This window comes from Uloborus diversus, chromosome 5 (assembly GCF_026930045.1).
Source record: "Uloborus diversus isolate 005 chromosome 5, Udiv.v.3.1, whole genome shotgun sequence".
Lineage (NCBI taxonomy): Eukaryota > Metazoa > Arthropoda > Arachnida > Araneae > Uloboridae > Uloborus > Uloborus diversus.
In genome coordinates, this window is record NC_072735.1 from 94199496 (window position 1) to 94268927 (window position 69432).

At 32.5% G+C, this 69432-nt stretch overlaps 3 long non-coding RNA genes across 3 annotated transcripts; 2 read left to right on the forward strand and 1 right to left on the reverse strand.

Moving 5' to 3' along the window:
* Nucleotides 1–11567: 11567 nt before the first annotated feature.
* On the forward strand, nt 11568–21774 carry LOC129222071 (uncharacterized). Its single transcript, XR_008580564.1, has 3 exons — nt 11568–11668; nt 20735–20830; nt 21445–21774. It is a non-coding gene; the product is annotated as an uncharacterized LOC129222071 (long non-coding RNA).
* A 6938-nt stretch (nt 21775–28712) lies between these two features.
* LOC129222587 (uncharacterized) lies at nt 28713–39629 on the reverse strand. The gene is made up of 3 exons (XR_008580591.1): nt 39497–39629; nt 33082–33290; nt 28713–28854 (listed from the first exon to the last, which is right to left on the reverse strand). It is a non-coding gene; the product is annotated as an uncharacterized LOC129222587 (long non-coding RNA).
* A 13262-nt stretch (nt 39630–52891) lies between these two features.
* On the forward strand, nt 52892–59300 carry LOC129222060 (uncharacterized). Its single transcript, XR_008580563.1, has 3 exons — nt 52892–53041; nt 56936–57145; nt 59179–59300. It is a non-coding gene; the product is annotated as an uncharacterized LOC129222060 (long non-coding RNA).
* Nucleotides 59301–69432: the final 10132 nt, after the last annotated feature.

The following is a 69432-nucleotide window of genomic DNA, read 5'->3' on the forward strand; positions in this document are numbered from 1 at the left end:
TTTCGTGTTTTCTAAGAACCTTCTCAGTTCTTCCAAAAACTCGATCTGAATCTAGATATGTATGTCCCACTTCTGGAAATTTGTGGTCAATTGATTTGAAATAACCTTTCGAAATAAGGAATTGATAGAGGCAGATCATTGCAAAGTTTTTGTTCTGACCAGCACAAGGGTCACTCCATACTATTAAACCGTCTTTTGTTTTCAGCTCATCATCTGTTTCTATTGCCGTTAAAATTGAGCTACAGACTTCTGAGCTTCCTCGATGGGCAACGTCTTCAGTCCATGTACAAATTTTGGTTTTGGCTACATTTTTATAAGTTATATGTATTCCTAGATTGTAGAACTACATCTGACGCAAGTAAAAGTCTTTTGATGTTGTTAATTTTGGCAATGGCATAGTCTGTTGTAAGTCAACGGTAATGAAAGCAGTACTATTATTACTTTTTGCATATTCCCTATTAAAATTCATTGACTCGAAAGCAACTTTGATATTCTCTTCATATTCTTCATCATTATTCCCGGAATAACATGTGCTACATATATCGTTTCTTGGTTGTGAAAAGGACAAGTTAAATTCGCTATTAAAAATACTTCTGTATGTCCACTCTTTGACAAAAAAGGTTTCTCGTTGGTGAGTTTCGTTACATCGTTCAATATATAAGGCATATATTTTTGAGATACTAAGAAGAGGGGAAAGGTATTTTCTGTGAGGATTGCTGCACCTGGAATAATGTGAACTTTCTGCTGGGAAACTGTTTATATGCTCCATTAAATATGCTTTCACATCATTTTCCACTTTGTGTACAGGGCCGGACTGGACCCCTCAGAGGGGCACAAACCTTGGAACTTCAGAGGGGCGAAGATATTTCTGTACTTATTTACCCCTTGTAGATGCATACAACGAGGGGAGGGGGGTAAGGGGTGCGAGGGTGAAAATATTTTCATGTGTCATTGCTCATTAGTATTTATAAAATTTCTTGCATAAGTGATCCCATGAGAGGGCATTAAAATTGTTATTTGGGTGTTTTAGGGATATTTTCGGGGGGGGGAGAGTCCGCGTTCTTGATATTCTAATGTTTTGCCTGCGAACTTTTTTCTTTTTAAATTTTTTTTAAATCTTTTATTGACCTTAAGAAGTGGAATGGTCTTTATTAGAAGAATAGTGTAGGGTTTCCCTTTAAGTGAGATATGTAATACTTTAAAACTACGGTCCGAGGGTTTCTCCTCCGGAAGAAATTTTGAAAAAAAGATGTAAAATTCTGCATTTTGAAGCTTTTTAAGGAGAAATTGGAACTACAAAAATATCAGAAAAAAATAGACAAACAAAGCTTTTAAAAGTTATATAATCTTTACAAAATTAAGATAATACACGGTAAAAATTGTTTTGGAGTGTACAAATCAATGACTGCAGTCGACAAGCGAGGGAGGAGAAAAAAATATTGCTTTTGTTTCTTGCTTACATCGACTTTCGGTGTGAGTAGTCTTTAATCAGCTTTCCAACAGTGGTGTAACCAGAACTTTTTTTTTAGGGGGATCACATTTTTAAAAAAAAATTTAGATCTTATAGGGAAGGAAAGAAAGGGGGTATGGGGGTTCTCCCCCGGAAACTTTTTGAAACTTGTAGTTTTAAAACCGCAACTTAAGACTTTCTTTGCTGATGCTAGGGGGAAAAAAGTACAGGGGTCTCAGCGGAAATTCTAGAAATAGAAGTCTTAAAAACGCGATTATAGGCCATAATTGTTAACTTTTGGGTAAAAGATGGAGCTTCAGGGACTGTCCCGATCGATTTTTAAATAACATAGTGTTTTAAAAAAAATACTAAGCACTTTTCATAATGCACTCTAAAGGACAAAATAACTTTTCTGGGTCAGAAAGGACAATATTTAAATATTCCTGTAGTTTTCAATTATTTCAAGAAAATGACTCCACAAACGAGTAAAAGTGCGGCTCAAGTCTGGTGAAGAATTTTTTATCATTATCTAACTTTCTGTCATAACTTTGAGTGTTGAAACATGCATATTTTTGGGGGGAAAGTTTGGTTTAAAATGACTTGAGCCACACTTTTCCTCGTTTATGGAGTCATTTTCTTAGAATAATTGAAAACTACAGAAATACTTAAAAAGTGTTCTTTCTGACCCAGAAAAGTTATTTTGTCCCTTTGAGGTCATTATGAAAAATTCTTAGTATTTTTTTTTTTTTAAATCTGTATTTTATTCTTTTTAGTGTAAATGATGTATTTCAGAGATAGAATAATGTTACTATCACGAAATTTCACCTCTTTTTTTCATATAAATGCTTCATACCAAAAGGGAAAAAAAACTATATACGTGTCTAAAACTTTTAGCATTTGGCACTAAAAATTAATCCTTGTTCCCCTGTAGGACTTGTTTGTTCGGTAATTTAATTAGAACCATTTAAACATTAAAGGTTTGCAAAACTAATTCATATTTCACAACAGACAAAACACTCCTGATAAAGATCCGTATTTCTTTACTTAGCCCCGTTTTCGATTATTGCAGGGCTCCCAAATGGTCCGCTTTTCCCGCCAAAGTCCGTTTTTTATGGTAAAGTCCGCTTTAGACCGCTTTTTAACATTTTGATCCGATTAGTCCGCTTTTATATTGTTTTTACTTAAATATCAGATTTTAAAAGTTTTTCATTTCGTTAAAAGTTACTGTAAACCTAAACACGACGCCGCAGCGCGTGTTAAACACGCGCCCATAAAAAACCTTGAAAAGTTTTTGGAAAAAAAAAGAGGTCATTTTCAAGTGCTTGAAAACCTTGAAAAAGTATGAAATATTTCTTTATTGCTTGAATTCTTTCAAAAATCATTGGATTGTTCTTGTAATTCTTTTAAAAATATTTCGTTAAAGCAATTTTCTGAACATATATATTCGACATGATTTATCGCGAAAAATTGCTTTCGTGTTTGAGGTTTCAATCCTTTCGCATCTTAGTTAATATTTTAATGCTTTTTACAATCCAAAGTGATTTTGACATGTGCTTACCTTAGCTTGGCTTATTTTTCGTTAAATTTCAATAATTAACGAAGGAATTATTTTGGAAACCATGGCAACATTGAACTTACTCGGACTTCGCGGAAAATTTCTTCTCGCGTTTGAAACTTCAATCCTTTTGCATCTTGTGAACATTTTGATGTTTTTGACAATTGGAAGTTATTTTGACATATGCTACTTTTGATTAGCTTATTTTTCATTTAATTTCAATAATAAACGAAGGAATTATTTTGGAAATCATGGTAACATTGAACTTTCTCGGACTTAGCGGAAAATTGCTTTTAGTGTTTGAAATTTCAATCTTTTTGAATCATGTAAATATTAAAATATTTTGCCCAATCGAATGTTATTTTCCCATATGCCACCTTAGATTAGCATGTTTTATGTTTAATTTAGTGGAAAATAAATTTCTTTTATGGGAAGCATGCCAACATTGAACTTAGTTCGTGAAAATTAGCTTCTCTGAGCTTTCAATCGTTTTGCATCTTATAAATATTTTTATATTTATGGCATATAAATATTTTTATATTTATGGCATATAAATATTTTTATATTTATGGCAATTAAAAGTTATTTTGACATGCTTGGTCAGATTATTTCAATTTAATTTTTATTTAAATGACTAAAAAATTAATAATTTTTGTGTTTAATTCAAGTTTATTTAGTTTTCCAAACTTAATTTTGATCATTATTAGCTTATTTTCGGTTATTACTGTTTTTTTGTGGGGGGGGGGGATATTAAATTTAAACAATTAAGCACATAACATTTTATTAAAGGAGCGTTTGTATATGAAACAAAGTTGAATTATGTAATTTTATGAAGTTGAATTTGTGTACATCACTTCATTGTCATGATGCCTGCTAAAGGGGACAATTTGCCCCCCCCCCCCATAAAAATTCAAAGCACTCATGGCCCTGCAATCATGGAGTATTTCTTTTAATGTAAGCTTTATGATTCATTCTTGAAAGTATGCTTTGAATATGAAAATTGCAAAAACTAAGTCTCATGTGATCTGCTTCTCTTTGTAATTGAGCATTTCAGACATTTTTAGGAAAATTTTCAATACAGTAGATCTGCTTGGTGTGTGATAGATTCATATGGGTTGAGGAAGGATATAATGCTATTAAAAAGCATTATAAGACAGAAAAATACAAAAATAATTTAAAACCAAAGAAAGATCAAGCACAGCTTTATCTATCCTTCAGTGAGACTATCAGCATCCCTAGTTCAATTCAAAGTGTATCTTTACGCCTCTTTAGTTCTAAAGAGGCTGCCTTAAGTGCTGAGCTAAGTGCCTCCCCCCCCCTCCCATCCAAATGTTTGTGTAAATAATATAATTATTCAATTGATAAAAAGATCAGCTGTGTAGAAAATGATAAATTAATTGTATCATTAAAAATCAGTATTATGGTTAATTAACAAATTATCTTCACAGATTTAACGCAGCAGGCAGCTAATTTGCCTTTTGGTGCTTCCTTGGGTTTAAATGAATGGCTCTCCCAAGGTCCTCTTTTTAATCTTAACTGGTCCTCTTTAGTCCTCTTTTTGATTGAAAATGGTCCTCTTTTACCCTTTTCTAAAGCTAAAATGTGTTGGGAGCCCTGTTATTGACATATATAGATGAGGATAGGAATCCAAAGAAAGCAATGATAGTGGATAAATATCATGCTTACTCCAGAGAAACCTTGATTCAAAATTTTTTTTTCATGATTACTATTAATATTGCTGTTGTAAGGCAACAAAACTTGTAACAATGGGTTTTGTGTTTAAACATTTAATGAGGGAAATTATATGAAATTTTTGCTATTTTCCATCCTAACTGAAATAATAGTTTTATTTCAAAATTTAATTTTACAGCGTTAAGTTGTACCTTAAAATTAAGCAAATCATTTAGTGAAATCCAGTAGTCTCTATAAGTGATATAGTTGCTGAAATATAAGCAAAAGCAGGCCTCAGATTACTCCGTGACAATCAGGTCAAGTATAATAAAAGTGTTTAAAAAAATAAATCGAAATCAATTATTCCTCCCCCCCCCTTAATTTTTAAAATTAAAGTTTCAAAAACGCAATTGTCGACAAACTTTGAAGATTTTACGAAAAGGAGGTTCTGGAGCTCTTCCCTGGAAAATTTTTCAAAATTATGATCCTTAAAACTTAAGCAATATTTTATATTCAGGGACTATTCAACTTAAATTTTTTGTAAGTGTATTTAAAAAAACCGTTTTTTTAAATTTTATATGTTACAGGAAGGCGGTTCGGAAACCCTTTCCCGTATATTTTCTTAAATTCAAGTCTTAAAAACACGATTGTAAGACCATATCTTGTTATACTAGGGCCAGAAATTTTTCGAAATTAAATTTCACAAAACGCTATTGTTAGCGATTTTTGAACTTGACCAATAAGCTGCAACTATTAAACATTTTTAATTCAAAAATTTCTTTAAAAGAAATTAAGATTTTCCCCCGGACACAGTATTATTTTTTAAAATTAAAATCACTTTGTTTTCCCATTATACGTGTTCTTTTTTTCTCTTCAATAATAAAGAATAGTTTTGAAAAACATTTAGCTCAGCATTCTGTGTGTGCGTGGAGGAGGGGGGGGGCTGTGGGTATCTCTTCTGGTTGCGCCACTGCCCTCCAACCAAAAATCTTTTAATAATTGCATATACATTTTGCAAAAGGAGCCTGTAAAGCTTTTATGACATTTTTACTTCAACTGATTACATTTCATTGACTTTCCTGCTCCTTTTGAGCGAATTAAACCAATATTACCAATACACCACTGACAATATTAACTATTTCATTATAATAAAAGGAAAATATGATTTTTTGGCTGTATAATTATATTTAAAAATTGTGTTTACCGTACCATAGTCTACAAGAAATTGTACTTTCAGTCAAAATTATGGCCACACACACATCCAAAGTTAAAGTAACATGGCTAAACATAAGAACGTAATATAATGCTATCTGCAAGTAACGGAAAATCTATAAATAATTGTAAACAAATTTTACAAAATAAGTAAATGAGCTGAAATCAATAATGAAGATTGTGGAATCAGGAAAGATAAGATATAAATTAATAATATATGTACATAATGATGCTTCTTAAAATGGAAAAACGGGCATTTCCCTAAAAAATGTAAAAGGTTATAAATATAAAGTTTGAAGGAATAATTTAATAAGTTATCACACAATGATAAAAGTTGTCTCATTTCTTGATTTCACATAGTTCGTCAATAAATTTTTCATTGTAAATCTCAAGAAGTTTCTGTTATCTCAAAATTCAAGATGGCAAAAACGGACCTTTATACAAAGGTCCTCTTCTTTTGGGGCAGACCCGGATCTACATACCCGCAGACGCCGCAGTAGGGGGGGGGGGACGGGCACACCACAGAAAACCCACGGTCCGAGTGACCAAAGAATATTTTTAAAAAATAAATAAAAATGTGTGCTCAAATTTTAAAAGTTGAAAATATTTTCAACATTATTATAAAAATCAGGATTAAAAGTTCCTCATAACTGCTCAAAACCTTAAACTAATAATAATTACAAATAAATTTAAACAGTTTAAACAAATGAACTCATAATTAAGGTAGAAATATTGAAGCAGTTAAAAACAAACAATCACTCGTTTAAAAGAATAGTCATTTGGGGGGTGGGCGCAATCCAGTGGCCTGTTGGGGGCCCTGAAGATTCTTTTCAGGGGGGGAGGGGCAGAAGTTTTAGATCCGGACCAGAGACGGAGAGTTTTTTTTTTAAGAAAAAAAGACTTTTGTCGCAATAACGTGAATGTCGTGTAAAGCGCGAAAATATTTATTGTTACAAGAGTTATAATAAGACTGTAGGGCGTTTTAAAAAGACTGAAGGGCGCAACTAAAAACGCAACAGGGTGCTTTGCTTAAAAATTAACGATTACTGGTACGGAGGCACGGAATGTTTGTCGATAAGTGAAGATTTAAAAAAAAAAAAAAAACTCTCTTCTCCGAAAACAATTTTTTTTAATGTCTTAAAATGTCATTTTAAGTCTTTTCAAAATTCAAGATAGCAAAAACGGACCCTTCAAGAATCTTGTAGCGTACGACAGTGTATGAAAAATGTCATTAAAGACCTGAAAAGCGAGGTGGGGGGGAAGAGTTTTTCAAGGGAAAAAAGCGGAGCTGCGGCGTCGAATAAAAAAAATAATTAAAAAAAAAAAACGACTACGGCTCTGATTCCGACTCCGGAAATTTTAGAACCTTCGACTCCTACTCCTTTACCCAAAAAGAGTTCGACTCCGACTTTGACTCCGCAAACACTGGCAGAGTTACGGACTTGGGGGGGGGGGGGGGGGGGGGAGGATGAGCGACTCTTTCTCCGACTCCAACTCTTGGAATTTTAAACCTTCGACTCCCGAATCCGACTCCTTGACCCCAAAATCAGTCCGACTCCGGCTCTTCGACGCTGACTCGCAACCCTGGAAAAAAGACATTTTTGTCAAGTTGATAACGTGAATTGAAAAGACTGAGGGCGCATCTAAAAACGCAACAGGACACTTAGAGACTAACTAACGATTGCAGGTATGGGATGTTTGTCTTGATTCTAGATTTAAAGAGCTCTCTTCGCGGAAAATGTTTTTTTTTTTAATATCTCTAAGTGTCTTTTTAAGTAATTTTAAGATTCACGATCGCAAAAACGGGTCCTTCAAAAACTATTCTTTTAAAGACCTGAAAAAAGAAGGGGGAGGGGGGCGCAGTATGGCTGCTAGGTGCTTTAATATGACGACAAAAGGGCGCACCTGGGCATTAAAACAACAACTATTACAAATATGGGGTGTTTGTATGTGTAAGAAAAAAAAATCTGCAGGGCTCTTTAGAAGGCAAAAGGGCGCAACAGGATGTTGCTTTCTGCCAAATAGAGATGAGTCCCCTCTAGATGCTCGCTAACTGTGTTAATGCAATCGGAGGTACGATAGCAAGAAAATTGAGGATTAAAATTGCAGTAGGAAATATCGCGGTCCTGATACATTGTTACAGAAACAAAACAAGCTATACAGTTTTTATTTCGAAAAAAAATGGATTCAAAAAATAAATGACTATTAAAAATTGTAGCATAATATACAACTGATAATTACTTTTCAGGAAGCACCCAAGAAAAAAAGCTGAATAATCTTCTTTCATGTCTACCCGCTCTCCTCACTCCAAATCGCCGCTATTAAATTTCCGCCAGAATTTCTCAGGTGATTCTGGGTATTGAGTAATCTATCAGCGGTTCCTAGAATTTATGATTTACTCATCAAGGCACCTGTTCAAGACAGTGGGGGACCAAGGATTTTGACCCCCAAATAACCTTCAAAGTCGCACCAGTAAGCAGTGACAATGATTGAGAAGAAGGGAACAAGATTTGAAAAGAAAGGCAAAATAATTCCAGGTTCCTCAGTGATTAGCTAAAAGACTTATTACCGTAAAACATTTGTACTGAACAATTTCGAGGTGTCAGGAAAAGAGAGAAGAAAAATCGTCAGTTAAAGGGGAAAAAAATATTTTTTTAGTAACAAAAAGAAGGAGGGGGGGGGGTTGTAAAGAATATTTTTGAACAAAACATATGTATATATATATATATATATATATATATATATATATATATATATATATATATATATATATATATATATATATATATATATATATATATATATATATATATATATATATTTATTTATTTATTTATTTATTTATTTATTTATTTTCCTGGCGTAGGGGCGCATCGGCCATGTGGCCGGTTGCCCGGCGGGCCAGTCCGGGCCTGTTTGTGTAATCTTAAACTGTGATGGCCCCTTTTATCTGGTAGTGGTGCTGACAACCCATTTGAAATACTGCTTTTTATAATATCAAGCTTCTTTCTCCCAATACCGTACAAAGAGCACATAGCTGTCTTGCAAATATTTATAGTTTGACAGTCGAAAGTGACATAATATTTGTATGAAGCTGTCTTATTTTTCCTAGTACTTGTGCTCTGTCTTTTAATGCTATTAATTTCAGTACTATTAAAAAGTGTGCAATTTTTAGCATTCACATCTAGTTTATTGAATTCAGTTAGTATGGAAGTCCTGTCATCAATACTGAATTTAGATTATTTCTCTTGACAAAATGCATGTTATGTTAATTATCACAATAAAGCGCAAAAGGCTATTACAAGAAAATAATAGCTAAATCACGTTCAGAAAGTACTGTAAACAAACAGATTAGTCAGGAGGAATCAACTCGACAGTTGTTTGCTGTCAACGTTCGAATCAAAAACGGTGCTAACTCTATGAAAAACGATGCCCTCTAGTGGATGAAGGTGTTAACATACGTAAACACTTTTAACCATTAGAAAATTTACGGTTTTATGTTAGATAACACCTTTATAATCTAGAATCTCTAGAAATAAATAGAATAGGACTTTCAATGCTAGCTTATATGAAATATAATCATTTAAAACTTTCATCCATCAACAAAACTCGATTTTTTTAAAAATGTCAGTTAACACCTTTATCCACTGATCCCTTCAATTATGCAAATTATTTGCATGGTTCTTTTTTGTGTGTACCTGTATTTTTTCAACTAAAACTGATTTCTGTTTTCTTCTTTTTTTTTCTCTTATTCCTGCTGCACAACCCATTAAGCAAAATATTAATTGTTTACAGAGAAATAATTTAATATATTACGACTTTTAAATCGGGTTGAAATATTTTTTTTTAATTTTACACTAAAACATAAGGGATATTGATATGAGGCTCAAACGACTTAGGGGTTCGTTGAGGCCAAGCCTTAGATTTGGGACCAGCCAGCAGATATAACTAATCACAAAATCTTCTATAGATAAAGTCACTCTCTATCTAACGAATTTTTATAGTTTCTATCGTTGTAAGGGGTTGACTTTTAGGGCCTTATCATTGCCACTAATAGTAGTAAATATAGCTGATCTCAAAATCTTCTGTAGAATGGCAGTTTAAGCATTCTCTATTTCACGAATTTTTGACCGAGGCCTTGCGGTATCGCTAAATAGAGGGCAAAGTGATGGATAATGTTTTTCACGGTGTAATTTTTATTTCACCCTTCTTCGTCAAAACTTGCTCCTGAATTACGTGCCATAGCATCACGTAGAACTGGAGCAATTAACGTGTTGTGGTCGAAAAAGTAATCTCGACCATCTACTGAGTGACAATGATTACACTTGAGATCGCAAGAACCCCAGCCCTATTTTTCTCCCCCGTTATTACATCGCTATGTGACGTCATCTAAGATGACAGTCAGGTACTTAAGTGTGCACCTGTAGAACAATTTCTGGGTATTTCCCCATCACTAAAAAGCAAGTTCCTAAAAGAGTCCTATGCGAGAGCAAAGCAATTTTTTTATTTTATTTCGCATCAGAGGAGCTTTACGAGAAGAGTTAAATAGAGTGTTCGCGTTTATTTTGAGTGGTCAAAGGAAAATCTCAAATTGGATTTTATTTTTTCTCTTCACATTTGTATGAGTTGCAATATTTTTCATGCCTTCAACTTTGATGTTGGGTTTAAGAGCTTTAATATAAACGTGTAATCGTTTTCTTCAGTTCTAACAGCAGTAATACAAACGAAGATTTCAGGTCAAAAGTTAAATTTGTGTTAAACTTCACAGCACGTAAGGTGTAGGAAGGTAAGTGAAAGCACAAATATTCTTTCTATGAAACTGATTAATTAAATTTATTTAAATATACTGTTTTTTTATTCAAATATAATATTATTTTTTTGTTTATTTTATGTTGTAACTATTTGTTATATTTCTATTTATTTTTAACTCTTTTTTTTTTTTTCATAATTTGTGTTTCAGAATATTACCCAAAGCTGAAACTTGAGAAATAGTTGTACAAATATATCTCGCGAAAGTTTAAAATTCTGTTTTAATGTTTGTTGTTCTGTTTAAAGGTAATTTTCGAAATTTTGGTTTAAATTTTTAAATTTCTTTTTGAAGTCAATAAATATTATTAGAAATATTTTCTATTTCTATTGGAAGTATTTCATTATTACTACTACTATTATTATTTTATTATTATTCTGAAGATAAATCATTTTCAGTTTGTTGCATTTAAATTCTACATACTAACTATATTACTGAAGAAAAACCATGGCTTCCGGGGAAAAACGGACATTAAAAAGGATTCCACTTATTTTTTTTTTTTTTAAACCGCTCTTTTAAATGATAGAGATTAAAACAATGTTTTGTGTGTGTGTGTGTGTCCTAATAGAGAGCACAAATATTAATGTCAATCTGTCAGTCTGTGTTAATTCCAACACAACCCGTACTCTGAGTTATTTTTAACACTTGATCCAAGCAATCACCAACTATCTGTAGTTTTCACCGAAAACAAAAAATGTTATTGAAGCTCCATGTGACAAAAATGCCATTTTCGACCTTGAATTAATTTTTATTGTTTCCTTGTTTCTGATCATCGGTGGCAATTTTCTAGCTACCTTTCCTTCTACTTGAGGAAAGTTATATAACCTGCCATTGTCTGCTAAATGTTTTTAATGAGCAGGTCTTAAAAACAAGACTTTCCTTAGACTAAAAAATGTGAGTGATTTAAAACATTTTACGATATCGTGAGCTTATGCAAGAACGTTTCTGATATTAAAGAGCTAAAGTTTTTAAGGTGAGATTTTTTTTTTTTGTTTCATCATTGTTATGTATTGAATAAATTTCATCTTTACTTCAATTAATTAATTGAGGTACACCTAGTGGCCGTTTTGGGAGACTACCACATTTCGAGGCCTGACCTTCGAACTCGCTACATACCTCCTGAACCGGGTTCAATCCCCCTGGATTCAATACTGACCGGTCGAGAAGCCTCCGAGTATTTTTTATTGTTACAATGGTTTAGTCTCTCAATATGTCAAATGTTTTGTTTCAGTAAATTCTAACAAATAAGATTTTTTTATAACGAAATATTCAAGCACAGTGTTTCAACATGAAAGTGTACACCATCTTCATATATATAATAGCCAATAATCGAGTAACCCGCGTGTTTCAACAAAGAAACTCGCGCCACGGCATGATAATTTGATAAGATGCTTTGGTAAGCTTCAACATGCAGGGAAACTCTTTATTGTGACTAAGCTGAACTGTATCCGGGAACTTAACTGTTTTACTGGTAACGCTGTGTCATTTCAGGGGAATGAAGAAACGAAAAAGTGATCAATAATGAACGCTATCTACAGGAGTGTAGGGGGTAAGCTACTGGAGTTAGGGTTAAAATTTCAACTATAAAAATATCACCAAGCATGCAATGGCTTCGTTCAAATGTAGAAGCAATTTTCACCCGTCATACATTGACAGGCGATTTTCTAGTAATAAAAATAATGTAGAAACTGAATTACTACAAAAATATGTCTCTATAGTGAAGTTTCAAAGCTGAATGAGTAAACAAAGCAAAAAAAAAAAAAAAAAAAAACAGTTGCATCTAGTACAGTTGCCACGTAGTCACGATCACGAGTACTTAATTTAAAACAAATCATAAATGATAATACATTAGTTCACCCCGTAGGACTCTATGCTGCCTTCTAATTGTTTTCAAACAGAACAATCGAAAAAAAATATTATCAAGCGTATTAAAGAATTAAATGAAATGGAACAATATACAACAAAAGAATGCAAGAAAGCTCTTTACAGAATAAGTGTCAAACTGTTCAATTAAAAATTATTTCCTTTTGCTTGTCTTATTTAACACGAACGGTACCCGCACGGCTTTGTCCGTAGTGGAAAAATTAAAAGGTCATTTGGTTCGCCTGTATATTTATAAATAATCGATGATGAATTTCTCGCCAATTTGCTATGTTCATTTGCTCGTCTACGTTATGATAATTTGCTCGTCCACGTTGTGGTAATTGGCTCTTCCGGGTTATGGTAATTTACTCGTCCTTGTTATAATAATGTGCTCGGTAAAATGTTATTAAAATTGGAATAGAAAAAGAACAAAATCAATTTTTGGAAAATCGCTTCGAGGTGTACACCCCATGCTACAAACTAATTTTGTGCCAAGTTTCATGAAAATCGGCTGAACGGTCTGGGAGCTATGCGCATCACAGAGATCCAGACTTTCAGCTTTATTATTAGTAAAGATTAAATTTTGTTCATTTATTATTAGTTATTATTATTTTTTATTCCTTTTAGAATGAAACTGAGATTTATTTTTCAAAACCGAGATCTGCAAAATGAACACAGACATCTCTTGGTTAAATACATTTGCGTACAATTTGTTGTAGGTAATAAGTAAAAGTAAGGCTGAGCAACTGAGCTGAACATGGAACATACATTAAAATTCTACGCACTGTGAGAACTAAACGCAACTGTGACACTGTTTAACATCACCTATAACTGTTTCAAACCATTCCTCAACTATGCATTACCTTTCCTTACATAAAATACTGGATTTTTATTCGTATTTTGTAAAAATCCGTTTTAATCAGCATAAAATTTTGTTACGATGCAGAATCAGTGATCAACGGGAAAGATAGACGGTACGCACAGAATGTAGAAATAATAAAATAATGTACTATAATAATACTGTGCTATATGATATTTGTAACTTCAAAAAATGATGTTGATGACTTTATGCTGCGTGATCAAATCGTTATTCTAATATATTTTTTAATACAGTTGCTTCACTATTTCTTTTATAACGTTTAATCTATGGCAATACCCCTCTTCCTGGTTTCTTTAATTCTGAACGCAAGCGCAGCTTTCATTTTCTAAATTTTTACATTTTGCTTAGACGCAAAACGGCGAACTTTTACGGATTTACTTTTTTTTGGCTTTTAATTGTACATGAAAGATTCACTCACGCCTAATTATCCTGCCACTACGACGTATTTTTTAATTGTGCAAGAACATCGAAAACCGTTAGCTTTTCTTCAATTGTCAGAAACTTTATCTTTTTTTCTATCTTCACAAACTTTAGATTTAACAGTGCTCTTAGGTAGCATTATATTTCATCAACTTTTGCATTCAGAATTAAGAAAAACAAGGTAAATGCGGAGTAGTTATTTGCATGCACAAACAAAGCTATGTTCAGACCAGTAGGGTGGGGTTTCCGCTGCCAGTGATGCTAAAGGGATGAAGGTGCATTCACGATGAAACATTTTTAATAGCCAATACTTTCACACCGCGAAACTTTTCTGAACGTTTTTTTGCTGCGGGCGAGGAATTCGCGTTAGGCCTAAAGTTATTTACTGATGAAGAAATCGCGTTATAGGCATTTCGCGTAAGTCGAATCGCGTTGTAGCGGGAGTCGACTGTAATGCAAAATTGTTTTCGTAGATAACTCTTTTATTTTCAAAAGCTATTAAATGATAAATAGGGAGTACGGAAGTCATTGTAGAGAGTGGGATCGGTTGTTATTATACAGTAGGGATAACTTTTTCATAAAAGCAATAGCTTCCCTATTTCGATAAAGTGAAAACAAACGATAAAAATTGACCACGGAAAGGGTGAACGGCCTGACCTTTATCAGTTGTTGTTTTTTTTTTCCTTGAATGAATCATATTACTCTTACATACATCAATTTCTTTCCCTGACTTTCCAGTCCTATTTTTATTTGTAACAGTAGTGTGAGGGAGAAAGCAAGATACATTCATTTTTCCAGTAAGATTACTTTTTGTAATTCGATTGACCGCTTTATCAACATGTTTAGTCTTTTATTTGTAATAGATTTATCGTTAGACGAATGGATTTCTATTTCAACTGTGGTTATTATTTTTGTTCAAAATGATCCAACTGTTATCAAAATTTAAATTGTAACCTTCACATTTCAAATGTGGTTACTACAATAAAGTTTGTAGAACACTAGAAGTGAACGGCTTTTAGCTGTTTGTTGTTAAAATAGCGTCTTTGCATTAAAACCTTTTTCATACTTTCTGAAATATATTTCCAGGATGCCCGTACAATTGTGCCAAAATGCTCTAGATTTTAGTTTCATTGCATAGATAATTAGAAAACTCAAAGTTTCTCTTTCTTTTATTGTTTGTTTTCCATTGAAATTGCTACGAGAAGATGTTATTGTATATTTAAGACTCTGATTTGTTCTCAAACCAGGAAATAAAAACTGCACGGATTTTAGAAGGGGGAAAAAAAAAAGAAATAGAAAAGTAATAATTTTATCTCTTTTACTTCCTTGAAGTAAAGAGAATATTGAATTGCAAACATTGTTCACCCAAATTGAGGCTCTTAATTCCAGTTTACTCATTCTTGCTTGAATACTGGTTAGTTTATTTTTTCTGTGCATACATATGTATCTATGAACGTATAGAGAAACAAACTATTCATTTTGATCACCTCCGAGTTCATTATCATGAGTTTCCTTTCGTTAACGCCTATATATGTACGTACCTATTAAAGCATATATCTCTAACAACTCAAAAATGGTACGTTGAGAAGGCTAAAATTTTGCCTGAGCAGCTTTGTATGGGGTTTAGTTTTGAACCTTCTTTTCTAGTTGAAATCTGGTCAAATCGATGTTAGCTTCAAAACAGACTAAAGTAATTCTATAAATTAGCGACAGATTGGCAATGTTTTTCCAAGCCTTTTGTCGCCCAGTTTTATCGTCAATTTAGTGATATGTCATCAAGTTGGCAACAAAAATGATCTACTAAAACCGATGTCAGTTTGACGATACTGACAACATTTAGAGAGATTCCGATGGAACCAAAGCTAAAATTGCTGATATTTGTAAGTGAATCTCTGTAAAAGAAACTTTACTGCATTGGTTCGCAACAAACTACGGATCTGATGATTGAACAAAATGTTTGCTCAATTCGTAGGCACTACTATTTTTCGAATATTAGTTCCTTTCACAGGTTCCATTTACTTTTGTTGTTGAAATTTCTGATTTCAAATGTCAGCAAAAGTATTAAAATTTCTTTAAATTTAAAAGTGCTATTAATAGTGCTATTCATTCATATTTTTATTGATGCAGGAAACAATCTAAAAATTATGCGTTCAAGTAGTATATTTTAATGTACGTACGTGAGTACACGTACCCGTAGCTATTAAACAACATCTGTTGTTTAATAGGTTCATGCCTAATGTTTCTTCACTTAATGTTTCTTTAATTTTTACTTTTAACGTTTCTTTAATCTATCCTTTTAAAATTTACTTTCCTTAAAAGTTAGAAATGAAAAGCTCTTTTGATTTTAATTTTTACTCATAAACAAAAGAAAGAAAAAAAAGGAAATGAAAGAAAGTGAATGCATTAAAATCTTTCTGAACGTTTATTTCCTTTCATAAGTGTAACTAATTATTTTCAAACAATTCATTCATGACTCTTTCCACACCTCTTTTCATCCATAAGCTCGCTTCTTTTGCATAGAAAAAGGGTTTCTTGCATTTTCGAAACACGTGTATGCAATTCTTACTGATTTTTTGTACTTCTAACGTTGATCATGATTCTTGACACATATATTTTTTTAAAAATTGGTCTAAAGTTGAACCTAAAAATTTTTTTTATTCGAAATTTAGTATATTTCAGAATTAAGTATATTTCTTGCACTCTTTGAGGAAACGAAAAACGTTTCTTCTTCATTTGGCGTAATCTATTGGAATCTTCTCACTGAAAATATGCTTTGCATGTCGGGCTAATGTTTTAGCAATGATGCTTTAATGGACATTTGTACCTTGGGACACTGGTAATTTCTAAGAATCGATTTTTAGCAGCCATGTTTTTGGAATCTCTAATAGTAACCTTCACCACTAAATAGTGCCGTAGTAACAATCTGTATCAAATGAGTTAAATTGATGATTTTATGAAAAAAAGAAAATTTTATGACTCCAAAGTAAATATTTTCTTCATGTTTATTTCATTTTCTGTCTTTGTATTTGTAAAACTAATCAACTGAATTTTATTTTGCTATAAAAGAGAAGTACTGTAAATGTTTTGGTTATGACAAAATAATGATAGTGCATCTAGATTGACCACCATTTTGGTTTTCCTTAAACCACGTAGTGATTGTACATTGGAACAGCCAAACATATTGTACCTTCCGACATGTTCCAAGGTACCTTCTTCCATGTACCTTTGGACACGTTCCAATATAATTAGAACCAACTAAATTTCGTAGTTCAGAATTTTTGAACTTCGTTTAACCTCCCACTGCTGAAACTTTTTTTTCGTCGTAAATAGTGAGAAGAGTGTATGTAGGAAATATTTCTTGTACACTCTACAACATTTAACAAATTAAAGTAAGAATGATTTCATTTCCAACTGAAACTGTTGTAAGTGACACAAATATACACATATAAAGCCATAACATTTATTAATTATTAAGAATCATGCATATGTTGTACCTTCAGACATGTTCCAAGGTAAACATATGCACGATTCTTAATAATTACGATATGTTTCGGAACATGGAAAAATGTTCTAATTTGATGTAGTCTTTTAAACACATTTAATGTTAGATAGTAATTCATTAAATCATTATTCATAATTCATCATTCATGATTTAATTTATCATCATGAAAAATATATATATATATATATATTTATTTATTTATTTTTTTTTTTTTTTTGGTGCAAAATTGGTTCAAGTATAAGATTCTTTCCTGAATCATGAAGAGTTTCCCATGGTACAATAGGATGTGTCCCAAGGTACAATTGGATGTTGTACCTTGAGACAGCTTGGAACTCTTACTTTAAATGGCTGGCAATATTTTATTTTCAAAATGTCTGAATTTTAAAGAAATATATTGCAGAGAAATAGGTTGGGGCATTTTAATGTGACTTTTAAATTTTATTTAAATGATTGACGTTAAAATTAAAATATGAAAAGTGTCCCAAGGGTACAACACTCTCCCATACAATAAATATCTTAATGGTGTAAGAATTCCTTAGTACATTTTCCTGGTGAGGCTCTGTTTCTTACACTTTTTCATTCAGACGTTAAGTAATGTTTATGGCTTTATATGTGTATATTTGTGTCACTTACAACAGTTTCAGTTGGAAACAAAATCATTTTTATTTTAATTTGTTTAATGTTGTATAGTGTACAAGAAATATTTCCTACATACACTCCTCTCACTATTTACGACGAAAAAAAAAAAAGTTTCACCAGTAAGCGGTTAAACGAAGTTCAAAAATTCTGAACTACGAAATTTAGTTGGTTGTAATTACATTAGATATTACTTTTATTGATAGGGGAGACTAAGGTAATGGCGGTCACTATGATTTCTCGTAAATTGAATAACTCAAATTTAAACTGATGGGTGCTGCCATTTCACTGCAGTTTATAGTAGATGTACAACTGAAGCGCTGGTCATCTTGCCAGTCGTCGTTTGCCTGTTGTGTAAGGAATACTATTTTGACGTTTCGCCTTATAAGAAAGTTAATAGTTTAATCCCATATCAGCTCTCACTGTTTACATTTCTCAGAACGAGACTGATCTCACAAGAACAAGTAAACAAGAACATATTGTTGTATTACGTAGCGTTTTATTAACGGTTTAAGCATAGGTATTTGTTTTTTTAGCCGTTGAATGAAAACATACGGTTGTGGTAATGGTGGTCACCAGTAATGTTCCCATCAATTTTTCTGAGGATATACTCCCAGTAATCCATTACGCACAATATGTGTTTGCGATCGTATACAAAATATGTCATAATATGAACATTTTTGAGGTTTGGGGGTTATACGCTATATGTCTAAAAATGTGTGAGAGTAAACGGCGTATATGGAGTATACGCTCTATGGGAACACCACTGGTGGTCATCACACTCGGGGTAATGGCGGCGCCCTCCGAGAGGTATTTACGTGACAGGTGCTCTGGAAAGTAAAATTAACTTGAGCTTCTAAAAGCTTATAAGCTTGTGAAAACATATTGACATTGCCCTTATATTTGTAAGCCCTTTTTTACCATGGAAAGATGTTTTTTTAAATCATTGACTTCAAATTTATCTATACTTTCAATTCCTTTTTGTAATATCCAAAAAGCGGAATTATGTAATAAAATAAACATATAAATTTCAGTTTAACGTGCTTAAGTCGTTGAAAATCCTTATGATTCTCATTTTACAACCATTAAGTAGTAAATGACATAACTGACTGCCATTACCCCAGGATAGCGGTAATACCGGTCAAAGCTGATTTTGCAATATTTTTTATTTTTCCAATAGATAAGAGTAATTAATTCTCAATTTGAGTCTGCAATAGGTAAAATATACTATATGTAAAACACTTTGCATGCTTACGCTTCGAATGTAACACAAAGTAAAGTTTTATAATCATTTTCACTAGGGGAATGCCATTATCCAAGTCTCCCCTACTACGATTATCATTACAAGATTGGTTTGTGTTTTGTAAAAATTGAACTGTGGATTCATGGTTATCCGTGTTTGTTAATGTTCTTGGTTTATACTTTGTGAAAAGAATTTCGTTGGTATTTTGACCTCGCGATTATCTGTTTTAATTTATACTCCTGTTTCTACGAAAAATTAAAAAAAAAAAATACTGGCAACTGAATATTAGCACGTAAATCGTAAATAAGTTTTCACAAAAAATCTTCCGTATTAAGCGGAATAACTTCAAGGACGACAACTTGATCTCTAAATTCAAAGAATTGATGACTAGCAAGCCGCGTTACACCAGTGCTCTCATAAGAAATTCACTTTGATTTATATATATGCTGGCAGGAGCAGATGAGAAGTCATGGGAGATCATCAAGATCTCCCAAAAATGTTCATATTCGGCAAATTTTGTCTGACGATTCGGCAAACTTGGAGACGTAATTGCAACGTCTTGCTTTAAATTTTTCACAATGAAATTTAATGTTTCTTCAAATCAGATGAAGGTAAGTGGACATGCTCGTATTTTATATTTCGGTAAAACTTGCAGTTTTATTCGGGCAATTTCCAACTTCCCAAAAATTTATTTTCAGAGCACCTCTGTGTGCTATTTGACCAATCCCGTAATAGCAATTCACGCTTGCGTATGTACTGATGCATGAATAATTCAATGGTTTTTAGACATTTTCCTTTTTATTATGTCCAAATCCAATAAATCAGAATGATAAGGTGGTTTTTTAACTACACAGATAACCCGCAAACAGAAAATGTCACACGCCGATCTCAATGTTATTTTTATTGTTTCAACCAGAGCTGCAGAGTCGGAGGGAAAATGGACGACTTCGACTCAGATTCCTAAAATTTTAAAACCTCCGGCTCCTTAAACCCAAAATTAATCTGACTCCGACTCCTACTTTGCAGCCATGGCTGAGCTGTAGACTCAGAGGAAAACAATGAGCTACTCCAACTCTAACACCTGGAATTTTAAACTTCCGTCTCCAACTCCTTTACCCCAAAATAGGCCTGACTCCGACACTGCAGCTATATGCTCAACAGTTATCGGAATCCAGTAATTAATAAATGCAATCTTATTACTTTCTCGTACTCAGCGAAAGCAGTACCATACTTACGAAAAATTTCTCGACAAAAATTTCCTTTTCAATCATCTCCGAAGAAATCGTTGCAAAATGAGCACAATTTTCTATTCGTGATATTCTATTAAATTATGTATATGGTATTTGTTTGTAATACAAACATTTGAAGTACAATTAGTGCACGAATTCTCAATCTCTCACTGGGGTTAAGTAATAGCTTTGCTTAAATTCTAAAAAAAAAAGCCATGTTATATGTTTTGCAAACATTTGTTACCTTTTATGCATCTGTCTCATAGGAAACTGAACGTCAAACTTATATATGAGGCAGTGAGAAGCAAAGGGACGGAAATTTTCAAGTTTTGAGTAAAACAAGTTTAAAGATAACGTCCTAGGTAAGCATCCATTGATTTTTTTCTCTAAATCATGCTGTACAGCAGCAACTACCAGGGCTACTAATTCCATCTTTCCCCAAGACATAGGAGAGGTTCACCTACTATTTGTACAAGTTATTTACAAATTTTTAATTTTGCCACTTACATCCCTTTGCTTCTCATTGCCTCATATAGGGAATAGGACAATGGCGATTCAACGATAGTAGTGTCAAATGAAAGAATTTAATCCAGCTCCTGAGAAGTGTACTAGGTCTGCAAATTGTAAAGAGCAGAAATTTTAACATCTTACGTTTTTCAATTTCAACCATCAATAAATATCAGTTTTCTTAACGTAAACATTTTGCACAGGGCCGGATCTGAATACCCGCAGTGCGGGGGACCTACGTCCTTAAGAGGCCCAAGAGCCCAAGAAATTGAAAAAAAGAATTGAAAGAAAGTAGCACTTATTAACGTTGCAAATATACATTGCTGGCCCCTGGGGAAGGGCCCTACAGATTTTGTTGCGGGGGGGGGGAGCAAAATTTATAGATCCGGGCCTGAATTTGCATTTACTTTCTGTTCTGTTTTAGGAAAATAGAACAAAATTTCAAAATGACTTTCTCTCATGTTTTTAGGGTATCAACTTTCCTATAAAAGTGAAGGGTAGACTTCAACAGAAAAGCAGCAACTAGACCTTCTGGGTGACAAAATGAAATTCACGTATTTGTGGTGTCAAGTTTTACTCATCACTTCTTTGCTGACTGTTCCCCTCTTGAGTGAACACCATCCACGGAGAAAACATCAGCATTCACTTCTGTCGCATGCAGAGAAAATTGACAACGAAATGGAAGATGCAGGTAAAAGTTTTGCAAACGATAATGACATTGAAGACAGCGAAAATCTCGCGCTGCTGCACAGCCAGAGAGTGTCCGAGTTGGGAGGTTGTGAAGAGCCCAAGCTGCAGGTCATCCACGTAAGCGATCATTACCCGGGTCGCTACTACCTGCCGCACTGCACGATGCTGCACCGGTGCGGCAAACACGCCGGTTGCTGTGGCACTGACCGATTGCGCTGCGTTGCGGCCCACAAAGAAAAGGTTGTGCTCCATTTCTACAGCGTGCGAGTGCTGGGCCATGGAATCCCAGCCGAACGAAAAATAGAGAAACTCTCATTTACGAATCACACAAAGTGTGCTTGCGTACCCACAGAACACTCTGCACGACACGATCTGTAAGTGGATACGGGATTGCTGAAAAATGGCAATATTCGCCATTACGTTAATCACCTTGGTTGTACAAAAGAGGTAAAACTAACCATTAGGAATACTATTATAGGAATCTTACAAAATCAAAACACGAATTACAGTATGGTTCTGATAACAAGACGTTTGATCTTTGACAAGTTCATTTCTGCTTGAGATGAAAGAATATAGTTTTTATAATGGTACAATGATAATCTGCAATTGGCAAACAGGCTTTCTTCACTGATATTTCAACAAATAGAATCGCTTCATTCTGCGTTCATACGCGTTTCAGTTATCGAAGTCAAACTGAAACTATACTTTTTTTTGTCCTAATTTCAGATTTAGTAAACTATACTACATTTACGGCACGAGTTTAAATTATTTATTATGCACATACACTTTCAGCTGCTGTGAAAGTAATTTTTTATTGTTAGTTATTTTGCAATTGCAAATTAAATAAGCTGTACATTAATTGGTTTTTCCTCCTTAATGCATAAGCAACAAAGCGTAACTTGTTTATTAATAACTGAAAAATATTTTATGCGAATGTTTCAATACTGTAAAAAACTGTGACGCATGTTGAAACTTGTGTAATGGCATTCGCGTAAATACACAATTCGAACGAACATCACGCTTTTTAATTAATTGTATTGTACTATGTATTAGTTGAAGTTAAAAAAGCATTTGCTTTATGTTCCTCTGAACAGCAAGTCTAACAATTCGTAAATATTTGTGATCAAATAAATATGACGCAAGAACAGATATTTGTGATTAAGTTTCTTGTTCTCTTAAAAGACCCGTAGAAAACTTTTAATTCTTTCTGTAAACTTCTGGAGTAGAAAAGCTCATGAAATCTACGGTGTAACAATTAAGTTATCCAAGGTCACCAATCCTGTTTTATGCTTAGATAAAATCCTTCAGCATAAAACACAACAGTGTTTGAAACGTGAATATCAATACCATCAACACATAAAATCGCGGACAAATAAATATCGTTCACAAAAAAATCAAAAGCATTGTTCAGATCTCAAGACCATAAACCTGTAAGATTCAAACAGAATATTTGAATATGAAGCTAATTTATTCAAGTTTAATTTGACACATCCTGGAAGAGGAAAAATGGATTATTTAGTTGAAATTACCGTAATATGAGTGCTAACTCTATTTCTGATTTTTAAACAGAGACCGAGAAGAATATCTCAGGCTGATCTAAAAGCTGTTCAATCTTGTTAGAAATTCTAAGATAACATTCATTAAGAATCTGCAGAGACATTGAATTTAGACTCAATTTTTTGGAAAGTGCTTTTAAGAAAAAGTTAAATCTTTGCTCGAAGTATACTGTTTTTATTATTATTTTTGTTTTTTTTTTTGTTTTTATTATTATTTGAAGAGAGCTCCTACAAACCTCATGGTTAAAAGTTTACAGAAAATTGTTTGTCAACAACTTGGTCACTTATTTATCAAAAAAAAGATTTTGTCATAACTTTTGTAAATTTCTAACTTGACTGAGTAAATTTCGTTAGCTCAGATTCTTCGGCCATTTTTCATTTTGAAAAAATAATACATTTTTAGGTGTATAATTAAATGCGACAGTATTTGAAATTAGGGTTTTAAACGCTTCTACAAAGAGCTTAATGCTTAAACGCTTCTACAAAGAGAACTTAATGCATGCATGAAAATTACTGCATGCTAAAAAAAATTATGCATAATTAATTTATTTATGTGCTGAAGAAATTATAACTTCAGAAACATTCTAATGCTTAACTCTTTTTTTTGCTTCTTTTTCTCATTTTTGACGTTATGAACGACTAAACGTCGTTCCATATATTGTTAACATTAAATTAAAAAATATATATTCCATCTTAACTCCTGAAGAAATACACGAAAAGTTTTTTTTAACCTTGTGTTTATTTATTTATTTTTTGTGTGCATTGCTGATTGAAGTTATTTTGTATGTTTAAATATTGTCACGAAAGTTCTTGAAAATATATCAGCTATACAGCTATGTTCGAAAAATATTTCATTACAACTTTAGAAACACACTATTTTTTGATTTGTGGGCTGGAACGAAGGATTGTTAATTTTTCTGCAATATAAGTCTACTTCTGGAGCGCTAAGACTAGAAAACTCTTTCCGATATGATAGCTCAAGCAATGACTAGTTCATAAAAAAGCTTTCATCATAACTGTAAACTGTAAGCATATTTCCATTTTTAAGGATATTTTTGGTTCAAATATAAAACATTGACAACGAAAAAAACATTGAACGCCAAACTTGGCGGTAAAAACATCGTCATTGATGTCGCAGCACCTAATAGTAATAAAACAATCTCATATTCTAAAAGTTTATTTTCACAAATAAAAAATACCTAATGAAGAAACAACTGTTTTTTGACCCGTAATAGCTTGTCAACTCACGCTTTTTGACACGTTAATGTATCCTATTCGTGGTTTTATGAACCACATTTCAATTTTTTACTAAAAACTTCTCTTTTTGTAGCTAAAGCTCTTTGTTTATGTTTGATATGAGTTGCGTAGAGCAAAATTGGTGTTTCTCAATTTTTTTATAATCTGTATTTACACCATTAGAGATTAGTTTTAACCTCATTCTAGCGAAAGTAATGAAAGTCAAGGCTCAGCAATTAGCAAATCGACAATAATCGCAAAACGGAATGCATTAACGTATTGTGCAAAAGTGGTTCTACCACTCAACTACTCAAAACCTTGTTTTAATTATTTACGCCATTTTTGTTCTCAACGGCACATATGTTGTTTTCAAAATCACTCAACTTTCCTCATGTTTATACGAAATATGCTATTTATTGTATGCTTTGGAAGACTTAATTTTGAAACGTATTCATAGAAAATGAAGGATCATTTATTCATATTTATGCTTTTATTTATTACCTATTAAATATTGTTAATGAAGCATAAGCTACCCTGTCTTATTTATTTCAGAAACATATATCAAGCATCCGTATGTAATTATGACGAAAACACAAAAAAAAAAAAAAAAAAAATACGAATGGGGTCGTTTCCAAAATTTTCAAAGTATTTTTTCGGGAAGAGCATGCTTAAAAACATGGAATCTGACAATTCTTTAAATAATTTCCTTAAGTTTAATATTTTTTAAAAATTACTTAAATCGGTGCTCTTTCATCGTTTAACGCTTCTGCCGATGACATCACAAATTCTATTCTATTCTATTCAGAGTCACAACTGACTACAACTGTATTTATGTCGAGGACTGCATACTAAGTGCCTTGCCTCCATTATTTTATATACCGATAGATGGCAGCACCATCACCGGATCGAACAGTTTATGAGAATTTAGAACTAGTCCAGGAGCTAATAAACATCACAAATGATGAAATGCCATTCAGTGTTGCCATTCACGGTTCAAAATATTTAATTCGCATCTTTATTCACGTGTATTGGCAACGATATGGTTGGTAGCAAGCGTAGAGCGCAAATTTAATTCGCTGCTTGATTATCATAACGTGGAAACGTAGTAGAAAGATGCGGCAAAGTGCATCATTTGTGACGTCATAAAGACCACGCCTTGTTTGAAAAATCGGACATTAAAAAAAATAATTAATTTAAAAAAAACTGTAGGGAAAATGAAAGTATTTTCTGGGTCCATGTTATTATTTTTTTTTCTACTCATTCTATCCATTTTAATGACTAAAAGTAGTACTTTTGACTGAAGGAAACTACCCCATTCTAAAGCAAGAGCATAAATATGACGCAACAAAGACTAAGAAGAGAGAGGTGGAGATGTACCGTAACCACGCTCCGAGGAACCCCGATTGGATGTTACGGGAGGTCACTGTTAACTTCCAAAAACTTCCTTATTCGGCAAATTTTGTCCAACGATTCGGCAAAATTTGAAGCTCTTATTGGCAAAATTATCACTATTCCGCGAAATTTGGAATTCTATTCGACAACATTTGGAGTTCTATTTTGCGAATTGGGAGTTTTTGCCTTCCCAAAAATTAAATTTCAGGGCGCCCTTGACCATGGTTATGCTCACACAATTTAGGATATCGCACCGCATAACCAATTGCTGTGGGATAATACTTATTATAAAAAACAGCAAAATTGGAGAAATTCTCCTTGTTAACCATTAGAACAAAAATAATTGAATATGCTTCTTGTTAAGGTTTACAGACTAAATATGAGACAGTGAGAAGCAAAGGGATGAAAGTGACAAAATTAAAAATTTAGGAATAACGAGTACACATGGTAGGTGAATCTCTTCTCTGTCTTGGAGCAAGAGATAGTACTAGTAGCCCTGGTAGATCCTGCTATACAGCATGATTTAGAAAAACTTTTCAATGAAAGTTTACCTAGGACCTTATCTTTAAACACGTTTTACTCAAAACTTGAAAATGTCCTCTAACATCCATTTCTTTCTCACTGCCTTTATATGTTGTGGTTAGAAGGAGAGTGGTGAAAGTAATTCTAATACAGTTTCGAATAAAAGAAGGCTTTGCAAAAATATCTGCAAGAAGTTTAAGACTGAAAAAATTTTAATTTTAAGAGCAGGGATTTGTTTTTAAATATAGGAACTTATTTTTTGATTATGAGTCAATTTTTTCAAAAGTTGATTATAACTTGTTTTAAAGTAACTTTACGTGACATATACTACTGCTATTCCACATTTACAAATGGTTTACTGAAAGAATGCCAAACTCATGAAAGGATTGCTATAAATTAAAAGATAGCTGAAAATTCTGGTTGCTAGTCCAAATCAATCAGTGGCATGGAAAATGGCTTCTCTATCGTTCTCACCTGAACAGCAGTGCAGGAAAATTTTTCGGTTCTCCTCGTATGCGCTATGCAGGATGTCCGAAAAGTTATTGACACATTTTAAAAAGTCATAGAAAAGCAATAAATTGTCGTGTGAACATGCAATTTGCTCCATAATACTTCCCAGGTTCAAAAACTTTTTATGACATCGTGGGAAAAAAAAGTGTTATTGTAAGAAATCGCTGCATTGTGACAGTTCGAAAAATAAACTATCATTTTATTAAGCAGAAAGCAATACCTTTCATTACTAGAGTTCAATATGTGCACCGCATGGTGCTCAAACCATGCAGCTGTTAATTTAAACCTGAGACTTTAATAATTTAAATTTGTTCTACCCGTGTTCTACTTCTTCACTTAATTTCCCTTTTTAGTTTTATTCTGCACTAACTTTGGTAATTATGCTAGGTGTTTCTAAAAAAAAATTTTATGTATTTTTTATTATCCGCTCTTTTTAGCTTTTACTTTTTTTACTTTTTATAACTTTCATGTTTTCCTTCATTTCTTAATTTATCTCGCCTCCTTTTTCGCCTTTCTGCAGCAGTCAATGCCGTTTGTGCAATTTGTTTGAGGTTTATTAATAAAAAGAGGAATGTGACTTATGTTACGTATTTTAAATAAGCTTTAAATAATTAAATTTAACTATTTCTAAATATTTAAGGATTTAATTTTGAAGATATCATCACAAATGAAGAGAATATGGCTTTTTATAAACTTGGTTTTGTTTTTGTTTAAGCAATGCAAAGTTTCATACAATTTTGTGACTGATGTTACATTAGTATGAAGCCTTGTTTAAAAAAAAATGTTACAAGACAATGGAATTGTTTCCTTTAGTCAAAAGTAGTACTTTTTGTCACTGAAATTGATAGAATAAGCAAAATAATAATAATAATAATAACATGGACTCAGAAAATACTTTCATTTTCCCAACAGTTATTTTTTAATTAATTTTTTAAAACGTCCGATTCTTCAAACAAGGTGTGGTCTTCATGACGTCCAAAGGATACTCTATGGCGCATCTTTCTACCGCATTTCCATGTTATGATAATCAAGAAGTGAATTACAATTGCGCTCTGTGCTTGCTATCAACCATATTGCTACCAATACACATGAGTAAAGATGCGAATTAAATATTTTGGACCGTGAATGGCATCACTGAATGGCATTTCATCATTTGTGATGTCATCGACAGAAGCATTAAACGATAAAAGAGCATCGATTTAAGTAATTTTTTTTAATTTTAAACTTAAAAAAAATATTTAAAAAATGGTCAGATTCTATAATTTTAAGAATGCTCTTTCAGAAAAAATACTTTTAAAATTTTGGAAACGACCTTCATTATAAGTGTTTAAAGTTTCTTTGCTGGTCTGATCTCTTGCTATGTAAAATAAATTTCAATAAAAAAATGATTGTAGGCATAACAATTAACTTCCTAAGTGAGAAAAAAAAGATTAACTCTTAGAACCGCTTATACAACAACACATAGGCACTGAATAGTGTTGTCAAAATTTGCCTATTCGTTTATGACTGTTTTCGCATAGTTTTATAAAAATAGCCTTCTTTACCTCATATGAAGGGGGAAAAAAACCTCATACAGTGAAGTTTTATTTTTTTTTCTGTGATGTCCCTTGTTTCGTGGAATTGCGCGAATGCTTTGTCAACGCTTTGAGTGGCAACTGCAGTACAAATCTGCGTAATACATGTTGAATAAGCACCTGAGGAAGAAACAAATTAAAATTCTATAGGCGTTCCATAATCAAGAATCCAAATCAAAGCCATCGTAATCCATCAGTTTTTTCAAGCAATATCTACTTCCGATAAAAGGAATAATTTCACTAAAAAGTACCAAAAATTTAACTGAAAAAACTTTATTAACATATTAAAAATCCACAACAAAGTTGAAAGAACAATGAATTTTTTTCTATCTATCCCTACGAAGAACTTTTCTATTTCCAACCGCTACAGATTTTGTTTCCATATTCAAACTTGAGGATCTATAAGAAAGGAAAAGAAAACAAAAACATTTCTTAGTAAAGTAAAAATCTCGTAATGCACAATTATTTACAAAATGAGCAATCTCCGAAATAATTCATTTTAGGAGTTTTTTCAAGCATAATTAATGATACATTTTAATTTATTTTTCCCTTTAGGTAACATAATTAGCTAAATGCTTCAATCTCTTTCAAGTAAATTTATTTTAAACGCACCTAATGTACAAGTTCAGGAGATCTTTGAAATGTTTGATTTACCTTCGTGACCAATGCTCTGTAAGATTTTAGACCGACCTTAAAGACATCATGTCGCAAGTACAATATTCCGCTACACTGCAAACCACTATTGTTTATGCAACGTCTTCAAGTAGTTCCAAGCAAAGGCGGTATTAGTTTTGACATTTTAAGGTCAATGAACGTGTAACCAACTTTTATTGAGACAAATACTAAAACCATTTTACAGAAACATTACTTATAAGAACCAATAATAAGAAAAAGTTGATAAACTTTTAAAAATCGGTAGGAAACTTAGATAAAGATTTCTGAAAAACCTATGGCAAATCAAATCACTTTTGATGATACGCAACTAAATTTTTGGATGACCACAAGAAATTGTCCTGGGTATTAAACGGTGGCTTTCATGCAGAAGAAACTACGTGGGTGCGCTATAAATGCATCCGCATTGCAAAAAAAAAAGTCCTTATGCGTGCTTCGGGTTTATAAGGAACTTTAGGTAAGTACGTTTCACAGTAGTGAAAATAGGAATTATGCCTCAAAATTATATGCCTCAAGTCAAACTTGTTTTCAGGTTTCATTGTATTTAAAATAAAAATTTAGCGTCGCAAAAGTGGGATGAAAAAAATACAGTTGAAAATTTGAAATATTACATTTGCATATCTTGTTATTTTTTTAAAATCAGTCTAGAATGCTAAAAATTAAATTAGAACACATTTCCTCTTTACTACAATTTCAGCTTTTGAAAGTTATACGTTTTCTGTAATTGCATTGGAAATACCTGTTTTCGTATGTTTCACTCCTCTAAAAAATGTCGAGGAATCTACTTGCCGCGGAAAAAAAACCTCGAGAAAGTTCTAGGAACCCTGTTTTGAAAAATAGTTAGCAGTTATGTAAACAAAAAAAAATAATAAATAAATAAAAATAAATAAATAAATAAGTAAATAAATAATATAAATAAATAAATAAAAAATAAATAAATAAATAAAAATACTTCTTTGAATGATTAGTGAACTTAAACTTTCCTTGCTAACGACAATAAATAAAGCAATCTATGTTTCGGCATTGCCATAAAATGAGAATGGAATACTTGCACAACTGATCAACAATTCTCTTCATTTACCGTGTCAATCCGTTATTAACCCTAGCAATTAAAATGGATTTTGCTTGTTTAATTAATGTTAAGTGAGTTTTACGAACTTTTTAAACTTTGACTCAATTTGCATTTTAACTAAACAAATCATTACTAAAGTTTGTATTATGCAAGAAATGCAAACCTGTTATATAAAGCTGTTGAACGGATGTCAGGCTTGGTGATGGAGGTTACTCCACATAATTAGCATTTTAAATGAGGCTTTTGTCAAATACATGTGAGAAGTGTTATGTATTTGTTGTCAATAACAATTCTATTCACGTATGAGCCTTTTTGAGAACTTTATCACGCATGCTTGCAGAGTTTTATCGTTTCCTTAAGTAGATTTGAAAAAGATAACTGTAAATAGGATGGATAATTCTTAGACTTTATCTAAGGATGATAGACTATTAACTTTACTGGAAGGGTGTTTTCGAAATTGTTATCAGCCTCGCAAATTATTTTAGGATGGTGTAAGGTTGAGCCGACTATACGACAGTGCGTGGGGCTGTTTCTTTCCTAAATTTCAATACTTTATTTTCCTTCTTCTTAACCACTGTCCAGTAACCAGTGTTTGGTCCAGTGTCCTTCTTGACCATCTCACGATCATGCAGTATGCTGTCCTCGTGGTAATAGGAATTATAGTTGGAGCAAACCTAAACTGGTAGCGTCGTAGTGCTGTGATAGGATCTGCGTAGCATTCACAATGCTGCCAGGTTAGGTTTGCCGCAATTTTAGTTGAAATGCACTCCAAATAATCATGGAAGAGTTCGTACTCATATTTTTAATGATATACCGAGAAATGGAAACTTATATCATCTTTATTAACTAAATACCAGGGACCGATTATGACTTTTGAGAACATTAGGCAAAAACTTGATTTGGTGCACCCCCCCCCCCCCCGTTCATACTGTATGTTAAAAAAAAAATAGAATAATTTGATACCAATGTATTACTGCAACCGTGCCAAATCAGTTGACGTTTATGATAATAGACAATATATCGTCGCCAGAAAGCAACAGTAGATATACTTTTATTACAGAGAATGAATGTCTTAGTGCTGCTTTGAGGCAACGATATGATATTATCAAATTTTGCCTGGTTTCAATGAGACGTAAGTATCAAAAGTATCCATAACGTATCTTATACTGAAAATGTAGTGTTAAGCTTTGGCTTTGGTATTTGCAAAACATTTTACAATTTTAAAGATTTTTTTTTTTTTTTTCAGATTAAGTGTTTTTACCTTACCATAGTGCGATATCCAGTGTCTCCAATTTTTAAAAACTTAGCAATGGATTTGGTGACTTCTAAATTCTGGTGTCTTGGACCTGTGCCCCATTAGGGTGCTTCTTATAATGCACTTTTTGAAACATTTTTGAATTTTTCATGGGGCACCCCTTTAATTGCTTCCTTTTGATGAAAAAACACCCACACTAAAGTTTCATAGAATTTGAACAAAATTTAGAGGTTGCTACCAGCGATTAAAATTACGTTCATTGTGAAAAAATAGAGTAAAAATATATTCCCAATTTTCTATTGCAATATTTGACATCAACATGAAATTGGGTTGGTTAAGGTAGAAACATAACCCAAATACTTATTTCCTATACATACAAAAAAAATAATAAGCATTTCATGGTTTCTGTTAGTGATGTTCCGGATATCCGTATCCGTATCCGCGGATATCCGAGGAAAAATAAAGATCTGTATCCGTATCCGTTACTTTTTTGACGGATCTTAAACGGATCTTTTCTATTCTAAAAATTTTTAAATGTGAGAATAAAAGACTCTTAAATTCCGTTTAAATTAGGTTTTATTCCCTATTTAAATTATGAGAAGCCAACGGCCCTCTGAGACATGTTTTTTTTTTTTTTTTAATTTTTAGTTTAATATTAGTTTTTGCTATTGATATGGGGTTTCTGTTTTTCTTCATTTTAATTTTTCCTGGCATCCTTCAAAAAAAAGTGAGACAAAAGTCTCTATTTACTGCTTGTAAAGGTGTTCCCGGCTCTGTTACTTCGTCGGTCCGAGTAATTTGGGTGGAATGGGTCAGCGCTGCATTAATGCTGAAATAAAATGCGAAACATTATTTCTAGCCTATCCAGTAGCAGCTTTACATTCTTGCTCCTGTATCCTACATCTACCGAGCAAGATAAAAATAATTTTTCACATTTCATCTAAGCATTAATGCTGCACTGACTCGATCCTTTCAACTCTCTATTAATTTTAACGGAGATTTCTTCAAAGAGTAAATCATAGTCTTTATTATATTTTCGCTGTAGATGACATTTTTTGAAGAAACAGTGTTATTATAGTGACGGGAATACCTTCCATAATAAATTTTGCACTTGGATAGTTGAATTGGGCAAAAACATATTGAGATCCGTATCCGCGGATCTTGACACTAATGTTCCGGATCTGTATCCGTATCCGCGGATCTACTTTTTTAACGATCCGGCACATTTCTAGTTTCTATGCTGTGTAATAATGTCAAACAAAAATCACGCAAAAGTTCCACTACGCACAGTCTAATTTATTACTAATTAAAATTAATAACAAAAAGATAACATAAATAAATATTATAATAATCGATGCAAAAAAAAAAAAAAAAAAAATAGATTTCAAATTTTGCAGCAATGGTAGCAACCTCTAAATTTTATTCAATTTTTATGTTTAAGATATGTGAATTTTTTTTCCATCCAAAGGAACAAAACGAGAGGGTGCCTCCTGAAAAAACAACATCTTCAAAAATAAGGCGCACCCTAGTGCCCCATGTTCCCACGTCACAGTATGACCCTGCTATTGACTTTACATTGTGCATTAAAAACAGCAAAATTATATTAAAAAAAAAAGGTTTTCCTCACATTTACCACCACCAAGTTGGAGCATGACCATAAACAGGATTGTAGTGGAATGGATGCACCAGAGGGACTGTCTTAAGCTGGACAGGATGCTGGACATTCCAGGAGTACAATCCGGGCCAAACCACCTTTTCTACTTTCTTTGGCTCCTCCTTCTTATCTTCCGCTGAACATACAGCGAAGAACAGAAAGGCACATAAAGTTACAACAAGCTGTAAAATATAATAAGCATTTCTTTTTAATTTAAGCAACTTGGACAAATTTAGTCTCTTTAAGAACTAATTTTCGAAGCTATGCAACATAGTGAAACAAATAAAGTTGTTAGATAATAAATAATTTTAGTTGGCAGTAAGACACCAATGTATCCCATGAGAAGATTAAATCTTTACCAGCTTTTTCACACTAGACGGCATTTAGCCTGCAATTATAAGGCTTCACCAACACGACTCAAAATACATTGAAATTTCGTTGTAACTAACTTCAATGGATCGCAAATTTTCTTCGTTGTATCAGGAATCTCATTGTAATGGAATTCAAGCAATGTAATAGAAATGAATCGGGACTGAAAATTTAATTCTTTGAAATGGAGACTTCGCTGCATTGGTATTTGTTCTAACGGGATTTCACTTTATCTTCTTTCAAGTAATCGTATGATTTTTTCTTGAAATGGGATTTAAGTTACAAATTAAACATTTAATTATCCTAATTAATCAATATAAAATATTGAGTTTTCTCCAGGTACATCGCAAATCACATCTGTGACAATAAAATGCAATGCTTTTTACAATATATGGTCGGAACACAGTGGGAATTGATCCTTCAGGAAATTTGTTCCCCTTCTCAAGCGAGTGCAACAGTTAAAAATGTCAATAATGGCAACAATGTCCTAGCAGCAATGTCTTAGGTTCACGTTCCCAAATGTCAGATAATCCGTTTCCACATGCTTTTCAGGTTACTTGTCATTATCGGTTTGAGTTCAGATTATTTTTTTGGATTGTGGATCAAAGAGGTCGTTAGCTTTCTTGAAGAAGTTACGTGATGCATATTGTTTTTATGTTATGGTAGAAGTATGGTCAAAACAATGTTACAAATGTGAAAAGTACCAATTTGTGTGTGTGTGTGTGTGTGTTTTTTTTTTTTTTTTTTTTTTTTGCTGTAATTTTGAAATATATTTGAAGTACTGTCTGACTACAGATTGTATGGAAAGAAAAACATCCGTTTTACAGCCGGAAATGGACGAATCTATGATTTTTTACCGACGTCAGCTTTTGCAGAAGCAGAGTCTCATTCAAATAAGCGGAATACGCGCATCAAATTTTTACTTTTCCCCCTTATTCACATAGATTCGTCTTATTTGGACGTTTGAAAATTCCATGCAATCCGTGGTTAGACAGTACACTTGATGATTCTTGATCCCTTCGAACCAATGAAACTTTTTTCTGGAAAATGTGTTCTTTAATATAACTATACACATATGCTATTAAAAATTCCGTATATTAATAGCAAAAGCTTTAAAAAAGCTGAGTTGGGAGATATTTTCACCGAATTATTAAAAAAAAATGTCCACAACAGCACAACAACTATTAAATATATTATTAAGCTTTTCAGGTGCTTCAGTTTTCCAAAATCATTCTTGAGATTCGAAAATTATATATTTTTTATTTTCATTCGATCCACTCATTTCATCTGATTGTTGACTTTGAAATATTTTTTTTTAGTTCATGACGTTAAAACACTTATTTTGCTCGTCACTAATAGTATATTCGATAACGTTTAAATATCGTTTTCACATTTTCTCTTGACTTTCACTGTATATTTGATAAAGACTGCCGAAAAAGTATGAGTTTCTTTAGCAATGTTAGTTATTACCAATTACGAACGAAGTTGATTTTGTTTATTAACTATTAGTTCTCATTGCTATTGTTTTTTTTTTAAATTTGTTTCACGTTTCAATCTGACACGATCAATTTTTTTAGTGAGTAAATAACAACCATGTCGTAATAGTAAATATTTGACTTATATTCAAAACAGTTATAAGGACACTCTTCCTCCCTTCTCCAAGATCAATACTCCTCAGATCAGGATCAAGTCTTTTTTTTTTTTTTTAACAAAGAAAACTTGATCTTTTTACCAACTTTTTGTTGTTTTTTTTTTTCAAAATATTTTATTTTAATTAGTAAATTTTAAAAATGGCATAAGATTCTGACAGGGCAACGACTGCTCTTAATGTATAACGTGATATCATTCAGCTTTAGTTCCATTGAATCAAATTAAAGTTGAAAACTCCACCGAAAAAAGGGGATCCACTGTCCTCAGTCTCCCCTATCATCTGCAAGAAATCGATTCGATTTTGACATTTCTGTAAAACCGATTCAACTTGAAAGAATACCCAGAATTCTCTTTAAATATTTTATTCTCCTATTATAAATTTTATAATCAACGCAATTATGATAAATATCACAGCATTGAATTTTAAATTAGCAGATTAAGTTCGTAATTACCGTCGTTTGATGAGAGGTTGTTTCGGTACTGACCCAGGCGAACTTAATTTCCAAGTACGTCTAGTATGGGTCTGGTAAAAGACATTCGGCCTTGTTTATTTCTACTTGGTTTCAAAGATGAGGAATTCTGTTATTGGTAAAACGCTTATAACCGTTACTAGCAAAACAAACCGACTTTCTTCTCTTCTATTTGAAATAATGGAAGGGTTTCTTTTTTCGTTTATCGGAGCACGTCAGAGTCAATCCATGCCTAGGACCACCACTTTTTATTTAAAAACTTTTTTACTTCTAATCCACATTTGGGTGACTTTCAACAACAGTGGCTATTTCGTTAACCATTTTCAAATCTTGGGGAATAAAAGCTGTGCTAAGATTTTGCAGATAATCTCTTATAATTTTATGTAAAAGAAAATCAAATTGCATTCTTTAAAATTAGGTAGAGGAATATGAGGCAAAGTGAAATAGTCAAGATAACTTAGCTTTTTCAAACTGAACAATTGCAAATTTGTTTTGAAAATCACAGTATACAGAAAGAACAATATATTTTATGATAAAGTTTGCAATGAAACATTATTTTTTTATTTTTGGTAGTAAACTCAAACCCTCAAAAAAAAAAAAAAAAAATCTATAGGGCAAAGTGAAAAATGAAATATTTTTTTATTGAAATGTTTTCTATTTAATTAGTAAAAATATTTTTGATCAAAAGAACGTGCAAAATAAAAAAAAGAATGAATCAATAAATAGATAACGAAACAATAAACTAATAAATAAATAAATAAGTTGTTTAATATGTGAGAAAAATAAATGAGTGAATGAAAGAATGAATAAATAAGAAAATAAGTAAATGAATGGAGAAATATATAAGTGAATTACTAAATAAAGGGATGTAAATGAATGAATTAATGAATAAATACGCAAGCGAATAAATAAATGAACGAAATGAACTATTTCACTTTTCCCAATCCACTTTGCCCCGCATGCACTTGACTAATTATACAAACATTTAAAATAGAAACAAGTTTAATATTAAATAATAATTACTACACCGAATATTAGTAAGTCTCAATTAATATTAATGGCAAGAACTTTATTATTTGATAATAACAAAAATATTTTTTGTCTTACAACAAAATATTACAATTCGAGTATCAATTTTTGAAAATTGCTTGTACGTATTTTCATATGCTTTGATATTCAGAGGTAACATTTTCCTGACTAAAATAGATTACGTGTTTTACTGAGTAGTTAAAATATTATCTGATAGGTGGCGCTGAAAACAGAATAAATATTTCACCATTTCACTTTGCCCCGCTATTTCACGTTGCCCCACATTCTCCTACATAGTTTTGCTTACTGCATTAAGTTCCAAATAAAATATCAATTGTATCCCATACTCTTGTTGGAAACTGCCTTAATTGTAAACTACGAGCAGCTATAGACTGTAAGACACACCTTAATTTTCAAGCAATTTTTCTGAAAAATATCATTTCTAATATTTCTGTTTGGTTTTCTTAGCGTGCTTGTGAATCCATGCAACTCATATTTGTTGAGTCGGTGCACTACTGCTCCTATTTGAGCAAAATGCTACCTTCGATAGTGATAAGCAAGGGCGAATACAAAAAAAATTTTAGAACTTAAATTCTTAAAACTTCGGTGATGAAAAGGGGGAACTGTAAATTAAAATCACATTTAGTGAACTTAGGGAAAGGAGTTCCGGGGGGTGGGGGGAGGCGGCTCTCCCTCCGAAAATTTCTCCATGCTGAAGTATTGAAATGCTATCCCCCTACAATTTTTCATAACAAAGTTTCCATAACTTTCTTTTCTTTTCTTTTTTTAGGATACCTTTAAGGCCAATTAATATACTTTTAAGAACATGAATATCATGCACTAATATACTTTGAATGTAGCCGTAAAATATCTTCAACATTTCAAGTCAATTAAATACTGAACCTTACATAATTTAATCGAGGTGCTATAAATTGAGCGTTTTTAACTAGGAACATAGTCATAATGATTCTAGCACGAGGGTAAAGTTGTTAAATAAACCCATACCTCATTTGAGTTCCATAAATTAATTTATATTTTAACTATAAAATTTACTATATGCAATTAAAAAATCATAATTTCACAACATGTAAATTTTATTCAAGAATTCAGAAACTAATTCTTTACGAATTTCAAGTTGTTGCTGATGTGTTCTTAAAATCATGATACAGTTGAGATAACATTTTGACACTACATGCTGTTTCCATTTATATTATGATTTTACCAAGAAACAACCATGTGATTTCTTTCATTTTGCTTTTTTATACGCTGAAAAATAAATTTATTATTTTGCAAATAGTTTCTTGTATCGAAATGACTCTTCTAGGTACCTCTACACATTTTTCAAAAATGTTAATAATTGATTCCATCAAAGAAGAATTAACGGACGAATCGCAATATTACGTTTTCTTAAATCCAAAACCAGTGAGTTAAATATACACTTTATGACCAAAAGTATTCGGACACTTTCAAAAATTCCTATTTTTACGGATTTCTCAAGAAATAAAAGACCAATTGCTCTGTAATTTTTTTCACAAAAAATGTACTGTCATTTTTCAGTAAAAATTAAGTCTACTGTTCATTTAGGGGACCAGCAACAAATTCAGGAAATACAAAAAGGGGTTTTGATCACTTTTCATTGTAAATAGCTGGAAATAAGCTATAAATTTCAGAAGTAAGTTAAAATACTATCTAGAATTTATTTTTATATTTTCGTGAAAGTACCTAACTCTTGGCTAAACGACGAATCATGAGGGATCGTTCGCAAATATTCCGCTCATATCATGAATTACTCTGCACGATAGCAGAAAAGTGTTGCCAGTTTGCGAACGATCCCTTACCATTCGTCGCCTATCCAAGAATTATGGAAATTCCGCTCATTAGATCGCTGATAACCTTTTTAATTATAAAGATATCGAGGTGGAATTTTTTTTTTATGAGTTGCAGAATCTGTCTAAGCTTCAGAGCATGGGAGTTATAAATTGCTATCTTTCATTCATGCGCCGTGAAAAATTAATTACTTTCAACGTTCATGTTTCAATTAATTTTCAATATATTAACTTCAAATTTTATTATTATGTTTTTCTTGTATGCTGTCAAATATTCTAAAAGTTTAGTAACGTTTGACGGAAAACTCTGCGTGTAATAAGCCGAAAATCTTGAAAAAAAAAAAAAAAATGTATTTTCGTAAGAAATGTTTACTTCTCCGTGGGTATGAGAGATACTTTCACGAAAATATAAAAATAGTATCTAAATAGTTTGTTCCCTTATTTCTGCAATTTATAGCTTATTCCCGGCTATTTACAATTAAAAATAATCAAAAACCGTTTTTTGTTTCCTCAATTTGTTGCTGGTCCTCTAAATCAATAGAAGATTCAATTTTTATTGAAAAATGACAGCTGGAGTATACTTTTTATGTGAAAATTTTTTCAGAGCAATTGGTCATTTATTTCTCGAGAAATCCGTAAACATGTGAGTTTTTGAAAGTGTCCCAATCATTTTGATCATATGGTGTATACTCTGCCGCTCTGACCTTCGACTCCAGTATAACTTCTTTAGCTAACAAAAATGCTTTTACTCAAATATGTGGAAGCAAGCAATATAGGGTTCGCGGCACAGGAACAGGGATATAAAATGACCCCGAACAAGGGGCAGAAAATTCAACATAGTTTTTTTATAACGACCTTTTCAATCATTTCATAGGAGGGTCCCAAGCTTTTACTTTTGATACCGATGACAAAGAATCATCAAAAATAAATCAAATATTTAATATTAGAAATAGTCTCAAAAAGTTGTTGTAGTTCTAACAACAATTTTAGGAAAGCTAATTTTCAATAAAAGAAACCCATGTTCAGCACATGGCAAATACTTACAAACCCTTTCATCGTCAATAAATTGATTCACTTCCAAATCAACTGAAGAGCATGACGCTATATTCCTTTCGCCAAATATATTTATAAGGCACGCTCGGACAGCCGGGGGGTATTCAAGGTCGATTTGGGCCAGATTAAGCAGAAGAAGCTCTTCTATCATAGGGTGGAGCTCTTTTATTCCCAAGGATGGAATATTTTTAGTCTTCGTCAAGTTTGGCAGGCGGAACTCAATTTTTCTTTTAACCAGTCTGATCCTACGCATTTGTATAATCTTATACGTATCAGTTTACTCCGGAAATTTATTCAGTCAAAAAATTAGAAGCGTTTCCAAACGATTAGTTTAAAGATGGTCATAGAGCCGCATTTCCAAGGACATTAGCATTTCATATAAACCTATAATTTATGCACAACTCAACGCATTGCATAGTAAAGATGATGTCAGGATCAAAATTAAGTGCAATCAGCAAAAGGATTTTTTTATGTTGTTGACGTGTTCATAATTAATAAACACTGTGGGAAGATTGGGTGCCATTGCCTCGAGAGGTTGGATTACTTTGTTTATTTACCGAAAAACAAAGCAAGGAAGATTTCACGAAAAGAGGAAATAAACATCCAGCGCACCGGTGGGAATCAAACCGAGGCATTCGATCAAATCCGTGACCTCCTGCATACAGGGGCGTAGCTAAGGGGGGGGGGGTTTGGGGACAAACCCCCCCCCCCCGAAAAGTTAGTCTCAAAAAAAAAAAAAAAGAGAAAAAGAAGAGAGAAGAGAAAGAAAAAAAAAGAAAAGGAAAAAATTCCAAGCGATTATACATATATACATATATATATATATATATATATATATATATATATATATATATATATATATATATATATATATATATATATATATATATATATATATATATATATATATATATATATATACGTATATATATATACGTATATATGTACATATATATATATATATATATATATATATAAAAGAAGTAACCCCCCCCAAAAGTCGGGTCTAGCTACGCCACTGCCTGCATATGAAGTGAAGCTTCTATCACAAAGCTGTGGAGGCCCCAAAGCAACATTTTAAATATTTACTTTTGTTTTTTTTTTGCTATTAAAAATATGCACGAAATGTTTGAAATAAAATATTCAAAACATTCAGTGTTAACTGAGATTGTAACTCGTGTTTCAAAAAGAATTACTAGAACATGTTATTCAGATAGATTGGAATTAGGGCTCATTTCAGAGTTACAATCAGGGCTGCGGAGCCAGACTGATTTTGGGGTAGAGGAATCGGAGTAGGAGACTTTAAAATTCTAAGAATAGGAGTAGGACAATTTTAATTCTACTCAACAGCTTTAGTAACAACTAACCACTGTCTTACAAATTCAAACTATGTTTAGAGTATTTTTTTTCATGACTTTGCTCATTGTCGTAAAGACGTCCAGTAAGAATGTTGCTCTTAAAGACTATTTCTAAAAGCTTGGTTCGCACGAAAAAGTATGGAAAAAAAAAAAGTAGATTATTACTTGATTGCGACACTCAGAAATTAAAGTAATGTCTTTATGTTTATATCTGTATACATAAATGGCTACTTCTGTATGTATTAATGCATGTATGTCCGGGGTAATCTTCAAAACTACTGTACCAATTTTAACCATTTTTTCACCATAGATAGCTACATTATCAGGGAGCAACATAGGCTATAATTTATTCCTAAAAAACTTAGTTTAAAAAAAGTTATGATGGAAAACTGTAAATATCATGTAATTTCCCCATTGAATGAATATAAAACCCATTGTTACGAAAATTCATTGCCTTACAGCAGCAATGTTAATAATAATCATAATGAAAATTTTGAATCAAGGTTTCCCTGGAACAAGCATGACATTTATTGCTTTCGTAGGATTTTTATCCTCATCTAATCCATAAAGGGCTACTTCTGTATGTATGTCCAGGGTAAACTTCAAACTGCTGAACCAATTTTAACCATTTTTTCACCATGGATAGCTACATTATCAGGGAGTAATTCAGGCTATAATTTATTACCAAAAAACTTAGTTTAAAAAAGTTATGATGGAAAACAGTAAATTTCGTGTAATTACCCAATTAAATGATTAAATATAAAACCCATTGTTACAAAAAGTTGTTGCCTGACAACAGCAATGTTAAAAGTAATCATAATGAAAATTTTGAATCACGACTTTTCCGGAGCAAGCATGAGTTTCAAGTCATTTAAAGATTTGGAAACTCTACTTTTTGCACACTTAGGGAAACATAGTAGACAGGTTTTTTTTCTCTTTTGTGTGTGTGTGTGCACTATTTAATTAAATAAAGCACAAGGTTTTTTTAGTGATCTTTGTTTTTGTTAGTTCATATTTTGAAAATTCTTCAAATATTTATATGCTTCAATTCGTGCTTTCGTTTCTAAATGAATACCTGTTCGTTCTTTATACTCATTGCTATATTACTTTTATGGGTAAGGAAGAAGCCCGATTTTTAATCAAGTCAAAGCGGTGTGTTTTGAGTTCTTTCAGTTAAAACAGAAAACGAAAGAAACTAGCGATTGTTTCTCACAATTATTACTGACCCAGGCAACGCCGGGTATTTTTGCTAGTTTATTCTAAAGCAGCCAATAAAATATAAATTAAAAATTGTGAGGAGGAGAAATATAAGCGGTATGGTAAAAGCTATTCGTACAGAGCTGTATACCACCTGTTTCTCCTCTTCGATATTTACTTTTAATTTTATTAGCTCCTTTGATTTGAAAAATTTGATTTTCCAAAATTTTTGAGTGCTGAAACCAAAAACTCATATATGTACTTATTTTCTTTCAAACGTTTTAGTGCGAACCAATCTAATAGAAATAGTCTTTAGAATTACGAAACATTTTTTATATTTTATGTTTCCTTTCCTTTGTTAGTCAACAAACAATATAACAACAGATCTAATCAAAATATAATACAGTAGAACCTCTCAATACGGGACTCTAAGGGGACCGGACAACTTGTCCCTTAAATAGAGGTGTCCCTTCTTCGGAGGTCGATGAATTAATGCATGCTGTAACTTAACTCGCTATAGTTTCTTAATGAACGTAGACTAATAGCATTTAAGCTTAAATACTGAAAATGTATCATGTTTGTTGAATAAAACTCTGAATTATTCAAACCGGAAAAAAAAATTTCAATGTTATCAAACATGTTGCATCAAAGCGTTGTAACTGATTTTCATTAATTGCAATTTTTAATTAATGTGTTATACGGATTTGTTTGATGTCATGTATTTTGCAATGCAAAAGACATTGTGATCACATTTCAAGTTTTCTATAGCAAGCTTGTCATGGGCGTATCTGTCGCGGCTGAACCCATATAAAGAAATTGATGAAATGGAAAAGCATGAATGTTGGTCTCAGCAAAAATTTTAGAACACATATTTGTTTATTTGCATGTTAATGGGAAGGCAAACTTTTGCCAGTTAATTTTTGGACAAAAAGTAAACCTTAAATACCAATAATTTCGATATTTATCATGCATTTATGCAGAGTTTTTTTGTAATTTTTCTCTGTGACTGTCCCTTAAATAGAGTGTCCCTTAATGAGAGGTAAATACATAGAGGTCCCTATTCAAAGGGACTGCGACTAGAAAAAGTGTCCCTTAAATAGAGGTGTCCCTTATTCAGAGGTGTCCCTTAAAGGAGGTATTACTGTATCTTAAGCCAATAATGCTTAAGACCAACATTCTTACTTGACGTCTTTACAACAATAAGCAAAATCATGAAGAAAAAAAATTACTCTAAATATAGTTTGAATTTGTAAGACTGTAGTTAGTTGTTACTAGAGCTGCGGGGTAGAAGGAAAATTGACCTACGCCTATTCTTAGAATTGTAAAGTCTCCTACTCTGATTCCTCTACCTCAAAATCAGTCCAACTCTGCAGCTCTGATTGTAACTCTGAAGTGAGCCCTAATCCCAAACTATCTGAATAACATCTTCTTGTAATTCTGGTTGGAACACGCGTTACAATCTCAGTAAATACTGAATGTTTTGAATATTTTATTTAAAAAAAATTCGTGCATATTATTAACTGCCGAAAGCAAAAGTAAACATATAGTTGCAATATGGGGCCTCCGCAACTTTGTGATAGAAGCTTCACTTCATATGCGGGGGAGGTGCGGGTTTGATTCCCACCGGTGCACTGAATGTTTTTTTATATATTTTATTTTAAAGCTTTTACGTTTTAAAATTTATTTGAAGAGTGATTTTTTTTTTTTTTTTTTTTGAGTTAAAAACACATTTACTTGTTACCTCTCCTTCTTAAAAAAAAACAGTGTTGACTTTTGTTTTAATATAAACGTACTGCACACAAAGATAGAATAGCTTATATTTACTATTAATCTTTCTTCAATATTGCTGATTTGTATGCTCGAATTTAAAAGCACTTTTGAACAAGAAAACTGGAAAAAAAAGCTTGTAAAAAGCCTACAAATATATGCTTGCTTAGTTCAGCCTTGAAATTAATTTGTTAAACTAAGTAACACACACACACACACACACACAATTCATCTTTTTTCATTTTTTTTTCAACAATTAAAAAGCGGAAGTATGATCACCTTATAACTACTATTATTTTTCATTGTTTTTGGCAACAATTAAAAACCGCAGGCAAAACGCAAGGAGAAATGACGGAGAAAGTAAACTGAGAAATATTCTTAAGTAATTAATAATAAAAATAGTAATAATAAAAAGTGTAACTTAAGACTCACGTTTAATACTGCAAGAAGCATGGAGGTATAAGTGATAAAAGAAAAATCTCGGTTAAAACGAATCCAAAATTTTAATCAGTAGAAGTTGTCTACTTGTGACTTTTTTTTTTGAATAACTTTGTGTAGCAGCGATTACGATTAAGGATTCGATCTACGATTAAGGATTCGTTCCATACAACATATTAGTATGTCTTCCTAGCATTTGTGCTATTCATCACCAATTTTTTCCCGCTTGCACCCCTTTGCATTTAGGTGTATTATTTATTTGTTAAGATTATATTCTAATGAGCCAAACGATAATTCAATGTGTCATAAAGTTTATTTTTCACCTATTTATAATATTTAAAAAAAGAGATAGAAAAAATGCGCAATATCTGAAATATTCTGATCACTTTTTCAAAAAAAAAAAAAAAAAAAAAAATGCCATTAAGTTTTAATGTTTAATAAATTCAAAAGAGAAATTACAAACTTCCTGTGAGTATGGTTTTAAGGCGGGAAAGAATGAGAAAAAGTGTGGATTAAAAAAAATGGCTATTCATTGCTTCTAAAAGTTTGTATTGAACTTTTTTATTACAATTTCTCCACCTTAAGAACACTTTAGTTTATCAAGTTCTTTTTCTGAAGTCAAAATCGGAGAAATTCTAAGAGTTCCAAGAAAAGCACCAATTTAATCGTTAGCTTTTAGCTATAAAGGCTTCAATACGATTTTGTTCATGCCAGTATTATTATTTATCTTTTTAGTAAAATGACCCTTGAAGAAATTTTGGTACTACATTTTCTGTATTTGAGTAAAACTTCAAAGATTGCAGAAAAAGGGGGGGGGGAAGAGATAACAAACTGAAAGTGAGAGAAAGAGAGAGGAAAATCTGTGTGTGTACGTGAGAATTTGTGTATGTATTTTGAAACAGTTATGATAAAGAAAACTCCAGTTTATTTGCATTTTAATGCAAGGAGGAACTACTGGTATCTACTGGGTCTAGAAGTGTTAGCACATGCCACTGTTCAAACGTTAACACTTCTGCACTCTGCTATTTCTAGCAGCCATACATTTTTCACTCTATATCACAAATGAATCTGTTTATGATTAGATCTGCTGTAATTTGTATTGTCTGTAAAAGTGAAAAGTAAACGAAAAACAGATTGTCGTAATGGTTGAATTGGTTTGAACTGGAGGTGAAGAAGAAATTATCTGATTTTCGTCGGTGCCCTCAAGCGACTAATGGAGTAGAGTTATTGAGGTCATAAACATGTTTGAATGAAAATGCTTTGACAAGAGCTGATTAGAAGTTTGACATAGGAGCTGATTTTTCTTTTGTTAGATTTTTGAGGTTTTTCTAAAGAGCTGTACGTAAAATTAAATAGACATTCAATGGAGAAAATTACTTTTTCTCGAACGGGTAAATGCTGAATTCTTTTAATCGACGCAAATATCTTTCAGAGCCGGGCGGAGAGTCAATTTTTAAAAAGTATTTAATATTTAAGCGAAATGTTAATTAAAATTACGATAAAAGCATTGATTTCACTAAAATTTACAAAAAAAAATTAAGCTAAAATAAACCTGCTTTATTTAATTGAAATTTTCTATTTTTGAGTAAAAATGTCAAGGAATACAAGAGAGGGAGAGAGAAAATGTCTGCGTGCTCTTGGAACTTTTGTGAAAAAGATAACGTTTACTTATTTTATTATCTTACTAGTGGTACCCTACGGCTTGCCCGTAGTAGAAAATTAAAAGGTCTTTTGGTTCGCCTATATATTTACAAATATTGTATGATGAATTTCTTGCCAATTGCCTTGCCCATGTTACGGTTCCACGTTGTGATAAGTTGGTAATTTACTCGTCCATCTTATGATTATTTTGCTCGGGAAAAAGTTCTTAAAATTGGAATAGAAAAAGAGCAAAATCGAATTTTCGAAAAATCGCTTCGAGGTGCACACCTCCATGCTACAAACTAACTTTGTGCCCTATTTCATAAAAATCAGCCGAACGGTCTAGGCGCTATGCACGTCACTGAGATCCAGACATACAGACAGATAGACTTTCAGCTTTATTATTAGTAAAGAATACAAAGAGGAAATAAAGTTCAATTTAGACAACATTTAGTCTAGCAAGAAATGATACGAAACTCTTCATTGACAAACTAAGTAGATGTGTTATCGATCTCATTCGACAATAAAGCTATCAATTAAAGAATATTACTATGGAAATTTTAAAATTTTAATTTCTAAATGCAAAATTCTTTTTCTATACACTCTACTACAGTTCTATTTTCAGTAAAGAAAGCTTATAAAAACTCACTGTTTAGATATTACTTCATGTTAATGAATCAAAGCAATAAAAACAGACTAAAAGAGCATTTAAAAGACAAGAGTGATATACTTTTTTGTCTTAAGAAACCTAATGAAAATGGATAAATGCTTTTTTAAAAATAGTGAGTGATAATAGTAGTGCTTTTACAGTAGTGAAAATAAAAATAACGACGTTGAAAAAGCGCAAAATTTGGAGGAAAAAAAACCAGGGTGGGTGTTTTTTTTTTTTTTTTTTTGAAAATTTAGTATTTTTTTAACATTATTGTTTCAATTTTTAAAGAACCGTATAGATCGGCAACTAATTGCAATCCCGATTCTATTTTTTCTCGGTAATAAACAAATTATATTTCTTTAAAATAAAACAATACGAAGCATTTGAAAAAACTGACCAAAACGAAACAAATTGCTATTTAGCTGTTTGGTTAAGTATGCTAAATACTGGAAGAATGAGACTTAAATTAAAATCTGAAGTCAAAATAATGAGGTTACTATTCACATAAGGTAATCATTTTCTAACAAGTTTAAGATCTGTGACATAAATTCAGTATTCATCATTTTCTAGTATCCATTAAAAAAGTCAGCTAAAATTTACTTTCTCAGAAGCCGTTAGTGTTTAATATCTTATTCAACTGAAATGAAGTATACTTTGACTTGGGTCATGCACTGAAATTAGTAGCTCGTGATTTCTTTTTAGGTCACGTTTTAGGAATACACCCCTCTCTAAAGTGCCACTTCAATTCCCTTCAGAAAGGGTAATTGCCGAACGATTGCTCGCAATTACTCGAAAACCATTTACGAAGGAAGTAAATAAAAGTTCAGTTCAACAAAAACAGAACTAGAATACACGATCAATCTTGTTTTCAAAGAACTGGTTTATCCCCGAGAAGGTTTTTGTCCTGTACTGCTTTTTCAGGAAATTCTCTTTTTTTCTTTTTTGTAAAAACATTTTTGTAATTGTATTGGAAAAATTGATGAAGCAATAGCTGCTCCCTCCCTTTCTGATGTTCCCTGACCGATATTCCTGTATCACTTGTTCTTAGGTTGAGCATTTTAAACTGAATTGCTTGTATTGTAGCAGCAGGGACGGATACAAGAGGAGGGTCATTGAAATCATGACCTCCCAGCCCTCCTCCGAAAATATCATCCATTCACACTGTATTCAAACACTTAATGAATAAAATATGAACGATTTCTGTAATATTTTCAACTTATTATATATTTTTGAAAGTAAATATCTGAAATACTTCTTCTTTTCATTGCGTGTGAAATTAATTGGGAACGTTTATGCCCTCTATGTACCTCGTTCCTGAACGATTTGTTACTTTTTATTGACACCCAAGCAGTTTCAGAATTTTTTCGTACCAAATACACTATATCATTCAGCGTGATCCCCCCCCCCCCCCCGCCTCTTCCCCTCCAAAATAGATCTGCTCTTCTGTAGCAGTAGGCTAATAGATCAACATTCGAAGTTAAGACATGAGCTGCAAAAGTGGTCTGAGTTTATGGTCACTCTCATTGTGATGATGGAGATTTAGTTCAAGAAGAGACAAAAAATATTCGTACTTTTTTATTTAGGTAAAGCCATGATTCTTTTATCAACAGTTTCCTCGTTTTCAATCACCATTTTTCAATTGGTGAAATTTTTGTCCTTCTCTAAGTTATTTGCTCTTGATGCAAATGCACTCATTAATAACTTTGTACTTTCAAGCTGAAATGTTAAATAATAGTTTACTGGCACGACACGACACTGCTCTCTCTCTCTCTCTCTTTTATTTTGGTATTTTAGGGTGACATTATGAAAAAAAAAAAATTTTTTTTTTAAAATAATATATTTTTTTAACCTATCGAGGATGAGACTCGTGCACCGGCATGTTATTTCTCAACTTTCCACCACGCATTGCAGCCCACTCATGACATCGTTTACGTGCAAATGAAATAACACTTGGTTTTGAAATCCTATCTGTAACTTATTAAAGAAAAATAAACTGAAACTATACAGTCAACCCGGAGGCAGTTCAGAACGTAGTGAAATTTCGCACAGATTAATTTGGAACCCTTTTTTAAACACATCCCTCCGAAAACCTGAAGAAAACCTAAAATCTATGCAACGAGTTTTTTAATTTTGAGAGTGGGGATACTCAAGGCTAGAGCTTTATGTTATATACATTTCCAGATTCAGGAGTGGCCACCTAGGGGGGAGGATCATGGCGTGGACCGCGCCATTGAAATTTTTGAGGGTTATTTTGAGGGGTAATTTTTCTTTTTTTTTGGGGGGGGGGGGTTTCTCTTGCTCTTGTGGGATTGGGCATCCCTGTTTTAACGAACTATCTTTCATTATTGGCCTTCTTTTTACATGCAATCTACTGATTTCGAAGAAGGCATGGTAAATGTGCTTGAATTTAAGATGTGTGGAGTTTGAAAAAAGTTTCCAAGAGTGCGTTCTATGAATTCCAAAAAGAAAAAATTATGACCAATCGATCAACCCCTAATCGGTTTGTGAGAATCTCTTTGGAGCCGTATCACGTATCACTATTAGGCAAGAGATGAGATCACCTACCACGCCCTGACCTTCAAGATGAGTTCTGGAGCACTTCCGTTCTTGTCCATGCCTAAAAATTTGTTCTTCTTTGGTTATTAAGTTACGTGTTGACCTTGACATATATATTAGCAGATCTATCAATGGAATTAGTATGATGGAAATCTTCTTAAGACTGTAGAAAGAGAAAGTGATTTTCTTCAAGCAGGTGGCAAAATGTCTTTTAGAAAAGAGATTCGCATGTTTTCCCACCATTATTTAAGCAGTTTTCCGATTTAGCTTTAGATTACAATAGAGCAGTGCTTCTTATATTGTGTTCCACGAAACGTTCCATCAGTCAAGCAAGAGTTCCGCGATATATATATATATATATTTTAATTCAAAATAATCACTTAAAAATTCGATTGAAATACCCTCTGAGTGAAGCGTTCCAACAATATTTTCGGAATAAGATGCAGAGAAAAAATCAAAACGAATTGTCGACTGAGAATTCTCCTGTACTGCCAATGAACAATACAACAATAATATGACCTGTGACTACGTTAGTACAAGAATATGAAATTTTTTATCAAAAAAACATTTATCTAAATGTTGTTTTTTTTTTTTTTTTTCAAATGTTAATTTTTGATGACAACAAGTACTAATTGGAATATTTATTGGAATATTTTTTATTTTTATCTATAAAATCGCATGTCAAGGTGTGACGGGTGAAAATTGCTTCTACATTTGAACGAAGCCATTTCTTGTTTGGTGATATTTTGATGGTTGAAATATATGCATTTTAAGCATTTGAATACCATTTATATTTTTAACGGATATTTACTTATTTATCATTGTTAATATTATTATTATTTTATTTCATAAATTTTTTAAACAAGCAAAAGTTTAATTCTAACAAAATTTTGAGGGATTTTTTTTTAATTGTTTTTTCTAAATACTGAAAAGTAGGTTTATAAAAATCTTTTACGAAAAGTTGCCATCTTTTGATTTTTTGAAATTTTTATTGGCATGTTTTCCCTGGTGAATTCATTGTTTCAATGTAAAACGTCTGATCATAAGGACATACTAACTATCAGTCTTGTACCAAACCAGTTAACCAAAACATTTTATTAACATACCTTTTCAAACAGTAACCTTCTTTTAGAGCTCGTTTGAAAGTTATTATTTAATGCATACATTAAGAAATAATCAATATTCAATGTTACTAACTCTTAATAATTTGAGGCTTTAAAATTACATTCCTCAAATAATTTTAAAAATATTTCATGGCAAAAATTGAAATAAATTATCAAACTTTTTTCATTAAAAGAGTCTTACATGGATTTAATTCGTAGGAGAGAAACAGTTTCCTCAGCTTATATTCATGGGATTTTGTTTTAAAATTATTTATTTATTTCTTCGGAAACAAAGTTTCATATTTATTTACTTTTTACCTAAAATATATTTTCATACACTTTTCACAGGAAGAAAAACTCCGCCTTTATATTAACGTGGGAATATTTCGATAATTGGGAATCTGGCACGGTCGTCTCATTCTTGGTGTTAATAGTTTTATTTTGGTAACCCTGCTGATTTATGGTAACCCTATGTAAATAGATGTTTCCGTTCTCATTATTTAGCTTTGCAACGAAAAATATCTCTCGCGCAGCGCTGGAGCCAAAAATTGACACCAATGAAGAAAGATCTCCAGATTTCCAATTATCGAACTATCCCCATTAACTTAAACACATTAGAACTCAATTTTGAATTCTCACTTCAAAAATAAAATAATATGATTTTAAAAGTTATCACAAAATTCAACAGATGTCATTGGAGTTTGAACGGGTTTTTTGTTTGATTGATTGATTTCATACTCAACTTTTATGGAAATGACAGAGCCTAATAGAAACACGTATCAAGTGAAGCCTTGATTAAACATACCAAAAACATATTATCACATTGTCATGTCGTGGCGCGAGTTTCATTATTGAAACACGCGGGCTACTGGATTATCGGCTATTATTTATATGAGGATGTTGCATTCAAACTATACTATTAAGATAAACCAGGGGTTCCATGAGAAAAGTGAAATTGAAAATGGTATTGAAAAGGGTTCCACTTAGCAAAGAAATTAAGAAACACTGCAAGAGAGATTCAAAGACTTGAAGTGAAAAGGCTGGCTTAAAAAAAATTGTCAAATCATCAGTCTTCGTGACTTTCATCGACTCAAGTCATCACATTTAGGAGCTTTTTTTTTTCTGTTTCATTGTACACTTCTTTCTGAACTAATATAAAAATGCAAATACTTAATCATTTTGTTTTCGCGGAAGCACCAGGAATTTGAAAGGTAAACAAATTCTTTCTTTTTCTTTGTAAATTGTCGTTTAAGGTTTACAGAGCATGACAGATGAAATTCTGTTGAATTACTCCAATTATGGTCGAAGAAAATTACTCACCAATGAACCAAAAGAAGCTTGGCTTTTAATTAAATTCAGCAGCTCCACTTGATACTCGGAAATCCCTGCCGCTGTCATTCGTTTCGGAGAGTAATGTTTTTTATTTGTGTTAGGGACAAATGGCAATTTTCATGCTTCGTTAAACGTCGTCGTTCTTCGGACGTTACTTTGACCCGAAAAGTTTTTTCCCTCACTTAATTCGTATTCCACTATTGTGAAAAAAGGAAGCATCATTATAGCATTATAGACATCCATTTGAAGCAGAGCTCTCTCTGTTATTTTTCAAAAAAAGACTAACCGTGACGTAAACACATATGCACCTATACTATTATTGCTTCTCCTTTTTAAATACGTCTCTCTCTCTTTATACAGTAAAACCTGTATACAACGACACTAAATAAATATTGTTATAGACAGGTTATTGTTACATACAGTTTGATTATTTATGCTGACATTTTGCTCTGACCAAGGAAAATATCTATCTAGACAAGTTTATTGTTATAGACAGCGTTGTTATACACATGTTTCACTGTATCTTTTCAGGATCAATGCAGATACTACTCCCACAAGTTTATGGAAAACAAATCCTGAGCATTACTCGATATTCAAGGGTGAACTTATTGTCATAGTCGTTGCCTTGGATATTCTTCTCTAACTACATAGATCCAACAACCTTGGATCGTTCTGGACCGTTTGATTCATTCAGTACCTTTCTAGATGGGAAAATATGAAAGATAAAACAGAAGATGTCATCCTAAATAAGCATACACTCCTAGCTTCAAGGAGCTACTTTTACGAAATAACATCCTACGTGACTAGCTTTGGGAATTTGTTTTCCAGTTGTAGATATATCTTGCGAAATAAAAGACTGAGGCGCCTTTGGACCTTTGTCTACATCAAATTTCCCGAGATACCTAACACTAACACTGTTGTCTAAAAAGAAAAAAGAAATCGTGAAAGTATTACGAGAGCCACCAAATCATCCTTGGTATTCCAGTACCTCTCCAGGAGACACAACAAACAAACATCCCCACAGCATATCCTGGACTATCTGGAAAGGCACAAGAGATATACCTTTTTTCTTCTAGGGACCTTAGAATGGGGAAGTAAAATAAAAGGTTGACTGTTTCTACCAATAAATAAATAAAATCTTCAGGATAAAGAAAATGCTTGTTTGCGCAATCTCTTTTTACAAACCGGAATCAAATGAGCTTCACTTCATTCTTCTCAAATTAATTAATGAATCTTGTTGTATTCTAAAATTTTAATGAATCAACAAACGTTTTTTTCTGTCCTTCAAACTTATATCTCTTCCTAAATGCATCTTCGTACCACCCATTTGATTTTAATGAGATTCACATCCAGTTCAATCTTAAGAGGTGTGGCAAGGACATATGCTTTATATATAAATAAAGCTGATTTCTTCTAAAAGATTAAAAGATTTCTGAAATAAATATTAGCTCTGGTAGTACGAGTGAGAAAACTTTCCGTCATGAACAAGCTGGTAAGTCAGAGAAATGTTAGTCTTCCTACTCAGTTTAAGATAATATACCACAGTAAGAGTTTATCTTATTATTTATTAATAGAAATTAACCGTTTATTGATTTTATTACTTATGAATGGCAATTAGCAGCTAATTTATTTCTTTTATATTAATAAACGTACAATGAAATGTATAAGACATTTTATTCTTCTTATTCAGTTTAAGATAACATACCACACGAAGTTTACGTTTAATATAATTAACTATTTATTCATTTTATCATTCATTAATGGTAATTAACCGTTTATTTGTTTTAGATTAATAAACCTACAATAAAATGCATAAGAAATGTTATTCCTCTCACTCAGTTTGAGATTACATACACGCTAAGTTTATATTATTACTAGCAGTACCCGCACAGCGATGACAGTGCTAAAAATTTAATGGAAGTCCGTTGAATTTAAAAAAAAAAAAAAAATGAATTTTTCTTTGTATAAAGTGCGTATACACTTTTTCAAAAAAAAAATTGAAGTTTCTTTGGAATTTAAAACTTTTTGTCAAATTGTTAAATTAGATTTACAGTTGCTTTAAAACTCTATTTAGCGAGTAAAGCGGTTTTTACTGCAATTTAAAATATTTTGCCAAATAAGCAAAAAGATACATCAAATAATATCTTTCAAATGTAAAAATAGTTCCGAAACTCTATTGTTTATCGCCGAACTCGCTCAGCAACCACGCTATCATAATCCATCCGTCTAACGAAAAAAAAAACATCCAGTGGAACATTCAAGCTTTCAAAAATCATCGGCAGAAAAAAAGGAGAAAATGTCGTACATTTCACTCGGATAAAAACAAATCAAAAGTTTCTTTTCTTTCAAAACAAATCGCCAAAACAATGAATTACATTTACGGTTCCTTTAAAACAATAATCCTAGACTGAACTGCTCGGCGCCTAACGCGCCAAGCGTTCACACTAAGGAACCTTGTGTTCCAAGTCATAAAAGTTAAAAGCAACAGAATGGCTGAACATATCGTACCCTAAAAGCAATAGTAGGATATATCTTTATTGCTTTCAGGCTTAGTTGTTTTACTATTGCTCTGAGGCTATGAAATGCAGTTAAAATGGTTAAAGTGCTGAGTTTGAAAGTGTAAACTAAACCCATGTGCGCGCAATTACTGAAATCATTGCATATATAATCGAATTCATTAATGTATTTTACTCATTATTACCTGAATTGCTTTGTTAGGAAAACGCTCGCTGCTGAATAGACTGACATTATTGTACAAAAACAAAGTTACTATTCTTGTTTCGCGCTTTCTCGATTATATAATTCACAATGTAAAGATTGCCTTAAGAGCAATAGGAAATGCAAATATCTTGAGGCAAAACTTTTTTTCTATTCCTAGAGCCATTATCAACTTAATTAGATGTAAGTTTCCCTTCCTTCTTCGCAAGCATTACAGGTGATTAAAAACAAATGATTCCTTCCAGATACTGAGGGAAAAATTTCCGGAAATTAAGAGCCTTTGTTCAGGGGAATATTAAATGAAAGTATTAACAGTGTTAAAATATAATTGATCTTGTATTAATACATACTGCTAATCAGCTTGCAATTCTGGGTTTAGTTTTCCTTTAACGGAAACGACACATTTGTTGGTTCGGATGATAGTTGGAAGTACAGTATAGCCTTGTTTATCCGGAATAACTGGGACTAAAAGCAATCCGGATAATCGGATTGCAAGGATATCTCAGGTAATATGAGTATTTAACCGAAACAGGTTCATAAATAAGCAGAATTGCCGTTGCGATGATAAACAATGTTTTGTAACAAAATTACATAGAATTCTTTACAAGATATTAAAAGTATGTTTAAAAAAATTTCGCACCGTTTATTAACAAAGAATTGGACCATTTCCTATTGTTTCAAATGAGTGAGACTTTTGAATGAATCATAGTTTACGCAAACGCTTATATCATTTATAGTTCTGCTGGAGTGGTGCTAACACTCCAAGTCATATAGAGTAAAAAACAAATTAACTCAATACTACAAGAATGTCATAATGTTTGATATATTGCGGTAATTTATTGTTCAACTTATGCCGGAGCTATACATTTAATGAATCAAAATAACAAGCAAACTCGGTATACTTCTTTACTAATAATAAAGCTGAAAGTCTCTTTGTCTGGATGTCCGGAGGATGTCTGTAGGATGTTTGGATCTCTGTGACGCGCATAGCGCTTAGTTCGTTCGGCTGATTTTAATGAAATTTGGCGCAAAGTTTAGTGTTTGTAGCATGGGGGTGTGCACTTCGAAGCGATTTTTTGAAAATTCGATGTGGTTCTTTTTCTATTCCAATTTTAAGAACGAAATTATCATAACTTGGAACCGTAACATGGGCACAAGCCAATTGGCGAGATACGAAATTATCATAACGTGGAACTGTAGCATGGGTACAAGCCAATTGGCGAGAAAATTCACCACACATTATTTGTAAATATGCAGGCGAACCAAAAGACCTTTTAATTTTTTTATTACGGGCAAAGACGTGCGGGTACCACTAGTATAGTTATAAAAAAAGGAGGGGGGGGGGGAGAACTGTCGACTCTACTGGTGGAATAAAATATTACCATTTGAGTATATGAAACTAATTGCCGCAAAATCATTGACACATTCCTGAAGCGAAAAACAGAATACTATGAATTTAAGTTACTAACTTCATTAAAAATAGTTTGCTGTCTATTTTTACCAAAATCCACAAAATAATTTTTTGAACTTCTCCGAGTGGGGTGTGGCAACAGCCGCTGAAAATCATCGCGTCCGCTGGTGGACTCGCATTTGCACCAATCATATTTGAAATTATTCACGTTTGAGCCCTGCTTCTTTTCTAAATAAACGTTAAAAGTAGTTAGAATCACTACTAAAAATAATGACTAATGTCATTTTGGAATAATTAAAATTGGGGAAGAATAGTTTTCAAGAGTTTTAAAATGCATTTTTAACTTTTGGAAGTAAACAAATTTGAGAATTTGTGAGATGACAAAATTTTACTATATAGCTGATGCATAAGGCATTGAAATCACTGTCAGGGAGAATAAGTAATTTAAGAGTCTTTGTTTACAACTTTGGAAAGGCTTAAACTATCAGTAATTAGTACAAAGTTACTATACAAAGAAAAATAAATTTTCTATTTCCTTTTTCTTGAAACAAAGCTTTTCTCTTAAATAGAACAAAGCGTGGTGACTTTCAATTTATTTTTCACAACAAAAATAAAAATCTAATTTTCATCATTAAAGTATAGGATGGAAAAAATGCAACTTCTTATCCAGTTCTCGTGAATAACTATTGTAATTAACACGTTCTGATTTTAAATTACGCGCTACTGTGGATAATCCGCAAAATGGGTGAAAAATAAAAACAATCCCAATGTATTCTAACAACCGTTAAAATTCAACAAACCCAGTAGCAGATTTTTTTTTCTTTAGCAGTCTACGACACAGTTTCAAAAATTCAAAAATTATCAGCAAAATAAACCAGCATTGATCACTTATTATAAATCATCACCGAAAACAAAATGCTAAATTTAAAAACTACGAGTGAAACCTATGCTCAAAAAATTTCAAAACAAAATGGAAAATTGAGGTACATATTTCATATTTTTTTATATAAAACATCGTAAAAAATTAAATGAATCATAAAACCAATAAAAAGTGAAGTCTCATTCAGTAAGTTACCGCCCTGTGGCCAGGGCTAAGGCAGAAATGCATGAAATGCACCGCCAGCTCGTTCAATTCCAGCCGCTGTTGGTGTATTTCATGAAGTTTCATTGTTTTTAAGCATCAATCTGTATTAATTTAATTTCAACTTTCATAACAGATAATGCGAATGTTTTCATAGCTTTTTGCATATCCTGCAGGTATTTCTAATTGTAATTATGGCTTTGATTGCCGTTGCCAGCGCACAAATACTGACGTCCGGGGGTATCAAAGACTGGGCAGGCAACTATTACGATTTTACTACTGGACAATATGCCAGCTCTGCAACAGGCAAAGTATACAACACAGCTCCTTTACCGTTACCCTATTACCACCATCCTCTTCTGTGGTGAGATAGCAGAGATATTAAGGTAATTCCTTATCCTTAAAAATTATCTTTAAATAAATATGACTAGTATATACATTGAATAAAAAACAGGCAGTCACGGGACTGTCAACAGAATAAACACAAAACTTAAAAGTACAAAACAAATTTTGTATGCTTGTGCTCACGCGTGTGTATGTGTGTGTGTGCGTTTGTATGTACAGGGCTCAAAAGTCCCAGGAGATTTAAAGAATGTTTTTGCGATTGGTTCTTCAGAAGTCATGTTACATCGAGTTTTGCCGCACAGTTAAAACATTTTTGAGATTTTGATTGCAATAGAAGGCGTTGCTTTTTTTCAGAACAAACTTTACAACGATAATTGCGACTGCTACTTTTCATTAAAACTATATATCTTCATTAAAACTAAGCCTAAGAAGAGACGACATCTTATTTAATGTGAAAAATTTTTTTAAAAACAATATTGCTTTTAAGTTTTGCTCCGCGATTTCAATACGAGAAAAAGTTATTCATGTAATTTGTAACGATGACACAGAAGAAACAATATTTTTCTAACTGAAAAAAAAAATGATTTTTTCAATTTTAAATCTTTTTAAATGATCATAGATAGTTTTTAATATCATCTTTCTTTCTTATTTCTCTTTCTCGGACTATTTTGGGATCGTCTGAACAAAATTTTAAATCGAGGTGGGACTTGGATTTTTTTTCTAAAAACATCTTTATTCTTTATAATTGTTGTTTATAATCTAAAATTAAATTTTGAGTTTTTTTCTTCTTTTCACATGTTTAGAAATGGTACGATAAAAATGAAATTTTAAAAAAACTGTTAAAAAAGTATAAAAAGATATATCATCATCATCAGTTCCGAGGACAGGCAAGCCTGTTCTGTCCTAATTGATTTATCCACCTTTTTTTGGGTCTGCTACGGTCTCTTCTACCCTTCCTTCCTTCCTCACCTCAGTGGCACGACAACCCTGCGTGGACCCTGGCCTTCTTAATATCTTTCAGGCCTCTCTTTTTTTGACCATGGCTTGCCAATTCTTCGCTTTTATAATAGTAACATCCTTATCTATGCATTCAACACATCTGAGGTTAGGCCGACCCCTTGTTCTAAATCTGTAGATTTAGCCAAAAAATTTTTTGTTTGTTGATCATTTTTTATTTAATCTTATAACGTGGCCAGCTCATCTAAATCTTGGAATTTTTATGAATTTGACCCTATCAGATTCTTTAAAAGAATAATACAACTATAAATTGGAGCGCCTGTGCCAAATACCACCAACCTCCTTTCCTCCAAAGATGGCCCTTAAAATGCGGCGTTCAAAGACACCAAGGGTATTTTCATTGTTTTGTATCAATGACAAGGTTTCTGAGGAGTATGTGAGTACAGGTCTGATAAGAGATTTATAGATTAAAAGTTTAGTTTTCCTTTTGAGTAAATTTGATTTTAAATACTTTTTCGACCCGTAGAAGCATTTAAAGGCAGCAACAATTCTCCTTTGTATTTCAGAAGAAATATTGTTTTTAATGTTGACTTCCGAGCACAGACACATAAAACTATGAACTATTTTAAATTTTTAAGTACCAATTTGCAAGTGGGTAGCAGCGTCTGTTACCCTAGAACACTTCATGTATTCCTCTTTTAACCTTGGTTAGGAGCATAATTGAGGGCATCCCTAGGGAATCTTGTACTCGGCGGGATACGCTGTACATGACTTTTCCACTTGGTGCGGTATTCCTTCACTCTATCGCATAAGCTAAATGTCCCTATATCTTTCCTAATATCTTCATTGCGTATTTTGTTAGCAATTGTATGTATATATATATACAAACTACAGGTAAAAAAAAAAACGTAGAAAAGTCTTTTTCTAGCGTGAAATATAGACAAACAATTCGTTGATTTTTATGGTAATGAAAAATATGTGTATACGTGAATTAAAACGGGCTTTATGTACAAATTTAGGACAAATTTACTATCAAATTGTTGAACTATCTATTTATTAATGTGTTGTAAATGATGTCAATTATAACTGTGTACTAAAGTTGTTTTTCTTTTCGTAGGTACAATAAGAAGCGTGGCAGTTACAATTGTACAATCTTAAAGTGACGGTTTCTGATGTAATGTCAAAAGACTACGTTATTACACTTCGCTTACAAAAATAAAATATCATTTTATTAGTTTATTTTTCTTAGTTTTATGTATATTTGAAAGTAGTATCAATATTTGAGCAAAATAACCTTTATTTTCTCAATTGTTTTAGAATTATATTGAAATAAATAGAAGTATCTCAAAGTTTTGCAAAAAAAAAAAAAAAAAGAAAGAAAGAAAAAACACACACATTTTGTTTGATGATGCAAAATTACAAAAATTTTCTAAATAAAAGAGATAACAATACTAATAAAAGAACAACATAAAGTTAAAGGCAAGAAATTTAGTGTATTTCTTCATCAAGTCCAACTATAAAAGCAGCTGTTTTCTGAAACTCTGTCAGTAACGCATTTAAAATTGATTTTCCTTTAGCCTTGGAAGTTAGTCTGACCACGGATTATACGAAATTGGTAAACGGACAGTTAAGACGAATCTATATGAATGAGGGAGAACGCAAAAATTTTTGATGCGCATGTTTCGTTCATTTGAATGGGACTCTGTTCAATTTAGAGGGTAACATGCATCTAAACCGCTGGAATCCCTGAAAACTAATAGATACGTCCATTTCCGCCACTAAACTGGAAGTTTGCTTTTCTACCTAATCGGTGTACTTCTATATTAATTAGTTGTAAATTACGCTCCTATAAAACTTTGTGCTTAATAAAACTTTTATGAAATACTTTTACGTTTTCTAAAATGAAATTTGGAAAATTAAGTATTAAATTTCTTTTATTCTGAATTACCTTAAAATCTCATTGATCATTAAATTGATAATCATTTGAAAATAGGAAACATGAAAATGTATATTGCAGAAGGCTTCTGTTTTTGTCAGTATAACCGATCAATAGAAGTTGAATAGTTTTCTGAGGTACAAGAAAGTTACCGCTTGATTAAATATTATGCAATCTTGAATTTCTTATCTTCGGCTGCATTCCTTTCAGCCTCATACCTGGTGCAGCTGTAAAATTCACTATACCGTCAAAAGTATCCAACATTTTCAAGAATCAATATCTACAGGGTGTTCGAGAAGTCCTTGCCACATTTTAAAAAATCGTAGAAAAGCAACAAATTGTCGCAAGAATATGTCGTTTACACTATAATACGGAAGATACCAATTTCGAAATTCTATAATTTTGTAGCAAGTACCAACTACATGTGGAAAATTGCAAAAAAAAAGCACGAGTTGAAGGTTGTAAAAATTAAAAAAGATATCGATTGGGAGTCATGTCGTGATCAGCGGCAGATACAAGGGGAGAATGGGGGTCACGACCCCCCCCCCGAACGATCGGCAACAGTATCCGCCAACATTATGTTCAAACACTTTATGCATAAATTGGAAACGATTACAGCATTTTTTCAATTCATATTATTTTTGAAAGTGAATATTTGAACTACTACTTCTCGTTTCATTGCTTATAAAATTAATTTGGAACGTTTATCCCCAATAAAGTGCCTTATTACTGGCCGATTTGAGTCTTTTACCCCCAAGCAGTTTCAGAAATGTTTCGTACCCGAACCCGTAGGTTCGTTCATGTGGGCGGGATGGGGGGGGGAGGGGGGTATTTCCTCAGTATGAGACCCCTAAGATGGTTTTCTGTATCAGTCCCAGGTCGGGATAATGGGCAAAATTAGCGCTTGGTACTTACCACAGGATGGTTAAATGAAAAGAAAGTGGCTTTAAAAAAAAAATCCTTTGTCAATCGCCACCTTAAAGAATAATTGAACGACCTTAAAAACAAAGGAAAGGCATTCAAATCATTTCCACCAAAATCAAGATGCAGAAGTTAAAAAACTTATTTATTAAAAATATATTACTTCCATTGGTTAATGTATTTAAGATTATTAATTTCAACAAATGAAAAAAATATTTTCATTGTTTATCACTGAGAGTAAAAATAATGATTACTATATATTTCGAAAAGGAGGCTGCTAATGAAATTGTTATAATTGGCAACTGGCGACTAAAAAAATCTCCCCATTTTGACTTGTATTATGACGCAGATGTAACTTTAGAATCACCGAATTCAGAATAACACGTTTAGGTTCCTGAACCATGGATTTTTTTTTTTTTTTTTTTTTTGAAATACATGCAAAAATCTTCAATCGTTTTCAATCAGGAAAAACAATTAAATTTAACTTTAATTTCCAAGTTTTATTTTCAGCTTCATTCTCGGCACCTGCTCACTCCCTCCATTGCCTTAAAATTCTTTAATAAAGGGATAAAACACATCATTTAAATTTTTTAATTATGTGTAGGTCATTAATCTTGACCCTCAGGTATTGTTACTTGTGATTTCAAAGGCTATTCCCAGAATATCACATATAACTCAACACCTACTCAATGAAAACCCATATAATTTACATTAAGCTTACATAAGGAAATTTTAGATTAGAGAGAAAGATGTTTATGTTCTTTGTTCAAGCCAAGCTCAAAAGTTGCCCAGTACCGTTTTCGCGTTTCTTCCAGTTCATTTAAAACTTTTGGGCGTATCTCGATATCTTGGTACAAGCTGACACAACAAACTTTCCCTTTATCGTTAAAATATGGGTCAGAAGTCAAATGTATTAACAGACACGAGATCAGGGTTGATGTAAACTGAATCTCGAAATTATTTTTTCAAAAATATTTGAAAATCTGAATCGTTATACCAGCGCATTTTCAATGCATTTTGGAAGTTCAATGATGTAATCCAACATGATAATTCTAAGATATATGTAAATTATTTTCTATACGATCGTAAGCTAATTTCAATTGATTATCTTGCTTCCAGATTTTTTGAGTCTATTACCCATTAAGCCAGTTGTATGCAATCGCCTCGACGTTCGTCCTAGCTAATCCATTCGTTCAAACAAAATCAGTCGCTGCAACACAAATGGGCAAGACATTGCATGTTTTTTTAGTCATATTCCGTTCAAAGCTAAACTAGTCTACTTTCCCGAAAACCAATATCGAATTTTTTCTGATCAATATTGTCAAAATTAGCTAAAATCACGAATTATTTCAAATGTAACTTTATAACATTTTAACCTGATTTCTAGAAATAAAATATGCTTTTCTCATCTGAAGAAATAGACACGTGAAAAATTTATTTAAAAAAAACAAATAAAATAGTAGCACCTTTTAAACAAAGCAGCTAATATATATATTTTTTTTCATTAAAAAATAACTATTAATCGCTTTCAAAAGGAAAACAAAAAGAATGAAAAATAATAAACTCATTAAAATAATTAAATTTCCTCAAAAAAAAAAAAAAAGTTTGTTTTTACCCTGTTGCCAAAAATAATCTAATAAATGTACTTCCAAAATAAATAAAAAACAAAATGTCAACTTAAAGAAATAACAGCATTTTTTTTTTTAAGATAAGTTTCGCGTTGCTTACGATTTTGGAGGCCTTTGTCAGCATTTATGCTGACAAGGATTTTTTTTCAAATAAAATTAAAGAGTTTTAGCTTGAATATTACAAATTTGGAGGTTCATCAAGTTTGAAATTGACCCTAAATTTGTGTTGTTTGAAACACATTTTGGCATTTTATACATATTAATTAAATTTCAAAAGTTTGGACATTAATGCAATTATGGCTCAAAAGTAATGACACAGGAGACGCTTAGTTAATGAGACACTCTTAAATGGAGCAATTAATGAATTTTGTAAACTTAGAGATTCGACATTAGAGACAGTCAAAAGTGAAGAAAATCTTGATGAAAATATGTCCTGAAACTGATGCTACTAGCTGATATTTGCTTTGACGAGTTAACGTAAGAAAAGCTGTTATGGTATTCACTTTTGTGGCACTTTTAGAGAATTAACTATTTTCTAGTAAGCAGTTTTGATTTTTTCCCTTTTTTCCTTCATTTTTCTTTTTTTCTTCTTTCTTCTTCTTCTTTTTTTTTCGGGGCGGGTGGGCCCGGCGACAGAGCTGACCAGGGGCCTGCCGTGACTCTCTGCGGCCCTGTTGAGGATACAACGAAACAATCCCGATATTTATTGACCAGACCCTGTATTTATACATTTTTCTGGAATGATTCATGTGTTCTTTCTTTCTTTCTTTTCTTTTTTTTGGAGCCCATTGAGGTTTAGAAGCTGGCATCTGCCATTTATGTTTCACAAATTATGAACCTCAGATACGCAGCATATTAAAATAGCGCAAAGGCGAACTTTTATTTTTTAATTAATGTCATAATCTACTTGTTAATTAAGGATTTTGGTTAAGAACAGAAAAAAAAGTGGTGCCCTAATCAAGTGTTCGAAACTTATGCCATGAAAAGCTACTCGAATAAGCAGAGCAAGGAATATATAGGTAAAGGGGTCGTGTCACATCGAAAGTGAAAGGGCGTTTTCACTCATTAAAATTCGTTTTTGTTCGATGCCAATGAACGGCTGCGAACGTTTTCTAAATTCACTTCTTGAAGGCAGACACAAATGTTTAGGCAATACCTACTGCTTGCAAGTGATACAGCTATCAACATGAGCAACAAGTTGTAACAATGAAAGGTGTGTTCTTGAGCTGTAATTCCATAAAAGTGACGAAACCCAAAATACCTTTTTGACATTTGATCGGCAATATTTTTTAGTTTGCTTAATTGAAAACATTTTTCTAAATGTTTTCAAATTTTCCATTAATGTTTTGAGTAAATATGAATCGCTCCGTAAAGCCAACGTTTTAAATAATAATAAATAAAACTAAATAATAAATTTCTGTCAAAAAATCGAATGCCAAGATGAAAATAAACGGCAATCACTCTAATCTTACGAAGACAAATTACAGGGATCACCAGCGCGGCAGGAATTACGTTCTGGGTGGGAGGTCCCCTTACTCTTCTACTACCGTATTCAGATGTTAAAAACAAGGGCTGTAAGGGGTTTGACCATCTCCCCCATCCTTTTACTCCACGATTGACAGAGATACTTCATTTCTTTGTCTTCCTTTCTTTGTTTCTTTTCTTTTATTTTTTGAAGCATCATTTTTTTTGTCAGTATGTCAGAAAAGGTATACTTTGAATTGAGAATTTTTCAAAAATCGATACAGCGCTCATTCTTCGGACAGTTTAGATTCCGTAGCATTATAGGCGAGTAAAATGCAATTTTTTAAGTTCAAGACAAGAAAGCTTTTTCTCCAAGCTGTGTACTGTGCAACGTGTCGATTTTTTTCTTTTTAAAAATGGGATACATTTTTACTTCCTTTTACAGAAAAGGAAGTATTGTATTCGCGAAAAATTTTTCACTCAAAAATCGGCCTTAATTTCCATTTTGCTCGCCCCCGAATGAATATTGATTTTTTTTTTCAACCCGACCACACGTGGATACATGCCTAAGAACGTATAGACACCTGAAGAATCCATTTTGACGATCCCCGAGTTGATTACAACGACTTTTCTCGTGACGTCCGTATGTACGTATGTATGTGCGTATGTGCGTATGTGTATATGTATCTCGCATAACTCAAGAACGGTATGTCCTAGAAAGTTGAAATTTGGCACATAAACTCCAAGTGGAGTCTAGTTGTGCACCTTCTCCTTTGGTTGCATTCGGATATTCTAAAGGGGGTCTTTTACACCTTTTTGAAGTAAAATCATTGTTAATTTCAATGTAAACTCAAGCGGTGCAATAATTTGGCAAACACTTGGCAGTACATCGCCAAGCTTTTGGTCGCCAAGTTTTGTCGCCAACTTGGCGACGAATTTGGCGTTTTTTTTTAAATCTGGTTTCAATTTGGCCGAGAGTTAACCATTAAATCACATTAAAACTGCCAATATTGGGAAAATTTATCTGCATAAAACGTTTTCTTTGCTTCGGTTTGCAACAGACTTGGAATGGAAGTATTTAAAGTGGTTTTTTTTTCTTTGCTCGATCCGAGGCACTATTATCTTTAAATTGTAGTAAAAGGAGGTCATGTGATGCACACACATCAGCTCGTTTTTAATGAATTAATGAATGAATGAATTAATTTATTTTATGTATGATAAATCATGTAAGTGCACGCAAATGAATGAAGTGTTATTCTGACTTAATAAGCCACAAAATGAAGTTTTAAGAGTTGTTTTTAAAGAAAAGTCTCACAAAGAGTCTGAAACATTAATCCGAGTTAATGATAAACGTAAATCTGATTTGTAGCTGATACAAACACAAGAATGAATATCGTCTCCGAAATACGCTCTTTAAATTTTTTCAACTGGAATTTCCTTCCTTTGAGTTTTTTGCAATTTCTAAAAATTTCTAAAAAAAGAAAAAAAGAAAAACTTAAAAAATTTGGAGTTAAATTATTAAATGTATTAACGTGACCCAAACAACGCCATTACGTTAAATAAACGAGCTGATGTGTGCATCACATGACTTCCTTTTACTCCAATTTAATGTCATTTCCCCATTATTGACAATTTTAATGTGATTCAATTGTTTACTCTCTAAATAACACCAACCATGGCCAAATTGAAACCGAATTTAAAATTTAAAAAAAAGCCAAATTTGTCACCAAGTTGGCGACAAAACTTGGTGACCAAAAAACTGGCGATATATCGCCAACTGTCCGATAAATTATAACACCACTTGAGTTTACATCGAAATTAACAATGATTTTCCCCAAAAAAGGGGCAAAAGACCCCTTTAGGAACATCCGAATGCAATAAAAATTGAAGGTGCACAACTAGGCCACACTAGGAGTCTACGTACCAAATTTCAACTTTCTAGGACATACCGTTTTTGAGTTATGCGAGATACATACACAAATACACACATACGCACATACGGACGTCACGAGAAAATTCGTTGTAATTAGCTCGGGGGTCGTCAAAATGGATATTTCGGGTGTCTGTAGGTTCATAGGCATCTATCCACGTGTGGTCGGGTCGAAAAAAGAAACTCAACATTCATTTGGGGATGAGAGAAATGGAAATTAAGGTCGATTTTTGAGAAAAAATGTTTTCGCGAATACAATACTTCCTTTTTTGTAACAACAGCGGATATAAGCACTTCTTTTGGTAAAATCAAGCCTCTTTGTCAAGAAACATGGTAGGCCATAAGAATTAGGTGCATAAAAAATGATTTCTTTAGAATAACTCTCAAACAAAAAATGCATTGCTGTCATATTTGCATCTCAAATTTTTGCATTTTAGTGGAACTTTTATTGTTTTTCAATTAGTTAATACATTCATTTGGTGAACTATTTTAACGCTAAATAGATCTTTTAATATTCTGTAACGTAATTGGTGAATTTTTTTTTTTTTTTTTTTTTTTTTTTTTTTTTTTTTTTTTTTTTTTTAAAGGTAGCTGAAAAAGACAAAATAATCTGTGATATCGCAAAGTAAGTAGTTTCCATGAAACTCTGTGCAAACATAGTGGCAAATACTGTAGTTGGTATATTGCTGCAGAATGATTCCATGTTGGAAATCCTTATATATATATATATATATATATATATATATATATATATATATATATATATATATATATATATATATATATATATATATATATATATATATATATATATAGAACATGGTAGCAGAAGTTTATCCGGTGTTTATATCCTTTAAGTACAAGCCTGTTAAAAATATTTTTCCCTTTATCAAGAAAGATGATTTGATTAAGCTGATAACATAAATCAGGAACCGAAGCATTTCATTTGTGGAAGAAATGTTCTCATAGACTGGCTAACATCGGTCGGCTTTGACATATAATCACGCAAAATCTTCGAACAGAGAAATCATTTTCCTCTCAAGCAGATTAAATCAATTTTCAGGAAGAAACTGTTTCCAGAGAAATAAAAAGTTTAAGGCTAGTTTCCGGCTTAAAAGTAAAACCGCAAATAATCCGTGAGAAAAAAAAATAAAAAATACACAGCGATGCTTGTTGATGAATATTATTGATATCGGAAATCATTCCTATCGAGTTAAGATGCGTAAATAAGTATTATTCCGTGAGATCTGCATTCCATTGAGTTCGAAAAATCCGATATAATGAGAGTATGTTTTGAATGTTTAAAATGACTATGTGTCTGACAAATTGATGGGTATTAATCCTGACCATAAACGCATGTATTCTCAATGTAAAATGTGAACCTAATACAAGTTAATTCCTTCATTTCGTGCCTTTAGGTAATGAAATTACTTTTAATCTTTTGTGATACAATAGTGATAAGGACGAAAATCAAATATTTTGACTGATTATTGCCAAATATTCGTGCGTAAAATAATAAACGCATAGACGGGAAATAATAATTGATATTTTCTAACTAAACAATTAAATATTTGACAAAGTAAGGTGAGCACACCAATAGTGGCCAGTGCTTCAATAGTGGCCACTTCAAGGTTTGTATTTGAAACGAGCTGATGTGTGCATCACGTGACTTCCTTTTACTTCAATTTAATGTCATTTCAAAATTATAGGCAAATTTAATGCGATTCAATTGTTTACTCTCTAAATATCACCAACAGTGGTCAAATTGAAACCAAATTTTAAAAAAAAAATCGCCAAACTTATCGCCAAGTTGGCGACAAAGCTTGGCGACCAAAAGACCCCTTAGGAACATCCGAATGCAACCAAAAGGGAAGGTGCACAACTAGGCCCCACTAGGATTCTACGTAACAAATTTCAACTTTCTAGGACATTCCGTTTTTGAGTTGTGCGAGATACATACACACATACGCACATACGTACATACGGGCGTCACGAGAAAATTCGTTGTAATTAACTCGGGGGTCGTCAAAGTGAATATTTCGGGTGTCTGTAAGTTCCTAGGCATATATCCACGTGTGGTCGGATCGAAAAAAAAAACTCAACATTCATTCGGAGGTGAGAAAAATGGAAATGAAGACTGATTTTTTAGGTGAAATTTTTTCGCGAGTACAATACTTCCTTTTTTGTAAAAGGAAGTAAAAATAGAATTCCAAGTCTCCCAATGGATTCCAAAGTGCATCAAACGTGCAGGAGGTGTTACCTCCTGCACGTTTAAATCCATTGGAAACCTGGAAAACTATTTTTTTAAATATAAACCTTGAAGTGGCAACTACTGAAGCACTTTTAAGCACTGGCCACTACTGGTGCGTGCCTTATTTGGTTGTATCGATCTTACTAACCTTTACGATTTTTGCGCAATTAAGCTTTCATTTTGCTTCCAATAATTACTACGTGTTTCACAGAAGAAAATGGATCTCATGGCTTTTTCTACACTATTTTAATTATCAGTGAAAAAAGTTTTCTTTTAAAAAAATGAAAAATAATATTCTATCTTTAGTTAATTTAAGAGAGCTGTTAAAAAGTATCTGTCCTTTGTCTGAAGAAAAAAAAGGCAAACCTGGAGCGTTGGGACCTAATCACCCTCAAAGTAGTTTAATGCCTACTAAATAATCACTGCACTCAGCATCAATACAGTGGTGGTAAAAAAAAATTGCTTCACCCGCGCCGCAAAGGAGAGGAATATCATCCCAACTGCATTCAACACACAGTCAAGCATACCGTATCCCAGATCTCATCAAAAACAACCCTGTTGTAAAAATTTCCCCGCCAAGAAAACCTTGAACTTTTCCGCACAAAAAAGAAAACCTGCATCCTAAACCCCAAAACCCTCAGCCATAAAAAGTTATGATATCTAGTTTGCCCCGCCAAGTAGCCAAACTATCATCCTCCCTCTTCTCCTTTTTCATCACAGCTACTTCCATTAGAACCTCCTCCCACCTTCAGCTCCTCAGAAATATGGATAGATCTTTTAAATTGTTTATCTTGTTTGGTGGGAAGCTTTTCAAAGTGAAGTGGTTGCTTGGTGAGCAAAAAGCTTCCCGCCAAACAAGATAAACAATTTAAAAGATCTATCCATATTTCTGAGGAGCTGAAGGTGGGAGGAGGTTCTAATGGAAGTAGCTGTGATGAAAAAGGAGAAGAGGGAGGATGATAGTTTGGCTACTTGGCGGGGAAACTAGATATCATAACTTTTTATGGCTGAGGGTTTTTGGGTTTAGGATGCAGGTTTTCTTTTTTGTGCGGAAAAGTTCTAGGTTTTCTTGGCGGGGAAATTTTTACAACAGGGTTGTTTTTTGATGAGATATCACATCTTTTTGCATTGATATTATTACTTTATTTGTATTTTTATAATTGAGAACTTCAAGTCAGAAAATTTTCAATAACAACGCTGTTCTGCGTTTTTAAGGACCAATAATGGCTAGCCTAATTTTA